Below are 72,089 nucleotides of genomic sequence, written 5' to 3'. Positions count from 1 at the left end.
CCCCACAGAACCTTACCCAGCTATAGGCCCAGATATCCCCCCCGCAGAACCTTACCCAGCTATAGACCCAGATATCCCCCCGCAGAACCTTACCCAGCTATAGACCCAGATATCCCCCCGCAGAACCTTACCCAGCTATAGACACAGATATCCCCCCCGCAGAACCTTACGCAGCTATACACCCAGATATCCCCCCCGCAGAACCTTACCCAGCTATAGTCCCAGATATCCCCCCCGCAGAACCTTACCCAGCTATAGTCCCAGATATCCCCCCCGCAGAACCTTACCCAGCTATAGCTCCAGATATCCCCCCCGCAGAACCTTACCCAGCTATAGCTCCAGATATCCCCCCCGCAGAACCTTACCCAGCTATAGTCCCAGATTTCCCCCCCCGCAGAACCTTACCCAGCTATACACCCAGATATCCCCCCCGCAGAACCTTACCCAGCTATAGTCCCAGATATCCCCCCGCAGAACCTTACCCAGCTATAGACAGAGATATCCCCCCCGCAGAACCTTACCCAGCTATAGTCCCAGATATCCCCCCCGCAGAACCTTACCCAGCTATAGTCCCAGATATCCCCCCGCAGAACCTTACCCAGCTATAGACAGAGATATCCCCCCGCAGAACCTTACCCAGCTATAGCCCCAGATATCCCCCCGCAGAACCTTACCCAGCTATAGCCCCAGATATCCCCCCCGCAGAACCTTACCCAGCTATAGCCCCAGATATCCCCCCCGCAGAACCTTACCCAGCTATAGGCCCAGATATCCCCCCGCAGAACCTTACCCAGCTATAGTCCCAGATATCCCCCCCGCAGAACCTTACCCAGCTATAGACCCAGAGAGCAGTCTGCAGAGCAACACTTAGTTATGTACCCAGAGAAAAACTCACCTGCTACATTGAAAGTGCTGATAAAACAGCTGTATGCACCCCCCTCCTGCAAAGCATTACAGCAACCCCCCTTGTAGAGCATTACAGCAACCCCCACCCCCCTTGCAGAGCATTACAGCACCCCCACCCCCTCTTGCAGAGCATTACACCACGGTGATGGACCATGTGATTGGAGCATGTGATCTGACATCACCAAAGGTCCTTTAGCCCATAGCTCATCTTTAAAGAAGTAAAGAAGAGACCGGGAACTACTCGAACAAGAGGAGAAGGCGAGTTAATTTTTTACATTTTTTTTAACCCTCAATTGATCACCTACTAAGCATTCTGTTTTCAGAATGCTATTATTTTCCCTTATAACTATGTTATAAGGGAAAATAATAATGATCGGGTCTCCATCCCGATCGTCTCCTAGCAACCGTGCGTGAAAATCGCACCGCATCCGCACTTGCTTGCGATTTTCAAGCAACCCCATTCACTTCTATGGGGCCATGCGTTGCGTGTAAAACGCTGAATATATAGCATGCTGCGATTTTCCCGCAACGCACAAGTGATGCGTGAAAATCACCACTTATCTGAACAGCCCCATTGAAATGAATGTATCGGGATTCAGTGCGGGTGCAATACGCTCACCTACCACATTGCACCCGCGCGGAATACTCGCCCGTGTGAAGGCAGCCTTATTGGGCCGTGATATCGTTTTGTTGCTGGGGGGGGGAAGGTAGACACTTCTGCAGATGGTGAGGAAACTCCTGCAGAACCTGTACCTGTCCCTTTAAGTGAAGATCTAAGGGAGCTGCACATTGACCTCCATGGGGAAAGAATGTTGACCATTGAAAACAATGGTGCTGGTAAAGTGCAAAGTGATGGTGACAAGAGTGCGGAAATGTATAAGGAAAATGTGATGTCATATGAAATATGTGGTGACAGCGATATTTCTTTTCCGTTGCAGGTTGTGGTCAGGGGAGAAGCGCCTCCTGGTGGTAAAAATGTAAATGATGATGAAGCTGTATTTTCTGCATCTGCTATGTTTCATGAAGCGCGATATGACGTAATCAAACGGTTTGAAGACCTGCCTATAAGTAGTGTGGAGCAAAGCCCAGCTCAGTGTTTGAAGGTGCAGGAGAATATGATCGGGCTAGAGGGTGCACCACACGGACCAGAGGGGGAAATGCAGTCTCCACAATGTTGGTTGGTTACTAAGGAAGGCTCCCGGGGGGGATTAGCTCATCGGGGCCCCTAGAGGTCAGGATTGATAATGACCTGAGCGGTATAGGTGACGTATGTGCTGTGACCGATGGCAACTCAGAGAAAGAAGCTACCATGTCAAGGTCTGGCGAAATTAAAGTAGTTGCTAGTAGCGACCAGACATCAGTTATACCTGACGTGACGAGAGGGGCGACGTCAGCCTAGTGACTGAGACCTAGACCCAGGCAGTGGTAGGACCAGACGTGTCCGTACAGCTGCAATCAGAAGGAGATGAGCAAGCTGAAGGATCTACTGCCCGATATCCAGGTGACACCAGAGCGGCTGAAGGGTGGATGAAACCTGACCAGCCGGATCTCCAACAAAAGGAGGAGGCGGGAGCTCCCCGTGGAAAACGTGGCTGTAAAGGTTGCGGAAGTTACAGGTTGTGGGACTAAGAAGAAATCTAGAAAAGAAGCCAGAAAGCGAAGTTCTCCAGCGCAGAGATTACGGAGAAGGCCCTTAGACACTGTACTCTAGGTAGGAAGGCAGTGTTTATGACAAACCAAGCTCTGATGCCCTGGGTCTGGGAAAATAAAGGGAAGCCTGTGACGCTGGCCATCTCTTCCAGGGGGAACGTTGAGCCGGAAGATGGCAGTATAATGCGGATGCCCTGCCACGAGCATCCAGTTGGTACATGTGTTCACCCCCACAGGTTTGAACAGAGGGGGGGGGATATGTGGCAATGTGAACATTGAGGTGTGGTTTCCCCAGGTTCCAGTCCGGGACTTGAGACATGCTCATGTCCAGGGGTCCTATTTAATCCTGCTACTGGATCCTGGGTGGGGCTCACTCTGGAGAGTCTGTGTGCAGCAGAGGCCTGGAGGCTCTGTCAGTGTGGTCTCAGCTAGGCTAGACTGAGGGGCCACGAGGCTGGGAGATAGCCTGGAGTTGGGGGGACTACTGAGCCCCAATCCCCCACAAGAAACAGTGAACTAGACAGGGCCGTCTTTAATATTGTTTGGACCCTGGGCAAAAATTTACTTGGGCCCCCTGGATCCCGCCTTCCCACACCCTAGCAGGCAATCACGCCCTCCACCACAACACACACACAAAATCCACACATCTGGTAGAGTCCAGTGAATGACTGTAAATACTTCCAGTTCTGAAGACTCCAGCGGCTCAGGGTCAGTGCTCTGGGCAGCTGGGCTCAGGCTGGAAGTGGGCACCGCTCTGCAGGAAGGAGACCGGGGCTCGGCTCACCCTAGTGTTACAGTGCACCCCAGCACCCCACAGTATGCAGTATAGCACCCTATAGTATACAGCACCTCACAGTATGCAGTATAGCACCCTATAGTATACAGCAACCCACAGTATGCAGTATAGCACCCTATAGTATACAGCACCACACAGTATGCAGTATAGCACCCTATAGTATACAGCACCCCACAGTATGCAGTATAGCACCCTATAGTATACAGCAACCCACAGTATGCAGTATAGCACCCTATAGTATACAGCACCACACAGTATGCAGTATAGCACCCTATAGTATACAGCACCTCACAGTATGCAGTATAGCACCCCATAGTATACAGCACCACACAGTATGCAGTATAGCACCCTATAGTATACAGCACCTCACAGTATGCAGTATAGCACCCCCATAGTATACAGCACCTCACAGTATGCAGTATAGCACCCCCATAGTATACAGCACCACACAGTATGCAGTATAGTACCCTATAGTATACAGCACCACACAGTATGCAGTATAGCACCCTATAGTATACAGCACCACACAGTATGCAGTATAGTACCCTATAGTATACAGCACCACACAGTATGCAGTATAGCACCCCATAGTATACAGCAACCCACAGTATGCAGTATAGCACCCTATAGTATACAGCACCACACAGTATGCAGTATAGCACCCTATAGTATACAGCACCCCACAGTATGCAGTATAGCACCCTATAGTATACAGCACCTCACAGTATGCAGTATAGCACCCTATAGTATACAGCAACCCACAGTATGCAGTATAGCACCCTATAGTATACAGCACCACACAGTATGCAGTATAGCACCCTATAGTATACAGCACCTCACAGTATGCAGTATAGCACCCCATAGTATACAGCAACCCACAGTATGCAGTATAGCACCCTATAGTATACAGCACCCCACAGTATGCAGTATAGCACCCTATAGTATACAGCACCTCACAGTATGCAGTATAGCACCCTATAGTATACAGCAACCCACAGTATGCAGTATAGCACCCTATAGTATACAGCACCACACAGTATGCAGTATAGCACCCTATAGTATACAGCACCACACAGTATGCAGTATAGCACCCTATAGTATACAGCACCACACAGTATGCAGTATAGCACCCTATAGTATACAGCACCACACAGTATGCAGTATAGCACCCTATAGTATACAGCACCTCACAGTATGCAGTATAGCACCCCATAGTATACAGCACCACACAGTATGCAGTATAGCACCCTATAGTATACAGCAACCCACAGTATGCAGTATAGCACCCTATAGTATACAGCACCCACAGTATGCAGTATAGCACCCTATAGTATACAGCACCTCACAGTATGCAGTATAGCACCCTATAGTATACAGCACCATACAGTATGCAGTATAGTACCCTATAGTATACAGCACCACACAGTATGCAGTATAGCACCCTATAGTATACAGCACCACACAGTATGCAGTATAGCACCCTATAGTATACAGCACCACACAGTATGCAGTATAGCACCCTATAGTATACAGCAACCCACAGTATGCAGTATAGCACCCTATAGTACACAGCACCTCACAGTATGCAGTATAGTACCCTATAGTATACAGCAACCCACAGTATGCAGTATAGCACCCTATAGTATACAGCACCACACAGTATGCAGTATAGCACCCTATAGTATACAGCAACCCACAGTATGCAGTATAGCACCCTATAGTATACAGCACCACACAGTATGCAGTATAGCACCCTATAGTATACAGCAACCCACAGTATGCAGTATAGCACCCTATAGTACACAGCACCTCACAGTATGCAGTATAGTACCCTATAGTATACAGCAACCCACAGTATGCAGTATAGCACCCTATAGTATACAGCACCACACAGTATGCAGTATAGCACCCTATAGTATACAGCAACCCACAGTATGCAGTATAGTACCCTATAGTATACAGCACCACACAGTATGCAGTATAGCACCCTATAGTATACAGCACCACACAGTATGCAGTATAGCACCCTATAGTATACAGCACCACACAGTATGCAGTATAGCACCCTATAGTATACAGCACCACACAGTATGCAGTATAGCACCCTATAGTATACAGCAACCCACAGTATGCAGTATAGCACCCTATAGTATACAGCACCACACAGTATGCAGTATAGGACCCTATAGTATACAGCACCACACAGTATGCAGTATAGCACCTTATAGTACACAGCACCTCACAGTATGCAGTATAGCACCCTATAGTATACAGCACCACACAGTATGCAATATAGTACCCTATAGTATACAGCACCACACAGTATGCAGTATAGCACCCTATAGTATACAGCAACCCACAGTATGCAGTATAGCACCCTATAGTATACAGCACCACACAGTATGCAGTATAGCACCCTATAGTATACAGCACCACACAGTATGCAGTATAGCACCCTATAGTATACAGCAACTTACAGTATAGCACCCTATAGTATACAGCACCACACAGTATGCAGTATAGCACCCTATAGTATACAGCACCACACAGTATGCAGTATAGCACCCTATAGTATACAGCACCACACAGTATGCAGTATAGCACCCTATAGTATACAGCACCACACAGTATGCAGTATAGCACCCTATAGTATACAGCACCACACAGTATGCAGTATAGCACCCTATAGTATACAGCACCACACAGTATGCAGTATAGCACCCTATAGTATACAGCACCACACAGTATGCAGTATAGCACCCTATAGTATACAGCACCACACAGTATGCAGTATAGCACCCTATAGTATACAGCACCACACAGTATGCAGTATAGCACCCTATAGTATACAGCACCACACAGTATGCAGTATAGCACCCTATAGTATACAGCAACCCACAGTATGCAGTATAGCACCCTATAGTATACAGCACCACACAGTATGCAGTATAGCACCCTATAGTATACAGCACCACACAGTATGCAGTATAGCACCTTATAGTATACAGCACCACACAGTATGCAGTATAGCACCCTATAGTATACAGCACCACACAGTATGCAGTATAGCACCCTATAGTATACAGCAACCCACAGTATGCAGTATAGCACCCTATAGTATACAGCAACCCACAGTATGCAGTATAGCACCCTATAGTATACAGCACCACACAGTATGCAGTATAGCACCCTATAGTATACAGCAACCCACAGTATGCAGTATAGCACCCTATAGTATACAGCACCACACAGTATGCAATATAGCACCCTATAGTATACAGCAACCCACAGTATGCAGTATAGCACCCTATAGTATACAGCACCACACAGTATGCAGTATAGCACCCTATAGTATACAGCAACCCACAGTATGCAGTATAGCACCCTATAGTATACAGCACCACACAGTATGCAGTATAGTACCCTATAGTATACAGCACCACACAGTATGCAGTATAGCACCCTATAGTATACAGCACCACACAGTATGCAGTATAGTACCCTATAGTATACAGCACCACACAGTATGCAGTATAGCACCCTATAGTATACAGCACCACACAGTATGCAGTATAGCACCCTATAGTATACAGCAACCCACAGTATGCAGTATAGCACCCTATAGTATACAGCACCACACAGTATGCAGTATAGCACCCTATAGTATACAGCAACCCACAGTATGCAGTATAGCACCCTATAGTATACAGCACCACACAGTATGCAATATAGCACCCTATAGTATACAGCAACCCACAGTATGCAGTATAGCACCCTATAGTATACAGCACCACACAGTATGCAGTATAGCACCCTATAGTATACAGCACCACACAGTATGCAGTATAGCACCCTATAGTATACAGCACCACACAGTATGCAGTATAGCACCCTATAGTATACAGCAACCCACAGTATGCAGTATAGCACCTTATAGTATACAGCAACCCACAGTATGCAGTATAGCACCCTATAGTATACAGCACCACACAGTATGCAGTATAGTACCCTATAGTATACAGCAACCCACAGTATGCAGTATAGCACCTTATAGTATACAGCAACCCACAGTATGCAGTATAGCACCCTATAGTATACAGCACCACACAGTATGCAGTATAGCACCCTATAGTATACAGCACCACACAGTATGCAGTATAGCACCCTATAGTATACAGCACCACACAGTATGCAGTATAGCACCCTATAGTATACAGCACCACACAGTATGCAGTATAGCACCCTATAGTATACAGCACCACACAGTATGCAGTATAGCACCCTATAGTATACAGCAACCCACAGTATGCAGTATAGCACCTTATAGTATACAGCACCACACAGTATGCAGTATAGCACCCTATAGTATACAGCACCACACAGTATGCAGTATAGCACCCTATAGTATACAGCACCACACAGTATGCAGTATAGCACCCTATAGTATACAGCACCACACAGTATGCAGTATAGCACCCTATAGTATACAGCACCACACAGTATGCAGTATAGCACCCTATAGTATACAGCACCCCACAGTATGCAGTATAGCACCCTATAGTATACAGCACCACACAGTATGCAGTATAGCACCCTATAGTATACAGCACCACACAGTATGCAGTATAGCACCCTATAGTATACAGCACCACACAGTATGCAGTATAGCACCCTATAGTATACAGCAACCCACAGTATGCAGTATAGCACCCTATAGTATACAGCACCACACAGTATGCAGTATAGGACCCTATAGTATACAGCACCACACAGTATGCAGTATAGCACCCTATAGTATACAGCAACTTACAGTATGCAGTATAGCACCCTATAGTATACAGCAACCCACAGTATGCAGTATAGTACCCTATAGTATACAGCACCTCACAGTATGCAGTATAGCACCCTATAGTATACAGCACCACACAGTATGCAGTATAGCACCCTATAGTATACAGCACCACACAGTATGCAGTATAGCACCCTATAGTATACAGCACCACACAGTATGCAGTATAGCACCCTATAGTATACAGCACCACACAGTATGCAGTATAGCACCCTATAGTATACAGCACCACACAGTATGCAGTATAGCACCCTATAGTATACAGCAACCCACAGTATGCAGTATAGCACCCTATAGTATACAGCACCACACAGTATGCAGTATAGCACCCTATAGTATACAGCACCACACAGTATGCAGTATAGCACCCCATAGTATACAGCACCACACAGTATGCAGTATAGCACCCTATAGTATACAGCACCTCACAGTATGCAGTATAGTACCCTATAGTATACAGCAACCCACAGTATGCAGTATAGCACCCTATAGTATACAGCACCACACAGTATGCAGTATAGCACCCTATAGTATACAGCACCTCACAGTATGCAGTATAGTACCCTATAGTATACAGCACCACAGAGTATGCAGTATAGCACCCTATAGTATACAGCACCACACAGTATGCAGTATAGTACCCTATAGTATACAGCACCACACAGTATGCAGTATAGCACCCTATAGTATACAGCACCACACAGTATGCAGTATAGCACCCTATAGTATACAGCAACCCACAGTATGCAGTATAGCACCCTATAGTATACAGCAACCCACAGTATGCAGTATAGTACCCTATAGTATACAGCACCACACAGTATGCAGTATAGCACCCTATAGTATACAGCACCACACAGTATGCAGTATAGCACCCTATAGTATACAGCACCACACAGTATGCAGTATAGCACCCTATAGTATACAGCACCACACAGTATGCAGTATAGCACCCTATAGTATACAGCACCACACAGTATGCAGTATAGCACCCTATAGTATACAGCACCACACAGTATGCAGTATAGCACCCTATAGTATACAGCACCACACAGTATGCAGTATAGCACCCTATAGTATACAGCACCACACAGTATGCAGTATAGCACCCTATAGTATACAGCACCACACAGTATGCAGTATAGCACCCTATAGTATACAGCACCACACAGTATGCAGTATAGCACCCTATAGTATACAGCAACCCACAGTATGCAGTATAGTACCCTATAGTATACAGCACCACACAGTATGCAGTATAGCACCCTATAGTATACAGCAACCCACAGTATGCAGTATAGTACCCTATAGTATACAGCACCACACAGTATGCAGTATAGCACCCTATAGTATACAGCACCCCACAGTATGCAGTATAGTACCCTATAGTATACAGCACCACACAGTATGCAGTATAGCACCTTATAGTATACAGCAACCCACAGTATGCAGTATAGTACCCTATAGTATACAGCACCACACAGTATGCAGTATAGCACCCTATAGTATACAGCAACCCACAGTATGCAGTATAGTACCCTATAGTATACAGCACCACACAGTATGCAGTATAGCACCCTATAGTATACAGCAACCCACAGTATGCAGTATAGCACCCTATAGTATACAGCACCACACAGTATGCAGTATAGCACCCTATAGTATACAGCACCACACAGTATGCAGTATAGTACCCTATAGTATACAGCACCACACAGTATGCAGTATAGCACCCTATAGTATACAGCACCACACAGTATGCAGTATAGCACCCTATAGTATACAGCACCACACAGTATGCAGTATAGCACCCTATAGTATACAGCACCACACAGTATGCAGTATAGCACCCTATAGTATACAGCACCACACAGTATGCAGTATAGTACCCTATAGTATACAGCACCACACAGTATGCAGTATAGCACCCTATAGTATACAGCACCACACAGTATGCAGTATAGCACCCTATAGTATACAGCACCTCACAGTATGCAGTATAGCACCCCATAGTATACAGCAACCCACAGTATGCAGTATAGCACCCTATAGTATACAGCACCCCACAGTATGCAGTATAGCACCCTATAGTATACAGCAACCCACAGTATGCAGTATAGTACCCTATAGTATACAGCAACCCACAGTATGCAGTATAGCACCCTATAGTATACAGCACCACACAGTATGCAGTATAGCACCCTATAGTATACAGCAACCCACAGTATGCAGTATAGTACCCTATAGTATACAGCAACCCACAGTATGCAGTATAGCACCCTATAGTATACAGCACCACACAGTATGCAGTATAGCACCCTATAGTATACAGCAACCCACAGTATGCAGTATAGCACCCTATAGTATACAGCACCACACAGTATGCAGTATAGCACCCTATAGTATACAGCACCACACAGTATGCAGTATAGCACCCTATAGTATACAGCAACTTACAGTATGCAGTATAGCACCCTATAGTATACAGCAACCCACAGTATGCAGTATAGCACCCTATAGTATACAGCACCACACAGTATGCAGTATAGTACCCTATAGTATACAGCACCACACAGTATGCAGTATAGTACCCTATAGTATACAGCACCACACAGTATGCAGTATAGCACCCTATAGTATACAGCAACCCACAGTATGCAGTATAGCACCCTATAGTATACAGCACCACACAGTATGCAATATAGTACCCTATAGTATACAGCAACCCACAGTATGCAGTATAGCACCCTATAGTATACAGCACCACACAGTATGCAGTATAGCACCCTATAGTATACAGCAACTTACAGTATAGCACCCTATAGTATACAGCACCACACAGTATGCAGTATAGCACCCTATAGTATACAGCAACCCACAGTATGCAGTATAGCACCCTATAGTATACAGCAACTCACAGTATGCAGTATAGCACCCTATAGTATACAGCACCACACAGTATGCAATATAGCACCCTATAGTATACAGCAACCCACAGTATGCAGTATAGCACCTTATAGTATACAGCACCACACAGTATGCAGTATAGCAGTATAGCACCCCACACTATACAGTAGAGCAGTATAGCAACTCACCGTATACAGCACCCCAAACTATACACGATACAGCACCCCACACTATACAGTACAGCAGTATAGCACTCCACACTATACAGCACCCACAGTATACAGGCCCCCACACTATACAGGCCTACCACACAGTATACAGGCCTACCACACAGTATACAGGCCTACCACACAGTATACAGCCCCCCACACAGTATACAGCCCCCCACACAGTATACAGCCCCCCACACAGTATACAGGCCCCCCCACACAGTATACAGGCCCCCCCACACAGTATACAGGCTCCCCCACACAGTATACAGGCCCCCTACAGTATACAGGCCCCCACACAGTATACAGGCCCCCCCACTATACAGTAGTTTACAGTATATTAGTATAACAGCCCCTGTCACCTTTTTCTGATGTAATCTTCACAAAAAAAAGCCAAACTTCTCCTGCAACACTTCTGATAGGACCTGTGATGACCTCATAGCCATGTGACCAGTAATATTGCTAGGTTACTGGTCACATGGTGATGATGTCATCTAAGGTCCTAGATCACACTCACAGCTCTCACAGACACAGTTCGCTGGCTGGACTCAGTGCCGGCAGGCATGGCATGGCAGCACCCCCTGTGTAGCTGACAGCCTGACACCCGGGGCCGTCAGTGGCTAGCAGGGCTCAAGAGGCAGCTGCCTTGGGCCCCCCAGGAGCAACTGGGCCCGGGGCAGCTGCCCCTTTTGCCCCTTGGTAAAGATGGCCCTGGAACTAGAGACAGTGGGCGTACTGTGCTCTGTACAGCCAGGAGGCTGTGGGACATTGGCTGACAAAGCCGCACGAGTTGACAGGGTGTGACCTGTGACCTAGGTGAGTCAGGAAACTCTGTGTTAGTTAGAGCCCAGCCGGGCAAGTGTTTGGTATTTTATGTGGACGTCACATGTGTTCGGTGAAGCTGCGACTTCATGATGACCTGTATTGGCTGGAGTGTAAAATAAATGCACTGTTTGGACCTGAAACCTGGTGTCCTAAAGTCGTATCTGTGAGAATGACCCCCGAATAAGAGGCGATCCCTTACACAAGTTAAAGGGAGTCTGTCATCAGTATTTCACTTTTTTAACCCTTCCCACAGCTCCCTAGCATGCTTACAGTTAATAAAAACGTTACCTCTGGCATCAATCCTGGACTTATAAAACCATCAAAAACGATCTTTATAACATATGCAAATGAGGACTTGCAAGTGCCCAGGGGCGGCGTTACCCTCGTAGGTGCCCTGCTAGCTCAGCCTTTTCATTGCTTCCCCCCGCCCCTTCCTACCCTCCGCCCACCCATACTTTCCATCTGACCGCCTATCTACCAACTTGTTATTCCGCCGAGATCCCGCGCACTCATTCCTTTGGCCGGCGCATGCGCACTGCGATGCCCATTCCTTGTACGGCATCACAGTAATTAATGCGCATGCGCCGATGGACCGCCTCCTTTATTGTGTTTTCGCGTAGTCAGCCGGCGCATGCGCAATAGTTACTGTGATGTCGTACAAGGTATGGGCATCGCAGTGCGCATGCGCCGGCCAAAGGAATGAGTGCGCAGGCGCGGGATCTCGGCGGAATAACAAGTTGGTAGATAGGCGGTCAGAGGGAAAGGATGGGCGGGCGGAGGTAACGTTTTTATTAACTGTAAGCATGCTAGGGAGCTATGGGAAGGGTTAAAAAAGTGAAATGCTGATGACAGACTCCCTTTAAAGCAAATCATTTGTGCGTCCCTCCCTAATTATTATTTTTTTCTTTAAAGCGAAGTCACAGTATTTACAGATTAAAATAAGCAGATAAAAACAAAGTTATTAAAATCTGTTACATTTTTCTCTTGAAATGAACATTCAGTTTTTGGGTTATAAATACTGCACATAAATGCTGAAAATTCCTTTAAATATAAAATTAGACTTTTATTTACATGACATCTGCATAGTCTCACCTTATAGTCTGGAACGTTTAATGTACGATACATAAAAATATTTGCTGGACAGTCCATTTTTTTGGTGTCCTGTATAATAGTTCTGTTTTTAATGAAGGAATGATCCTCTGCCTTAAAAAGAGAATGAAAACACTAAGATCTAGACAGCGGACTAAAAACCTTTGTATTTTTTAATGAGCTAAATCAGTTTAATATAACAATTAGGCCTAGTTCACACGAACGTTTTTTTTGCGAGTGTACAGGCCGTTTTTTTTGTGTTCCGTATACGGAACCATTCATTTCAATGGTTCCGCAAAAAAAAGGAATGTGTTCCGTATGCATTCCGTTTCCGTTTTTCCGTTCCGTTGAAAGATAGAGCTTGTCCTATATTTGGCCGTAAATCACGGGTCGTGCCTCCATTCAAGTCAATGGGTCCGCAAAAAAAACGGAACACATATGGAAATGCATCCGTATGTCTTCCGTTTCTGTTCCGTTTTTTCTGAACCATCTATTGAAAATGTTATGGCCAGCCCAATTTTTTCTATGTAATTACTGTATACTGTACATGGCATACGGAAAAACGGAACAACGGATCCGCGAAAAACGGACCGCAAAAAACAATAAAAGCCATACGGTCGTGTGAACTAGGCCTTAGATGAACATTAGGCCTGAGCTACAGGCGAACATGAGCAGAGACACATCACAAATTATATTATATTGCAAAATAAAGATGAGATGCAAGATTACATCTTTTATCCGTCTTCAACAGCTGGAGAGCCGCAGGTTGGCCATCCCTGAACTAGAACTATAGCGACGATTTGGTCCAGAGGTTGAGGGGCTACACTCAGGTAAAAGAACATGGTCCTTTTTTGTCGAGAACAAAGAGCTGGTGGTCTTCTCCTCCCCAGTAGAGATGGCCCGAACTATCCGACGGCGAACAGTTCCCGGCGAACATAGCTTGTTCGCGTTCGCCTCTGCCGGGCGAACACATGCGATGTTCGGTCCGCCCCCTATACATCATCATTGAGCAAACTTTGACCCTGTACCTCACAGTCAGCAGACACATTCCAGCCAATCAGCAGCATACCCTCCCTCCCAGACCCTCCCACCTCCTGCACAGCATCCATTTTAGATTCATTCTGAAGCTGCAGTCTTAGTGAGAGGAGGGAGACTGTAACTGCTGCTGATTTAATTGGGAAATCGATAGCTAGGCTAGTGAATTCAGTGTCCACTCCAGTCCTGAAAGACTCATCTGATCTCTGCTGTAAGGACAGCGTCCTGACAGCACCCCAAAAAGCCCTTTTTAGGGCTGCAACATTAGTCTGCTTTTTTTTTTTCCCTTTATATACATATTGCAGTTGCCTGGCCTGCCTGTGTGTGAGGAGCTGCAGGCCCACAGACTGTAGTGTGCCCACTGCCAGTGCTCACCCCTGTCATTCCGTGTGGCACAGGACTTTGCTTAAAAAAAGGCACTTAATTTTTACACTTTAATCTAAGGTTAGTTGCCTGCCAGTGTGTGTCAGGCTGACTTCCACTGACTGTAGTGTGCCCACTGCCAGTGCCCACCACTCATACCGGCTGGCACAGGACTTTGCATAAAAAAGGCATTTAATTTTTACACTTTAGTGTAATTTCAGCTGCTTGCCTGCTGCTAGTGTGTGTCAGGCCGACTTCAACTGACTGTAGTGTGCCCACTGCCAGTGCCCACCCCTGTCATCCCGTGTGGCACAGGACTTTGCTTAAAAAAAAGGCACTTCATTTTTACACTTTAATCTAAGGTTAGTTGCCTGCCAGTGTGTGTCAGGCCGACTTCAACTGACTGTAGTGTGCCCACTGCCAGTGCCCACCCCTGTCATCCCGAGTGGCACAGGACTTTGCTTAAAAAATAGGCACTTAATTTTTACACTTTAATCTAAGGTTAGTTGCCTGCCAGTGTGTGTCAGGCTGACTTCCACTGACTGTAGTGTGCCCACTGCCAGTGCCCACCACTCATACCGGCTGGCACAGGACTTTGCTTAAAAAAGGCATTTAATTTTTACACTTTAATGTAATTTCAGCTGCTTGCCTGCTGCTAGTGTGTGTCAGGGCCGACTTCAACTGACTGTAGTGTGCCCACTGCCAGTGCCCACCCCTGTCATACCGAGTGGCACAGGACTTTGCTTAAAAAATAGGCACTTAATTTTTACACTTTAATCTAAGGTTAGTTGCCTGCCAGTGTGTGTCAGGCTGACTTCCACTGACTGTAGTGTGCCCACTGCCAGTGCCCACCACTCATACCGGCTGGCACAGGACTTTGCATAAAAAAGGCATTTAATTTTTACACTTTAGTGTAATTTCAGCTGCTTGCCTGCTGCTAGTGTGTGTCAGGCCGACTTCAACTGACTGTAGTGTGCCCACTGCCAGTGCCCACCCCTGTCATCCCGTGTGGCACAGGACTTTGCTTAAAAAAAAGGCACTTCATTTTTACACTTTAATCTAAGGTTAGTTGCCTGCCAGTGTGTGTCAGGCCGACTTCAACTGACTGTAGTGTGCCCACTGCCAGTGCCCACCCCTGTCATCCCGAGTGGCACAGGACTTTGCTTAAAAAATAGGCACTTAATTTTTACACTTTAATCTAAGGTTAGTTGCCTGCCAGTGTGTGTCAGGCTGACTTCCACTGACTGTAGTGTGCCCACTGCCAGTGCCCACCACTCATACCGGCTGGCACAGGACTTTGCTTAAAAAAGGCATTTAATTTTTACACTTTAATGTAATTTCAGCTGCTTGCCTGCTGCTAGTGTGTGTCAGGCCGACTTCAACTGACTGTAGTGTGCCCACTGCCAGTGCCCACCCCTGTCATACCGAGTGGCACAGGACTTTGCTTAAAAAATAGGCACTTAATTTTTACACTTTAATCTAAGGTTAGTTGCCTGCCAGTGTGTGTCAGGCTGACTTCCACTGACTGTAGTGTGCCCACTGCCAGTGCCCACCACTCATACCGGCTGGCACAGGACTTTGCTTAAAAAAGGCATTTCATTTTTACACTTTAATGTAATTTCAGCTGCTTGCCTGCTGCTAGTGTGTGTCAGGCCGACTTCAACTGACTGTAGTGTGCCCACTGCCAGTGCCCACCCCTGTCATACCGAGTGGCACAGGACTTTGCTTAAAAAATAGGCACTTAATTTTTACACTTTAATCTAAGGTTAGTTGCCTGCCAGTGTGTGTCAGGCTGACTTCCACTGACTGTAGTGTGCCCACTGCCAGTGCCCACCACTCATACCGGCTGGCACAGGACTTTGCATAAAAAAGGCATTTAATTTTTACACTTTAGTGTAATTTCAGCTGCTTGCCTGCTGCTAGTGTGTGTCAGGCCGACTTCAACTGACTGTAGTGTGCCCACTGCCAGTGCCCACCCCTGTCATACCGAGTGGCACAGGACTTTGCTTAAAAAATAGGCACTTAATTTTTACACTTTAATCTAAGGTTAGTTGCCTGCCAGTGTGTGTCAGGCTGACTTCCACTGACTGTAGTGTGCCCACTGCCAGTGCCCACCACTCATACCGGCTGGCACAGGACTTTGCATAAAAAAGGCATTTAATTTTTACACTTTAGTGTAATTTCAGCTGCTTGCCTGCTGCTAGTGTGTGTCAGGGCCGACTTCAACTGACTGTAGTGTGCCCACTGCCAGTGCCAACCACTGATACCCGGGTGGCACAGTAGCTTGCCGATAAATAAGGCATTTAATTTTTAGACAGTAGTCTAAATTCAGTTGCTTGCCTGCTGCCAGTGTGTGTCAGGCCCGCTTCCACTGACTGTAGTGTGCCCACTGCCAGTGCCAACCACTGATACCGGGTGGCACAGTAGCTTGCCGATAAATAAGGCATTTAATTTTTAGACAGTAGTCTAAATTCAGTTGCTTGCCTGCTGCCAGTCAGTGTGTCAGGCCCTCTTCCACTGACTGTAGTGTGCCCACTGCCAGTGCCAACCACTCATACCGGGTGGCACAGTAGCTTGCCGATAAATAAGGCATTTAATTTTTACACTTTAGTGTAATTTCAGTTGCTTGCCTGCTGCCAGTGTGTGTCAGGCCCGCTTCTACTGACCGTAGTGTGCCCACTGCCAGTGCCAACCACTGATACCGGGTGGCACAGTAGCTTGCCGATAAATAAGGCATTTAATTTTTAGACAGTAGTCTAAATTCAGTTGCTTGCCTGCTGCCAGTGTGTGTCAGGCCCGCTTCCACTGACTGTAGTGTGCCCACTGCCAGTGCCAACCACTGATACCGGGTGGCACAGTAGCTTGTCGATAAATAAGGCATTTAATTTTTACACTTTAGTGTAATTTCAGTTGCTTGCCTGCTGCCAGTGTGTGTCAGGCCCGCTTCCACTGACTGTAGTGTGCCCACTGCCAGTGCCAACCACTGATACCGGGTGGCACAGTAGCTTGCCGATAAATAAGGCATTTAATTTTTAGACAGTAGTCTAAATTCAGTTGCTTGCCTGCTGCCAGTCAGTGTGTCAGGCCCTCTTCCACTGACTGTAGTGTGCCCACTGCCAGTGCCAACCACTCATACCGGGTGGCACAGTAGCTTGCCGATAAATAAGGCATTTAATTTTTAGACAGTAGTCTAAATTCAGTTGCTTGCCTGCTGCCAGTGTGTGTCAGGCCCGCTTCCACTGACTGTAGTGTGCCCACTGCCAGTGCCAACCACTGATACCGGGTGGCACAGTAGCTTGCCGATAAATAAGGCATTTAATTTTAGACAGTAGTCTAAATTCAGTTGCTTGCCTGCTGCCAGTCAGTGTGTCAGGCCCTCTTCCACTGACTGTAGTGTGCCCACTGCCAGTGCCAACCACTCATACCGGGTGGCACAGTAGCTTGCCGATAAATAAGGCATTTAATTTTTACACTTTAGTGTAATTTCAGTTGCTTGCCTGCTGCCAGTGTGTGTCAGGCCCGCTTCTACTGACTGTAGTGTGCCCACTGCCAGTGCCAACCACTGATACCGGGTGGCACAGTAGCTTGCCGATAAATAAGGCATTTAATTTTTAGACAGTAGTCTAAATTCAGTTGCTTGCCTGCTGCCAGTGTGTGTCAGGCCCGCTTCCACTGACTGTAGTGTGCCCACTGCCAGTGCCAACCACTGATACCGGGTGGCACAGTAGCTTGTCGATAAATAAGGCATTTAATTTTTACACTTTAGTGTAATTTCAGTTGCTTGCCTGCTGCCAGTGTGTGTCAGGCCCGCTTCCACTGACTGTAGTGTGCCCACTGCCAGTGCCAACCACTGATACCGGGTGGCACAGTAGCTTGCCGATAAATAAGGCATTTAATTTTTAGACAGTAGTCTAAATTCAGTTGCTTGCCTGCTGCCAGTCAGTGTGTCAGGCCCTCTTCCACTGACTGTAGTGTGCCCACTGCCAGTGCCAACCACTCATACCGGGTGGCACAGTAGCTTGCCGATAAATAAGGCATTTAATTTTTAGACAGTAGTCTAAATTCAGTTGCTTGCCTGCTGCCAGTGTGTGTCAGGCCCGCTTCCACTGACTGTAGTGTGCCCACTGCCAGTGCCAACCACTGATACCGGGTGGCACAGTAGCTTGCCGATAAATAAGGCATTTAATTTTTAGACAGTAGTCTAAATTCAGTTGCTTGCCTGCTGCCAGTGTGTGTCAGGCCCTCTTCCACTGACTGTAGTGTGCCCACTGCCAGTGCCAACCACTCATACCGGGTGGCACAGTAGCTTGCCGATAAATAAGGCATTTAATTTTTACACTTTAGTGTAATTTCAGTTGCTTGCCTGCTGCCAGTGTGTGTCAGGCCCGCTTCTACTGACTGTAGTGTGCCCACTGCCAGTGCCAACCACTGATACCGGGTGGCACAGTAGCTTGCCGATAAATAAGGCATTTAATTTTTAGACAGTAGTCTAAATTCAGTTGCTTGCCTGCTGCCAGTCAGTGTGTCAGGCCCTCTTCCACTGACTGTAGTGTGCCCACTGCCAGTGCCAACCACTCATACCGGGTGGCACAGTAGCTTGCCGATAAATAAGGCATTTAATTTTTACACTTTAGTGTAATTTCAGTTGCTTGCCTGCTGCCAGTGTGTGTCAGGCCCTCTTCCACTGACTGTAGTGTGCCCACTGCCAGTGCCAACCACTGATACGCGCAGTGCCCCAATTTGGGAGTAAGAGGACCGACCAAGCTGCTTTTTCCATCTCCCGGTTCCTGAAATCAATTCAGTTTAGTGTATGAGAGTTTGGTCTGTCACTGTGAAGGCAGTCGAAGGTACCCGGCCTAAATTTTTTTTCATAAAAGGCAATTCCTGATATGGGACGTAACAGGGATTAAACTGATGAGAATAATACTACAGAAAATACCACTCATATCGGTGGAGGGAGCCAGCGTTTTTTAACCATCTCCCCGTTCAAAAAATCTATTTAATAAATGGCCCCCAGATTGGGGATGTTAGAGGGATTAAACTGATGAGAATAGTACTACAGAAAATACCACTCATATCGGGTGTGACAGTAAATTGCACGGCGCAGACGCAGTCACCGTGGATTAAAACAGAGTGGAGGGAGCCAGCGTTTTTTTAACCATCTCCCCGTCCGAAAAATCTGTTTAATAAATGGCCCCCAGATTGGGGAGTCGGGGACGTTAGAGGGATTAAACTGATGAGAATAGTACTACAGAAAATACCACTCATATCGGGTGTGACAGTAAATTGCACGGCGCAGACGCAGTCACCGTGGATAAAAACAAAGGGGAGGGAGCCAGCGTTTTTTTAACCATCTCCCCGTTCGAAAAATCAATTCAATTGACCTTTCGGGGACCCTTGGTGTTGTACGTGGCTGGGTGGAGGAAGAAACCTTCAATGACATCACCGGGACGTGGCTAGCTTGGTATCCAACCTTGTGCAAATGGGGAGTTTGCGGTTGTGCAAATGAACTGTTTGCGGTGCATTAAAAGGGGAGTTTGGTCTGTCAATGTCTGTGATGCGGGCGTAACCCTTACACTACCTGATCGATACAACATCATACCTGATCGTATACACACACTGGATGTTTTAAAGCACGTTATTCCAAACAATTTAGGAATGTTAGTTGATTTATGCCCTTTATGGATTAAAACCCGACTCTGCGTCCACTACGTAATTTTCCATGGGAGTTTTGCCATAGATCCCCCTCCGGCATGCCACAGTCCAGGTGTTAGACCCCTTGAAACAACTTTCTCATCACTATTGTGGCCAGAAAGAGTCCCTGTGGGTTTTAAAATTCGCCTGTCTATTGAAGTCTATGGCGGTTCGCCCGGTTCGCCAGTTCGCGAACATTTGCGGAAGTTCGCGTTCGCTGTTCGCGAACTGAAAATTTTATGTTCGCGACATCACTACTCCCCAGCACTACTATATGGGTTCCCTGACACATGGCACTATTATTTATACCTGTAATTATCGTTACGTATGCTGCTGTGTTAGTTTATTGTCATTAGGTGGTGAGGCCCCGTTTCATTTTGCTACAAGGCCCGATGAATTCTAGTTACGCTGCCAAAACCATCCTAAGATAGAGTTGTACAGTAGTATCTCCACATAAATCTAAAAAGACAACACAAAAGTTCATGTACAACAGCATTGTAGTCATATACAAATACCGTTTACCGATCCTCTCTCAACGGTTTTTTCACGTTTACGGGTCTTTGAAATAGACCGATCTTTTCCTAGATGACAGTTAAGAACTCTTTTGCCAACTATGACATAAGGAACACTGAAAGATTCACCGTCAGGATCATCTATTTCAAACAGACTCCTCCAATGTATCCTCAATTTTGAATTAGGCAAAAAATCTACTTGAAGAAACACAAAAAATAAATAAAACATATATTTTAAACACACACACACGGTAACCTATACGAAGATTATTATAATCCGCATATAGAAATTAATAATAGCGTTTCAGAAACGACTGAAAACTATTGTCTATCCGCTGGATATGGGATAAGTGTCTGATTGAAGGTGTGTATGTGCGTGTGGGGGAAGGGGGTGTCTGTGGTCAAGAGAATAGCGTACTCTATCCCATTTATATGGAGCGGCCAGTCTAGTACACTGTGTGCAGAATTATTAGGCAAATGAGTATTTTGACCACATCATCCTCTTTATGCATGTTGTCTTACTCCAAGCTGTATAGGCTCGAAAGCCTACTACCAATTAAGCATATTAGGTGATGTGCATCTCTGTAATGAGAAGGGGTGTGGTCTAATGACATCAACACCCTATATTAGGTGTGCATAATTATTAGGCAACTTCCTTTCCTTTGGCAAAATGGGTCAAAAGAAGGACTTGACAGGCTCAGAAAAGTCAAAAATAGTGAGATATCTTGCAGAGGGATGCAGCACTCTTAAAATTGCAAAGCTTCTGAAGCGTGATCATCGAACAATCAAGCGTTTCATTCAAAATAGTCAACAGGGTCGCAAGAAGCGTGTGGAAAAACCAAGGAGCAAAATAACTGCCCATGAACTGAGAAAAGTCAAGCGTGCAGCTGCCAAGATGCCACTTGCCACCAGTTTGGCCATATTTCAGAGCTGCAACATCACTGGAGTGCCCAAAAGCACAAGGTGTGCAATACTCAGAGACATGGCCAAGGTAAGAAAGGCTGAAAGACGACCACCACTGAACAAGACACACAAGCTGAAACGTCAAGACTGGGCCAAGAAATATCTCAAGACTGATTTTTCTAAGGTTTTATGGACTGATGAAATGAGAGTGAGTCTTGATGGGCCAGATGGATGGGCCCGTGGCTGGATTGGTAAAGGGCAGAGAGCTCCAGTCCGACTCAGACGCCAGCAAGGTGGAGGTGGAGTACTGGTTTGGGCTGGTATCATCAAAGATGAGCTTGTGGGGCCTTTTCGGGTTGAGGATGGAGTCAAGCTCAACTCCCAGTCCTACTGCCAGTTTCTGGAAGACACCTTCTTCAAGCAGTGGTACAGGAAGAAGTCTGCATCCTTCAAGAAAAACATGATTTTCATGCAGGACAATGCTCCATCACACGCGTCCAAGTACTCCACAGCGTGGCTGGCAAGAAAGGGTATAAAAGAAGAAAATCTAATGACATGGCCTCCTTGTTCACCTGATCTGAACCCCATTGAGAACCTGTGGTCCATCATCAAATGTGAGATTTACAAGGAGGGAAAACAGTACACCTCTCTGAACAGTGTCTGGGAGGCTGTGGTTGCTGCTGCACGCAATGTTGATGGTGAACAGATCAAAACACTGACAGAATCCATGGATGGCAGGCTTTTGAGTGTCCTTGCAAAGAAAGCTGGCTATATTGGTCACTGATTTGTTTTTGTTTTGTTTTTGAATGTCAGAAATGTATATTTGTGAATGTTGAGATGTTATATTGGTTTCACTGGTAAAAATAAATAATTGAAATGGGTATATATTTGTTTTTTGTTAAGTTGCCTAATAATTATGCACAGTAATAGTCACCTGCACACACAGATATCCCCCTAAAATAGCTAAAACTAAAAACAAACTAAAAACTACTTCCAAAAATATTCAGCTTTGATATTAATGAGTTTTTTGGGTTCATTGAGAACATGGTTGTTGTTCAATAATAAAATTAATCCTCAAAAATACAACTTGCCTAATAATTCTGCACTCCCTGTATATGCACTTCTGGTAGGTATAACTATGGGAATTACGGAGATAGCGGTGCTTGTCCATCTCCATAACCCTATAGAGTTGCATGGAGAAGCAGCATCCATACCCGACCTACCGCTGCATTCAGAGTAGGTGGACAACGGGGCAGACCAACCACCTACATAATACAAATGGAAAAGAAATGACTGTTTTCTTATAGTTACTGGAAATCTAAGTGTTATTTGAAAGTTGCAATTCCTTATTTGGTTTCCTTAGCGCACCCCCCCCCCCCCCCCCCACACCATAGAACTATCACATTGTATTAGAATAACGTTATAGGACGACACCATAGATCAGACCTTGCTTGCCAAAGTCCTCGGTGAGCTTAACACAAACAACGTTTGACTTTGCATTTTCTTCGTAGTCATTTACGGCAGCCATCAGCTCATCATGTGTGTTGTAGTGTTTGAGTAATTTTTTAAGAACCGAACCTTCACTGGCCTAAAAGACCAAATAGGAAAAAAATAATAATAAATAAATCATAAAAAAGGATATTATAGACACAATAGGCCCCCATTTTTAATTGGCTATCTATCGTTTAACCTATAGCAACATAACGTTTTTGTTGTTACATAAACGTTTTAAAGGGAACCTGTCACCTCCCAAACCCATCCCAAGCCGCCAGCAGTACCTGAGAGTAGCCGCCGGCAGTACCTGAGAGTAGCCGCCGGCAGTACCTGAGAGTAGCCGCCGGCAGTACCTGAGAGTAGCCGGCTGCAGTACCTGAGAGTAGCCGCCGGCAGTACCTGAGAGTAGCCGCCGGCAGTACCTGAGAGTAGCCGGCTGCAGTACCTGAGAGTAGCCGGCAGCAGTACCTGAGAGTAGCCGGCAGCAGTACCTGAGAGTATCCAGCAGCGAGTTTCTAATGATCATTTCCGTTCAGCAGTCAGATGCGGTAAAAGCTCAGAGAACGTTCCTTTATCCCCTTATTTATTAAACGGTGACCCTGTAGTATTCTGCTTCCAATGTGAGGGGGGGGGGGGGGCGTCGGTGCCTCCAATGTGAGGGGGGGGGGCGTCGGTGCCTCCAATGTGAGGGGGGGGGGGGGCGTCGGTGCCTCCAATGTGAGGGGGGGGGCGTCGGTGCCTCCAATGTGAGGGGGGGGGCGTCGGTGCCTCCAATGTGAGGGGGGGGGCGTCGGTGCCTCCCCGGCCCCTCTTCACCACACATCACTACCACTCACTAGTGCAGAGGGGACTGTATTCTTAAACTTTTTTTGGTTTGTAGGAATAATTAATAAAGATAAGTAATACGTTTATATATCTACCCTATTCAGGTTGATACATATAGAAATAAAAGTGAAGTATTAATTAACCTGGGTCAAGATAGGTCTCACTGCCTAGTTAGGCCTCAGTTACTATAGCCTGGCAGGTGACAAGTCACAGTCACACAGGTGGCCATAAGACATGAATGTAAGGTCTCCTTGTGGCTCCCCCCATACGGTATAATGTCTCCTTGTGGCCCCCCCATACAGTATAACCTCTCCTTGTGCCCACCCCCATACAGTATAACCTCTCCTTGTGGCCCCCCATACAGTATAACCTCTCCTTGTGGCTGCCCCCATACAGTATAACGTCTCCTTGTGGCTGCCCCCATACAGTATAACCTCTCCTTGTGGCTGCCCCCATACAGTATAACGTCTCCTTGTGGCCCCCCCATACAGTATAACGTCTCCTTGTGGCCCCCCCATACAGTATAACGTCTCCTTGTGGCCCCCCCATACAGTATAACGTCTCCTTGTGGCCCCCCCATACAGTATAACGTCTCCTTGTGGCTGCCCCATACAGTGTAACGTCTCCTTGTGGCTGCCCCATACAGTGTAACGTCTCCTTGTGGCTGCCCCATACAGTGTAACGTCTCCTTGTGGCTGCCCCATACAGTGTAACGTCTCCTTGTGGCTGCCCCATACAGTGTAACGTCTCCTTGTGGCTGCCCCCATACAGTATAACGTCTCCTTGTGGCCCCTCCATACAGTATAACGTCTCCTTGTGGCCTCCCATACAGTATAACGTCTCCTTGTGGCCCCCCCCATACAGTATAACGTCTCCTTGTGGCCCCCCCATACAGTATAATGTCTCCTTGTGGCCCCCCCATACAGTATAATGTCTCCTTGTGGCCCTCCCATACAGTATAACGTCTCCTTGTGGCCCCTCCATACAGTATAACGTCTCCTTGTGGCCCCCCATACAGTATAACGTCTCCTTGTGGCTGCCCCATACAGTATAACTTCTCCTTGTGGCTGCCCCCATACAGTATAACGTCTCCTTCTGGCCCCCCATACAGTATAACGTCTCCTTTTTGCCCCCCCCCCATACAGTATAACGTCTCCTTTTTGGCCCCCCATACAGTATAACCTCTCCTTGTGGCCCCCCATACAGTATAATGTCTCCTTGTGGCCCCTCCATACAGTATAACGTCTCCTTTTTGGCCCCCCCATACAGTATAACCTCTCCTTGTGTTTTTTTCTTTAAAATTTATCGATATATATATCGTTATCGCAATACATTTTTTAATATTGTTATCGTCTGAATATTTTTGATATCGTCCAACCCTAGCTTACAACAGGCCACAATTATAACGTAGACGAGCCCAACCCCAATAAACACTGGATTCCCTTCATTGTTAAACACCGGCATTTTCCTATTCGTAGCAGTGGCCGCGTCTGGTATTGTATCTTCGGCTACTTTCACACTTGCGTTGTTAATTCCAGTACTGAGATCCGCCAGAAGATCTCAATACCAGAATAAAGCGGATCCATTTTGATTTGCACATCAGGATGCATCTGTTCCGTTAGAATGCGGTTGTGTAAAAGTAAAAACGGGAGAAAAAAAAACGGATCAGGCACTAAATACATTGAAAGTCAATGGGTGACAGATCCGTTTTTTTAGTCTCCTAAAAAACAGATCCATCACCATTGACTTATATTGGTTTCAGTGCCGGATCCGTTTTTATGACCGGACACAAAACGGCAGCTTGCTGTCTGGTCACAAAACTAAAAGCTGCCGGAACGGAAGACGTTCTGAACGGATCTCTTTACATTCAAAATGCATGGGGGCAAAACGGAACCATTTTTTTTACGCTATTGAGATCCTCTGCCGGATCTCAATACCGGAAAACCAGAACGCAAGTGTGAAAGTAGCCTTAGACCCATTGCCTTAGATTGGACTGAACTCCAGTGTTAGGCACAGCCTAAAAATTATGAAAATGTTTTTACTAAACAATGAAGCAAGACAGCAATTATAAGACAACTGAGCAACCCTCAACTTATCAGGAGTCAGCTATAGACCCAGACATCCCCCCCGCAGAACCTTACCCAGCTATAGACCCAGATATCCCCCCCGCAGAACCTTACCCAGCTATAGACCCAGATATCCCCCCCGCAGAACCTTACCCAACTATAGACACAGATATCCCCCCCCCCCCGTAGAACCTTACCCAGCTATAGGCCCAGATATCCCCCCCACAGAACCTTACCCAGCTATAGACCAGATATCCCCCCCGCAGAACCTTACCCAGCTATAGACCCAGATATCCCCCCCGCAGAACCTTACCCAGCTATAGACCCAGATATCCCCCCACAGAACCTTACCCAGCTATAGACCAGATATCCCCCCCGCAGAACCTTACCCAGCTATAGACCAGATATCCCCCCCGCAGAACCTTACCCAGCTATAGACCAGATATCCCCCCCGCAGAACCTTACCCAGCTATAGTCCCAGATATCCCCCCGCAGAACCTTACCCAGCTATAAACCCGGAGAGCAGTCTGCAGAGCAACACTTAGTTATGTACCCAGAGAAAAAACTCACCTGCTACATTGAAAGTGCTGATAAAACTGCTGTATGCACCCCCCTCCTGCAAAGCATTACAGCAACCCCCACCCCCCCTTGCAGAGCATTACAGCAACCCCCACCCCCCTTGCAGAGCATTACAGCACCCCCACCCCCCTTGCAGAGCATTACAGCAACGCCCCTTGCATAGCATTACAGCAACCCCCCCCCCTTGCAGAGCATTACAGCAACCCCCCCCTTGCAGAGCATTACAGCAACTCCCCCCTTGCAGAGCATTACAGCAACTCCCCCCTTGCAGAGCATTACAGCAACTCCCCCCTTGCAGAGCATTACAGCAACTCCCCCCCTTGCAGAGCATTACAGCAACTCCCCCCTTTGCAGAGCATTACAGCAACTCCCCCCTTGCAGAGCATTACAGCAACTCCCCCCCTTGCAGAGCATTACAGCAACTCCCCCCCTTGCAGAGTATTACAGCAACTCCCCCCCTTGCAGAGCATTAGAGCAACTCCCCCCCTTGCAGAGCATTACAGCAACTCCCCCCCTTGCAGAGCATTAGAGCAACTCCCCCCCCCCTTGCAGAGCATTACAGCAACTCCCCCCCTTGCAGAGCATTACAGCAAACCACTTATAAGCCTCTGGAGAAATCAACTGTGCTTCTTGCAGACTCCAGACTGGCTCCCCCTTCTCAAGTCTGGGCATGACATCATCAGAGGTCCTTTAGCTGGCTAGGAAAAAGCATCTACCCCTCAGTGATGTGAGGAGAGGAGCAGGAGCCATGTCTGGGTGTACTAACATGGCCGCCGGAGGTGTAGGGGGCGGGGCTAGTGCTGACTGACCAGTGTGCCGGGCGGGGCCAGCCCTGTGACGTCACACCGCAAAGCATGCTGGGAGAGGAAAACTCCAGGAACCTGAGGGAAAGAGGAAGTTCTGCTGGAAACGTCCTGTAAAGAGGCTCTGATGTCCGGACAGCGGGAGGGAGAGCCCCGGCATGAGGAGGAGCAGGTACCGGGGAGCCGGGGGCCGCAGTCAGTAGTGCAGTGTGTGATGTCTGTCACAGCTGGTGCTTCAGTAGTGCAGTGTGTGATGTCTGTAACAGCTGATGCTTCAGTAGTGCAGTGTATGATGTCTGTCACAGCTGATGCTTCAGTAGTGCAGTGTATGATGTCTGTCACAGCTGGTGCTTCAGTAGTGCAGTGTGTGATGTCTGTAGCAGCTGGTGCTTCAGTAGTGCAGTGTGTGATGTCTGTGGCAGCTGATGCTTCAGTAGTGCAGTGTGTGATGTCTGTGGCAGCTGGTGCTTCAGTAGTGCAGTGTGTGATGTCTGTCACAGCTGGTGCTTCAGTAGTGCAGTGTGTGATGTCTGTGGCAGCTGATGCTTCAGTAGTGCAGTGTGTGATGTCTGTGGCAGCTGGTGCTTCAGTAGTGCAGTGTGTGATGTCTGTCACAGCTGATGCTTCAGTAGTGCAGTGTGTGATGTCTGTCACAGCTGGTGCTTCAGTAGTGCAGTGTATGATGTCTGTGACAGTTGGTGCTTCAGTAGTGCAGTGTGTGATGTCTGTCACAGCTGGTGCTTCAGTAGTGCAGTGTGTGATGTCTGTCACAGCTGATGCTTCAGTAGTGCAGTGTGTGATGTCTGTCACAGCTGGTGCTTCAGTAGTGCAGTGTATGATGTCTGTCACAGCTGGTGCTTCAGTAGTGCAGTGTATGATGTCTGTCACAGCTGATGCTTCAGTAGTGCAGTGTGTGATGTCTGTCACAGCTGATGCTTCAGTAGTGCAGTGTATGATGTCTGTCACAGCTGGGGCTTCAGTAGTGCAGTGTGTGATGTCTGTCACAGCTGATGCTTCAGTAGTGCAGTGTATGATGTCTGTGGCAGTTGATGCTTCAGTAGTGCAGTGTATTCTGTCTGTGGCAGCTGATGCTTCAGTAGTGCAGTGTATGATGTCTGTGGCAGCTGATGCTTCAGTAGTGCAGTGTATGATGTCTGTGGCAGCTGATGCTTCAGTAGTGCAGTGTATAATGTCTGTCACAGCTGGTGCTTCAGTAGTGCAGTGTATGATGTCTGTGGCAGCTGATGCTTCAGTAGTGCAGTGTATGATGTCTGTGGCAGCAGATGCTTCAGTAGTGCAGTGTATGATGTCTGTCACAGCTGGTGCTTCAGTAGTGCAGTGTATGATGTCTGTGGCAGCTGATGCTTCAGTAGTGCAGTGTATGATGTCTGTCACAGCTGGTGCTTCAGTAGTGCAGTGTATGATGTCTGTGGCAGCTGATGCTTCAGTAGTGCAGTGTATGATGTCTGGCAGCTGATGCTTCAGTAGTGCAGTGTGTGATGTCCGGACAGCGGGAGGAGGAGGACAGGACGGCTGTAGAAGGAGGTGATGATGGAGGAGGACAGGACGGCTGTAGAAGGAGGTGATGATGGAGGAGGACAGGACGGCTGTAGAAGGAGGTGATGATGGAGGAGGACAGGACGGCTGTAGAAGGAGGTGATGATGGAGGAGGACAGGACGGCTGTAGAAGGAGGTGATGGTGGAGGACAGGACGGCTGTAGAAGGAGGTGATGATGGAGGAGGACAGGACGGCTGTAGAAGGAGGTGATGGTGGAGGAGGATAGGACGGCTGTAGAAGGAGGTGATGATGGAGGAGGATAGGACGGCTGTAGAAGGAGGTGATGATTGAGGAGGACAGGATGGCTGTAGAAGGAGGTGATGATTGAGGAGGACCAGCCCCTCACATCTCCAGGTACCAGACAGGACTAAATACAAATGTCCTGGAATTCTCTGTCTGTAAAGTCTGAGTCCAGTCTCTGTGTCTCCTGCAGAGAGATCCAGTCAGAGGACAACACCAGAGAGATGTCCGCGTCCTCTCTTTCTACAGGACGGTCAGGTAATGGAGATGTCTCCTCTGTAGGAGGACGCCTTGTGCTCTTGTTTTATCCAGTACTATTCTAGGTTTATACTGGTGTAATGAGCTGGAGATGGCGGGATTACAGCCGACCACAGACGCTCCATGTTCTCTGCTTCTTCCTACAAGTCTCTGACTATGGAGACCACTGGTGGTATTAAGGAACCAATACGTTTATGTCCCTGAGAGGAACGAGTCCGGACGCATCTGGTAGAAGCCGATCTCCTCCATGGAAACCACCTGCAGCATGTCCGGCCAGTGGCGTGCCTCAGCCCTCGTCCACATTTCCGTTTTTCACTGATGTCCACATTTTCCATGGACTGCACACATACCCATTAATTTAAATATGTCTTTTCACATTTGTGCCCCTACACAGCAGTAATGCCTTCTCTGTGCCCCTCTCAGTAGTAATGCCCTCTCTGTGCCCCTCTCAGTAGTAATGCCCTCTCTGTGCCCCTCTCAGTAGTAATGCCCTCTCTGTGCCCCTGTCACGGTGGGGAGTGGGGAAAAACCCCCCACCGTACGGTGTCAAAGGGTAAAAGGGGATCAGCCTGGCCAAAAGGTGTAATAAGGGAGCAGGTCACCTCCTACAGCGTCCCTAATCCTCTCCCTGACTCCTCACCGTATGAGCGGACCCCGATGGTAGGACGGCTCATACTCTGGTTTCCTAGAGACTCTGAGTCGCCCTGGTAATCCCTCACCAAGGAGCCTGGAAGAGACGACCTGTTCATCCCAGTCATGGAGGAACAGGAGTCTCTATCTGAGGCCAGGCTGCAAGGAGAGGGGAACACATACAGCTATAGAGATGGCAGGTAAGTGAGACCAGTAACACACTTACCTGCCACAGACACACTGACAGGAACCCGTGCACTAGTGCTGCTGTCCACACCAACATTAAGGACACAGCACAAACCACAACCACACAGGAACCCAGGACCCCCATAGCTGCAATAAATGTGAGACAGGGGAAAGTCTAGCAAACATGCGGGACACCAAACACCACCAGCCATGTAACACAACACAAGACATACAACACGCCCTGAACATAACCCACACAAACCAACAGATAAGAAGGGAAAGAGACACCATAATGACAACAATAATCACAAGGGTGGCCCTCACTGGACAGATGGTAAAAGCCAGGAACAGTGAACCACCAGCACACACCAAGGCTGGAGAACCCCCAGCTACAGGCTTCCAGCAGAGGCTAAATAGCCCAAGCAGTCACACACACATAAACCCAGTGTTCACCAAACACTAGGAAAGGAGTTAACGCTTCCAACACCAGACAGAGGAAGGAAGCCACTTAAAGGGGAAGTGCACACACAAGCATACCAAACCACACGTTACCACCGGCAACAGAATGCGTGGCAACAATGTCACGGCAATCACTCAGAAGGCCGAGACACTGCCACCGCATGCTCTCACAGCGACACGTTGCCGCAGGCAACCGCAAGTGTGGCAACAGTGTCACAGCGCAAACCAAAGGCCGTGACAGCCTCCCTCAGAGTAGTAATGCCCTCTCTGTGCCTCTATACAGTAGTAATGACCTCTATGTGCCCCCTTTACAGTGGTAATGCCCTCTCTGTGCCCCCTAAGTGTAGTAATGCCCTTTCTGTGCCACATGAGTAGTAATGCCCTCTCTGTGCCTCTACACAGTAGTAATGCCCTCTATGTGTTCCCTTTACAGTAGTAATGCCCTCTCTGTGCCCCCCGCAGAGTAGTAATGCCCTCTCTGTGCCCCCACAGAGTACTAATGCCCTCTCTATGCCCACCGAACAGTGGTAGTGCCCCCCTGAGAGTAGTAATGCCCTCTCTGTGCCCCCCTGAGAGTAGTAATGCCCTCTGTGTGCCCCCCTGAGAGTAGTAATGCCCTCTGTGTGCCCCCCTGAGAGTAGTAATGCCCTCTCTGTGCCCCCCTGAGAGTAGTAATGCCCTCTCTGTGCCCCCCTGAGAGTAGTAATGCCCTCTCTGTGCCCCCCTGAGAGTAGTAATGCCCTCTCTGTGCCCCCCTGAGAGTAGTAATGCCCTCTCTGTGCCCCCCTGAGAGTAGTAATGCCCTCTCTGTGCCCCCCTGAGAGTAGTAATGCCCTCTCTGTGCCCCCCTGAGAGTAGTAATGCCCTCTCTGTGCCCCCCTGAGAGTAGTAATGCCCTCTCTGTGCCCCCCTGAGAGTAGTAATGCCCTCTCTGTGCCCCCCTGAGAGTAGTAATGCCCGCCCTCTCTGTGCCCCCCTGAGAGTAGTAATGCCCTCTCTGTGCCCCCCTGAGAGTAGTAATGCCCTCTCTGTGCCCCCCTGAGAGTAGTAATGCCCTCTCTGTGCCCCCCTGAGAGTAGTAATGCCCTCTCTGTGCCCCCCTGAGTAGTAATGCCCTCTCTGTGCCCCCCTGAGAGTAGTAATGCCCTCTCTGTGCCCCCCTGAGAGTAGTAATGCCCTCTCTGTGCCCCCCTGAGAGTAGTAATGCCCTCTCTGTGCCCCCCTGAGAGTAGTAATGCCCTCTCTGTGCCCCCCTGAGAGTAGTAATGCCCTCTCTGTGCCCCCCTGAGAGTAGTAATGCCCTCTCTGTGCCCCCCTGAGAGTAGTAATGCCCTCTCTGTGCCCCCCTGAGAGTAGTAATGCCCTCTCTGTGCCCCCCTGAGAGTAGTAATGCCCTCTCTGTGCCCCCCTGAGAGTAGTAATGCCCTCTCTGTGCCCCCCTGAGAGTAGTAATGCCCTCTCTGTGCTCCCTTAACAGTAGTAATGTCCTCTCTACTACTGTGAGGGGGGCACAGAGAGGACATTACTACCCTGCAAGGGGCACAGAGAGGGCATTACTACTGTGTTGGGGCACAGAGCGGGTATTACTACTGTTAAGGGAGCACAGAAAGGACATTACTACTGTGCAGGGGCACAGAGAGGGCATTACTACTCTCAGGGGGGCACAGAGAGGGCATTACTACTCTCAGGGGGGCACAGAGAGGGCATTACTACTCAGGGGGCACAGAGGGCATTACCACTGTTCGGTGGGCACAGAGAGGGCATTAGTACTCTGTGGAGTCACAGAGAGGGCATTACTACTCTGCGGGGGGAACAGAGAGGGCATTACTACTGTAAAGGGAACACATAGAGGGCATTACTACTCTCAGGGGGGCACAGAGAGGACATTACTACTGTGAGGGGGGCACAATGTCCTCTCTGTGCCCCCCTCACAGTAGTAATGTCCTCTCTGTGCCCCCCTCACAGTAGTAATGTCCTCTCTGTGCCCCCCTCACAGTAGTAATGTCCTCTCTGTGCCCCCCTCACAGTGGTAATGTCCTCTCTGTGCCCCACGAACAGTGGTAATGTCCTCTCTGTGCCCCCCTCACAGTGGTAATGTCCTCTCTGTGCCCCACGAACAGTAGTAATGTCCTCTCTGTGCCCACAAACAGTGGTAATGCCTTCTCCATTCCCTCCGCACAGTGGTAATGCCCTCTCTGTACCCTTCTGAGAGTAGTAATACCTTTTTTGTGCCCCCCTCAAAGTAGTAATGCCCTCTCTGTGCTCCCCTTAAGAGTGCTAATGCCCTCTTTGTGCCCCTGCAGAGTACTAATGCCCTCTCTGTGCCCACTGAACAGTGGTAATGTCCCCTCTGAGAGTTCCTGGAGGGGTTTGTAACATGGAGAAGATTTATCTGCACTAGATATATGGTCCAAACAATGGAAACCGCAGTCTGAAATCAGCCGGCGGTACGATCAGGAGCAATGTCAGATATTATATTCCTGAAAGACTGGCTGAAGCTTGGAACAAACCTCCAGCAGATGTGGTTGAAAAGCCTACAGTAAGTGACTGTAACCTGCCCGGGATAAGCGCAGGTCTATCCAAAGATAACGGGCGACTAGATGGACCAGGTGGTCTATTTTTCACTTCGCCCATGACAGCACCACGAGAGAGAGAGGATCTGCCCCCACAGACAGGAAACCTGCAGAATAAAAGGACGGACACTCTCCTCCCAATTCAGTGTGGTTTCCTGTCTCTGGGGAAGCCTGCAGTTTTTCTTTTTAGGTCCTTCCCTCTGGTGGTGCTCCCTAACATACCTGCGGTCCCTTAGTAAGTAAGGCGGCATCAGTTGGTGCGCCTGAGGGCGGGCAGAGGCAGAGCTCCGGAGGGGGTGATTGTGTGCTGGAGCTTGTAGTGCCTATTGGCATCGCTGATGCGCTAGAAGCACAGACGCCGAACCCCAGGGGGATGAAGAGTAGCTTCCGGCAGTGAGAATTTCGGGGAAAGCAGGGAGGCCACGTGATCGGCTCGCTGCGTTGGATGTGACATCATCTCAGGAGCGCCTATGAGTAGGGCGCGCTTTGAGCTACAGACTGGCGTCCTAAGCAGCGCTTTGGTTACCAGCAACAGGAAGCATGGAGAAGGACAAACTCACTGAGGAGTCTGCAGTCCCTCCAGTGTTGGTACCTCTGAGGGGGTGAGTGTTTTGGGGCATTATGTTATGCTTCCTTATGCTGATACAGTTGTATTAATGTAATTTCAGACAAAACCTAGGAAAGTGGTTACTAAGAGGAAGAATAAGGAATGTGCTCTGTGTAAAACTGGGTTGTCTTCGGATTGGGAAAAGAAAATGTGTCAGTCCTGGATTGATAGAACAGTGGCTGAAGAATCGCCATCTTTTTATAAATGTCTCCAGGCATTAGTCAGATCAGAAGTTAATTCTACTGTCATCCAAAAAAGTATTGGGGGAGAAAGATCCTAAAACGAGGCGCCATGAGTCTGTACAAGAACATTTATCATCTGAATCTGAGGAAGAGGAGATACACTTTTCATTATTTGGACATTCTGATGATTCATCTCTATCTTCCTCCTGAAGATGGTGAGATTAGTGGTAGACACTGTTTTCCCATAGAAGATACGGAAAAACTCCTGAAAGCTGTACGCTCGACTATGGGCATTGAGGAGACAAAAGAGCCCCGGTCTATACAGGACATTATGTTTGGTGGTCTAGAATCCAGACACCACAGCACTTTCCCAGTTCACAAGGATGTTTCTGCCTTAATTAAAGGAGAATGGAGAAAACAGGAAGGTTTACATCTCAAAAAATCTTAAGAGTAAATACCCCTTTAAAGAAGAAGATTCTGCTACATGGGATAAGGCTCCCAGGATAGTTGTAGCGATCTCTAAAGTTTCAAGGAAGACGGCTCTTCCCTTTTAATGATATGGGGATTTTGAAGGACCCATTAGATAGAAAAGCCGATACATTTTTAAAAGGGGCTTGGGAGGCATCCACTTCTTCCTTCAGACCAAGTATAGCCTCTACCTGTACGGCCCGGTCCCTTTATAGTCTCGCTCTCTGAATTAGAAAATCAGCTAAAGAACAGATGCCCCAGGGAAGAGATTTTAGCATCCCTGCCAACAAAAAGCGGCTGACCTCCTGGCAGATGCCTCTGCTGATTCTGTCAGATTGGAGGCCAAATCTGACGCCTTGTCAAATTCGGCACAAAGAGCGCTTTGGTTAAACAATTGGGGTGGAGATCTCCCATCTGAAAACAAACTATGTGGTGTCCCCTGTGAAGGGGAATACCTGTTCGGGTCAACTCTGGACGACTTATTAGATAAGATTGCGGATAAAAAGAGAAAATTTCCGGGGTTCCAGAGCTCTTTCCCCTCTAATAATAGGTTTAACCGTTCCTTTCGCCTCTTCAAAAGTAATCAGGAATCAGATAAAAAGTCCAGGAAGGACAGGTTCCAGAACCAAAGGAGAGGTAGAAGTTATTTCTTCAATCAGTCCTTTGGAGTTAAAAATAAACAGGATCAACAAAGATGCCAGAAGTCAGGTGGGGGCAGATTAAAAAATTTCTCTGCAGCCTGGTCCCAGATTTTGTCAAGTTAGTGAATTCTAGACTCCATTCTCAATAGGTTAAAATTAAAATTCCATCTGGCCCCTCCAGTAAGATTCTTAATTACAAAAGATTACAAGTCTCAGCTCTAGTAAATTCGGCCATGAAAAGCGAGGTTCTAAAATTAGTAGAAAAATCTATTTAAGTCCTGGTAGCAGAGGAGGAAAAAGGCGAGGTATTTTATTCCCCCCGTTTTTAGTAAAAAAAAAAAAAGGCTGGTTCATTCAGAACTGTAATAAACCTAAAGAGATTTAATCATTTTCTTCAGATCAAAAAGTTCAAAATGGAAACTATAAAGTCGGTCATAAAGCTTCTTTCTCCTCGCTGCTTCATGGCAGTACTCGATCTCAAGGACGCATACTATCACGTTCCAATTTTTGCAGGGCATCAGAAATTCCTAAGAGTCGCAGTCAGAATAGGGGTTCAGTTACAGCATTTTTAGATTCAGTTCTTTGGCCTATCCATGGCTCCAAGAGTGTTTACGAAAATAATCGCAGAGATGGCGGCTCATATAAGGGAGAGGGATATTCTTTTCATACCATACCTGGATGATTTTCTGATTGTAGGAAAAACAGAAAATACCTGTAAAAAAGCAGTAGCTGCGGTATCAGAGATCCTGAACAGATTAGGATGGATTTTAAATCAAGAAAAATCAAGACCGCATCCCACCAGAAGACAGTCTTTTCTGGGATTGATTTTAGATTCTTCTTGCCAGAGCTGTTTTTTGCCAGAAGTAAAAGTAATTCTCATCCACAAAAAACTAGGCGCCTGATCAGAAATCTGGTGACCTCAATAAGGAAAGGGATGTCTATCCTTGGATCCCTCACATCTTGTATTCCAGCGGTAAGATGGGCACAACTCCACTCAAGGGCGCTCCAGTGGGAAATCCTGTCTCTTTGGGAGGAAAACAGCTCCCTAGATATAAAAATAAGGATATCAGATCAGACTCTCCAAAGCTTGACATGGCTGGAGAGGGAAAATCAAATTCAGGGTGTTCCGTGGAAGCTGGAAGATCTGATTTGTCTGATTACGAACGCAAGTCCCTGGGGGTGGGGAGCTCACATTCAGGAGATCTCCCTTCAAGGTTGTTGGGAAAGTATCCAAGAAAGAGGCTCCATCAACCTGAAGGAGCTGATGGCCGTGAGCCTAGCGATGAATTCTGCTCTTCCAAGAATAAGAGGAAAAAATCGAAGAATTATGATGGACAAGATGGTAGTCTCGTACCTAAACAAACAGGGGGGCACAAGGTGCAGAACTCTAATGCAGGAAGCCCACAGTATCCTCTTACTAGCAGAAAAAGAATGTGCGTCGATCTCAGCTGTACATATGAGGGGCGTGGAAAACAGACAGGCGCACTTTCTCAGTCGTCACCCTCTCTCTCAGGGCGAGTCTCTAGACCTATCCATTTTCAAGAAGATAACAGCCCTCTGGGGACAGCTGGACATAGATCTGTCTGATGCCTTGATGCAGAAATAGAAATTTCCCCTGACCCTACGCCTTTCCTCCTCTTCCTTTGATTCCTTGTGTGTTATGGAAAATCAGGGAAGAAGGGGCGAGGGTTATCCTCATTGCTCCATTCTAGCCAAGAAGGTCTTGGTTCACGTGGCTCCTGATCATGTCAATCTGGGATCCATGGGTCCTTCCAGAGATCCGGGGTCTGTTGAGCCAAGGTTCAGTATTCCATCCAGACATAAAAAATCTCCACTTAACTGCCTGGAACTTGAAAGGTACATGCTAGGGAGGAAGGGATTTTCCGATGCCTTGATTTTGACTCTTCTTAAGAGTAGGAAGAAAGTAACAGTAGCCATCTACGAGTGTGGCAGAAATTTTTAGTTTTTGCACATATCCAGATTAATGACATCCCATCTTCTGCTCCCATTTATCTAATATTGGAGTTCCTTCAGAAGGGTCTAGATCTGGGACTAGCAGGAAATACCTTAAAAGTGCATGTCTCAGCTCTGTCGGCCCTGTTTAATCAGGACATTGCAGGATGCCCATGGGTATCTAGATTCTTTAGAGCAGTGGACAGATCCACCCCGATAGCTTCAGTTAGACCTCCCCTTTGGGATTTAGATGTAGTTTTAAAGGCTTTAACTCGTCCTCCATTTGAACCTATAGAGTCCAGCTCCATAAAATGTCTCACCTTGAAGTTATGTCTCCTAATAGCTTTAACATCTGCTCGCAGGATTAATGAGATTCAGGCCAATTCCATCAATCCTCCTTATACCACAATTTTAGAGGACAAGGTTGTGATACGTCCAGATCCGGCTTTTCTTCCAAAAGTTGTTTCCAAATTTTATAGATATTAAGAGAATATTCTTCCTACCCTGTTTAAAAACCCTGGGTCAGAAGAAGAGAAATCCTTTCACTGCCTAGACGTCAGAAGGGCTTTGATTAACTATCTTTCTCGCACTAAAGATTGGCGCAAATCTTCTTCACTCTTTATTCTTTTTCAAGGAGTTAATAAGGGTGTTGCAGCCTCTAAAAGTTATATTGCTAGGTGGATTGTTTCAGCTATTTCCTTGTCTTGCCTGTCTTCTGGATTATCTCCTCCAGCGGGTCTCAAGGCACACTCTACCAGGGAAGTGGCTACCTCCTGGGCGGAAAGACCCTCGGTTCCCATAGAGAATATTTGCAGAGATGCCACCTGGTCTTCTCCTTCAACCTTTTTTAAGCACTATCGGCTTGATTTAAACTCCTCTCCTTCGGGGTCATCCTTTGGGGAAAAGGTGCTTCTTTCTACTCTCCCACCCTGAAATTTCCTCTGGTAATTCTCTCGTGGTGCTGTCATGGGCGAAGGGAAAAATTATGATTACTTACAGGTAATTAGATTTTCCAGAGCCCATGACAGCACCCTTATATTCCCTCCCTTTGGTTCTTTATGGTTATCTTATGTTCACACGGGTGTAGCAAAAAAAAAAGAAAGATAATCTTATTAAACTGAATTTATTATTGACTTTCTAACATTATGTTGGTGGCCTTCCTCCGATGCTTGGATATCACACTGAGGAGGAGAGTGTCCGCCCTTTTATTCTGCAGGTTTCCTGCCTGTGGGGGCGAATCCTCTCTGTCTCTTGTGGTGCTGTCATGCGCTCTGGATAATCAAATTAACGGTAAGTAATCATCATTTTCTGCCGTCAATCTTCTGTGTTTCTATTTTCGGTTGTCATGATAATTAGGCCCCCTGCACAGGGCTGTATCCATTGTGCGGTGTACAAACTGTGAAACTACAAAATACGGATGTAGCCCATGTGCCATCCGCCATTTTATGTGATCGCATGAACTATAATGAGTCCACGTTTTGCAGACCAGTAAAGGACATGTTCCCACTGTTTTGGGAATGAAAATACGGATGCTGCAAAGTGCACAGGTCGGCCACACACAGACCTGACTCATATTTCCCAGATCTGCAGTTTGCAGACTGTAAAACTCATATGGTTGTGTAAATGAGGCCATAAAAGGGTTGAAAAGTATAACTGTGCAATGAAAAGGTTTTATGGCGTTTAACCCCTTTCCGACTAGCGCTGTAAAAGTACGGAGCTGCGGGAAGTGACTTCCCGACCAGTGCCATAGTACTCACTACATAAAGTGACACATCATATTTGCAAAAAATGGCCTGGGCAGGAAGGTGAAAACTGGCATAGAAAGGGTTAAATACAGTGTACATGCTGTAATAATATTGTTTGCATTATTTTGTACTTTACACTTTCCTTCTGGTAGCGCCCCCTGCTGTTTATCCTGTGGCTAAAATTCTGGTCCTGCATTTTGGGATGGACACATGCTCAGTATCTTCCCTGCTCCCTTCCTCCTGTCAGTGCCGGTGCAGTCATCTCATGGAGAAGTGGTGCAGACTCCTTTAATTCATCCCTACTTGTATATTCATGGAGGTATATAGCTATATCTCTCTAGACAGTGGGGCTAGAGGGGAGGGGGGCATCTATTATGGGACTCGCTGGGGCTGTGTGTGAGGAAGAGGAAATCGGGAGAAGGGCCTAAAAAGAGCTGGCTGCAGCGCACTTCTGGGAGATGCAGGTTCTTGATAGTCACATGGGACAAGCTCCTGCCTCCCTTGGTAAAATAAAGAGACCAGAGCTGCAGAGGAGGGAGTAAAGAAGCGAACTAGGATGAAACTTACACTGGAGAGCAGCACTTTTTGCATAGTTGTACTTCAAATATTGCCATGCTTTACTCCCAGTTTTTCATTTTCCATGCAGTTTTTTTTAGACAATGCACTGATTTTTACAGTATTTAACATAATTTATAACAGGATAAAGAATGTTAATGCTACAGAGACAGATGTGAGGGGTGATGATCAGTGTAAGGAGGAGATTCCTACAGATAAACGCCCAGGTGAGTAGTGACCACTAAATGAAGCAGAGATGAGTCTGTAACTGTAACAACCCTGAATTGGACTTCCCCAATAGCAGGCGCCTTCCCAGGTACCGTATTTTTCGCCGTATAAGACGCACCCAATTTTAAAGGAGGAAAATCTAGAAAAAAAAGATTCTGAACCAAATACTGCAGTAAAATATTTTATATCAACTGTATAAAGTTAACAGCAGTTTAAGAACAATTTTATGTCAACCATGTAACATATTAAGAACTATCTTTACTCTCATTAACAGTCAGAAAAGTCAGTAAACAGTGAAAGTAACAAAAATAAGGCTGTAATGTTTTTATTCGAACCCCAAGAATTCCTCTTCTTCGCTGCTATCAGAAATGTGGAAGGACAGATCCAGGCAGTCATTGTCATCACTTTCTTCCTCACTGATGTCAAATAAGACGTCGTCTTCTATTCCATCCAAGGCATTACTAATGCCACACTTCTTGAAGGATTTTATAACAATGTCCTCCTTCACGGAGTCCCATGACCTTTTAACCCATTCACACACTTGTGTGATAGTGGGCCTCTTCATCCGCCCAGTAGGCGTCAGATCATGGTTCCCAGCTGACATCCAGGTGTTCCACTCCTCTCGCATCAGAACTTTGAACGGTTTGTTAATGGAAACGTCCAGAGGTTGCAGCTGGCTGGTAAGACCACCAGGAATCACAGCTATTTGGGTCTTAACTTCCTTAAAGTTCTTTTTAATAGTTTCTGTAATGTGCGCTCTGAACTGGTCAAGCACCAACAAGGAAGATTTCTTCATAAGCCCGCCAGGACGTTTGCACCACACTTTGTCAATCCACAGCCTCATGCCATTTTCGTCCATCCACCCTTTATCATGAACGTGCACGACGACTCCCCGTGGAATTTCTTTTGGTAATGTTTTCCTTTTAAAGATCAACATCGGAGGCAGTTTGGTACCATCTGCACAGCAGGACAGCACAACTGTTTAGTGGGTTTTCTCATGCCCTGAGGTTTTTATGGTTATGGTTTTGGCTCCTTTGTTATCTACGGTTCTGTTAGATGGCACATCAAACGTTAGCGGGACTTCATCCATGTTCCCAATCTGGCTAATTTCAAAGTTATTCTTCTTCCCCGCATCAATAACAAACTTATGAAAAGACAGAATCTTTGATTCATATTCCTTTGGCATTTTTTGTGCAATCCTGGTTTTGGTGCGCATAGAAAGGCCAGATCTCTTCATAAATCTAAAGCACCACGATGGGGATCCGGTGAAATCCTGAATGCCTTTCTCCACAGCAATGCGTTTGGCCTCATAGATTATCATTTTTGTTGAGGCAGAAAGTCCATTTTGCCGGTGACGGGTGATCCACTCCTTCACTTCTACCTCTAACTCTGGCCACTTTGTAGTTGGTGTGCTTGCTTTTTTCCAACTTTTGGAGCTGATCCTCCTGTTTCCTCCACTCTCTTATCATTTTCTCAGTTGGAGGTGGCCCGAAGTGTCTCTCCGCTGCTCTGTTTCCATGCTCCTTAGCAAATTTGATTACTTCCAGCTTGAAAGCAACTTTATATGCCAGTCTCTTCTGCTTAGACATCTTGAAAAGGATAACGGTACCGTAATTTTCTACAAGAAATCCAGAAATTACCAATATGTTCTTCATTTCCCCTCCCCCCTTATATTTCATCTGGTGCTTTCTTATCCAGCCATATTTCATCTGGTGCTCTCTAACCCCCCATATTTCATCTGGTGCTCTCTAACCCCCCATATTTCATCTGGTGGTCTCCTACCCCCCCATATTTCATCTGGTGCTCTCTAACCCCCCATATTGCATCTGGTGGTCTCATACCCCCTCATATGCCATCTACAGTAGTTTGAGTGAATGCTGCTGGAGAGAATGTTGTGGGATAGTCTGCAGCCTTGGTTTACAGACTGTTACACTGACCATGCAGGAGTCATGGGAACAGCTATTCATCACACTGACAACATATGGGGAGACTTTATCATCATATGGGGGCACAGGAACAGCCATACTGCAACTTTTTTAATCAGTAAAATCAGCCCATACTTGGCTTTAAATGTTCATTATGCTCTAAGCTCTGTGTGTGGGCGTGTATGCACATTTTACATTTCATTTACCCTGTAGTTGGTCCGCCTGAACACTTTCTCTCCATACACCATACACGCTGCCTGGCAACAGTATGATGTAGGGAGGGGGGGGTGTCTTCTCCCCGTGATTCGGGGGCGGAGCTTGTGGAGCCATTCTTCTGCCCATCAATCATGGGCATCCAATAGAGTAGTAGGCGAAGTGGGGGCGGAGCAGGAGCAGCAGTATGAGGTAGGGAGGGCAGTGTCTTCTCCCCGGGATTCGGGGGCGGAGCTTTGGCAGATCAATCAATCACGGGCATCAAATCAAGGAGGAGCAGGGCGGAGCAGAGCACGGACAGCACACAGTAAATCTTGGCCGGAGGAGGCGGAACTTATGGAACAGGAGGGGCAGACGTGCAGACATTTCAGGGCAGCGGGAGATATGCCCAGTGCCCGGGAGATATGCCCAGAAGCGGATTGTGCCCACACTGCCCAGCAAGGAGTGAGACTGCCCGGGGAGACATGAGGAGGCACAGCCCGCACTGATGGAGGGAAAGGTAAGCAGCTCAGCAGAGCGTTGACATGGTGCCCGGGCAGCACGTGGTTAGACTGTCGGGAGGGGGGGACAAGGCGCGCTTTAGGAGGAAGAGGGAAGCCCGAACACACACAGCCTGGCCGTGCAGGGAGGGTCAGAGAAGTCTCCACAGCCCGCAGTACATGCCACAAATCCAGCCTGCAGCACACACAGCATAAAAAGAGGACTGCGAGCAAGCACCACACAAAGTTAGGGGCAGTTTTAATGCAGGTAAAATGTGTATTCGCCGTATAAGACGCACCAACTTTTTCCCCCCAGTTTTGGGGAAGAAAAAGTGCGTCTTATACGGCGAAAAATACGGTACTTGGTGTCCCCCAGTACTCGGATACCCCCAGGACTTGCAGTAGGACCAAACTGTGTAATACAGTCCTGATCAAAAGTTTTAAGACAACTTGAAAAATGGGAAAAAATCATATTTTACATTGTTGGATCTTAACAAGGTTCCAAGTAGAGCTTCAACATGCAACAAGAAGAAATGAGAGTGAGACAAAACATTTTTTGAGCATTCAATAATTGAAAATAATGATTAAACTGAAACAGGCTGTTTTTCAGCTGATCCAAATTTTAGAACCACATGCCTTTAAAAGGCCAAATCTGTGCAAAGATGTGGATTCATTGTCATTTTCTGTCAGGTAGTCACACGTTGTGATGGCAAAGGCAAAAAAAACTCTCCCTTTTTGAACGTGGTCGGGTTGTTGAACTGCATAAGTAGGGTCTCGAGGAACAAAGTCAAGTGGAAGACCCAAAAAAATGTCATCAGCACTGAGCCGGAGGATCCATTTGGCTGTCCGTCAAGATACTGGACAATCCTCGACCCAAATTAAGGCCCTTACTGATGCTGACTGCAGCCCCATAACCATCAGACGGCATCTGAGACTGAAGGGCTTCAAAAACAAAAAACTTCTTCAAAGACCTCGTCTCCTTGAACGCCACAGAACTGCTCGTTTGGACTTTGCAAGAGAGCACCAAACATGGGACAAGAAAGTTTTATTATCTGATGAGAAAAAATGTAACCTTGATGGTCCTGATGGTTTCCAACATTACTGGCATGACAAGCAGATCCCACTTGAGATGTTTTCTACGCCCCACAGTGGAGGGGGCGCCATAATGGTCTGGGGTGCTTTTTCCTTCAGTGGAACAATGGAGCTTCAGGAAGTGCAGGGGCGTCAAACGGCCGCTGCCTATGTCCAGATGTTGCAGAGAGCATTCCTCATGACTGAGGGCTCTCGTCTGTGTGGTAGCGACTGGGTTTTTCAACAGGAGAACGCTACAGTACACAATGCCCGCAGGACAAGGGACGTCTTCCAGGAGAATAACATCCCTCTTTTGGCCCATCCTGCATGTTCCCCTGATCTAAATCCAATTCCGAACCTTTGGGGATGGATGGCAAGGGAAGTTTACAAAAATGGACAACAGTTCCAGACAGTAGATGGCCTTCGTGCGGCCGTCTTCACCATTTGGAGAAATGTTCCCACTCACCTCATGGAAACGCTTGCATCAAGCATGCCGAAACGAATTTTGGGAGTAATAAACAATAACGGCGGAGCTACTAATTACTGAGTTCATGTTTTAGGGGGGTTTAGTTTTTTTTTTGAGGTGTGTTTCTAAACTTTTGATCAGCTAAAAAACAGCCTGTTTCAGTTTATTCATTGTTTTCATTAAATTGAATGCTCAAATTTTTTTTGTCTCACTCCCATTTCTTCTTGTTGCATGTTCAAGCTCTACTTGGAACCTTGTTAAGATCCAGCCATGCTAAATATGATTCTTTTTGCCATTTTTCAAGTGGTCTTAAACTTTTGATCAGGACTGTACAAAGCGCATATCACAGCACTAGCAGGTAAGAAGAAAGCCAGAAGATAGGAACCCATCAGTAGATGACTGGACCAGGATGGGGATGGTAATCAGACGATGAGAAGTAAAAATGGAAACACATCAGTAGTTCCTATATATAATGTACTCAGATAAAGATACAAAATATGATAGATGCAGAATAATTAAGCAGGCAGCATGCAGAAATAAGGAAGTCGCTTAGCTTCAGGACGCTGTTGAGACTCCTACGACATGCGCCACTGCCCAAGACTGGTATTTAATAAGCAGTGATTGTAGCAGAATCCAGCAGACATCTGTAATACAGCACCACATACCTCTTACATCCAGTGAGGTCTTCTCTGATGTAGATGTTCTTTCCTCATCTTCTCTATTCACCCCAGACTGCCATGATGATTTCTTTCAGCATCTCTCATCTCTGCAGAGTTTCACAAACGGAAATCTTTGTTTCTTACTTTTCCGTCATCCTCCCACCTTCTCAATATCCCATCCTGCCACCCCCAATACTGTGCCCGTTGTGCTCCCCAATATTGTACTGTAGAAACAGATATTGCCCCTTCAAACATTATTGGCACACGGTTCCCTAAAAAATAACTGCACTCAGCAAATAGTGTCCCTGACACTAATAGTGTAAACATAATGTTCCCCAAAAATAATTGCACCGAGATGGATGCCCCCCCATAATAATACTTCTACCCAAAGTCCCACTAATAGTAATAAATCTCTGCCAGAATGCACTCAGTGCCCCCAATAGTAATAATGTCAGCATTGTGCCCATACTAATCATGTTCCTCTAGTCCCCCAGTAGTAGTAATCCCCCTTATAATGTGTGCCAGTACAAAGATCTCCCCTTCTGTGTTACAGTACAAAAATACCCCCTTACAATATGTGCCAGTACAAAATATACACCTTTTAGTGCCCGTAGCAGAACCTTTGTCCCCCTAGTGCCCCACCCACTAAATAATGTGTGCTAGTGGAAAAATGCCCTTTTCAAGCGCCCCCAGTTATAATAATGTGCACCCGACATGGCCCAACAGCCTGCTGCAAAGAAAAAGAAATCAAATACTTACCTCCATGTGTCTATCAGGATACAATGCAGGGCAAAGGGCTCTTCTGGTCTGTGCCCTGAGCTGCACTGGCCTCTGATGGGCTTCAGGCCTAGTGTCTGTAGCTTTGCAGAGGGGATGGCGGAGCAGGGAGGCATCCTACAGTTTAATATGCAGAGATAAAACCTTCCACAATGGAAGCGCTCATTGCCCAGGTCCCTGCCACCAACCCCCAATTGACCCTACCCGGAACCGCCTCAGACAATCACCTCACATTGCTTATATGGCACTGCGACCCTGTAAACACCCTATTAGCATATTAAATAATTTCTGAAAAAGAAGAGAGAGGTTGTTTCACTCAGTGTGATCAACTCTAAGAGGCAGTATATCTGGGTTAGCAGGGTTGATTCTGCCGACACATGCTTTTTAATGCTGAATTTTTTATTTTAAGGGAAGAGAACATTCTAATAGGGAATGGTAATCCAGCCTTACGCTGGCTCCATAGCCATAGCCTCCTCATATATCACCGCACTGTTCCTCTCCACTGCCCTGTACGACAGTGCATGTAGCTGTCAGGGACACGGGCACCACCTAATAGCACTGACTCGCAGGTCCCTTTATGATTCTCCACTTGGCATTCGAGCCTGTTGGTCTGAGGTCTACTGTCTTTGTCAATTTATCATAGAATTTTGCTTCATGTTTTGCAATTTGTATCAGAATTTTTATGTTATTGATCTTTTATATCATTTTAAAGATTATATTATTTAAGAATTATTTTTAAAAGTTTTGTTCTTGACAGACGACTGTACCGGGAGCACAGAGGAACACCTGATACCTACATATTATGATGCAGATGATTCGGTTGTCGCACCAGATACATATGCAAAACGTGCCATTATCCCAGTTGTATTCTCAGACCTTCAAATCAAAAATCTGCCACCTGATCCTTTAAAAAAGACTGTTATGCAGAATGCAAACCACAGAAGTGGTGCTGGATCCCAAAGAGCTCAGAAAGGGAAGAAGTCTTATTCATGTTCAGAATGTGGCAAATGTTTTACTGTGAAATCAAGTCTTGAGAGCCATCAGAAAATTCACACAGGGGAGAAGCCGTATTTATGTTCAGAATGTGGCAAATGTTTTACTCGGAAAGCACATCTTGAGAGGCATCAGAAAATTCACACAGGGGAGAAGCCGTATTCATGTTCAGAATGTGGCAAAGGTTTTACTGTGAAATCAAATCTTGAGAGGCATCAGATAGTTCACACAGGGGAGAAGCCGTATTCATGTTCAGAATGTGGCAAATGTTTTACTCAGAAATCAAATCTTGAGAGCCATCAAAGACAGCACACAGGGGAGAAGCCATATTCATGTTTAGAATGTGGCAAATGTTTTACTCTAAAATCACAGCTTGATATCCATCAAAGACATCACACAGGGGAGAAGCTGTATTCATGTTCAGAATGTGGCAAATGTTTTCCTCAAAAATCACATCTTGATATCCATCAAAGACATCACACAGGGGAGAAGCCGTATTCATGTTCAGAATGTGGCAAATGTTTTACTCGAAAATCACATCTTGATATCCATCAAAGACATCACACAGGGGAGAAGCCATATTCATGTTCAGAATGTGGCAAATGTTTTACTCAGAAATCAAATCTTGAGAGCCATCAAAGACATCACACAGGGGAGAAGCCGTATTCATGTTCAGAATGTGGCAAATGTTTTACTCTGAAATCACATCTTGATATCCATCAATTACATCACACAGGGGTGAAGCCGTATTCATGTTCAGAATGTGGCAAATGTTTTTCTCAGAAATCAAGTCTTAAGAGCCATCAAAGACATCACACAGGGGAGAAGCCGTATTCATGTTCAGATTGTGGCAAATGTTTTACTCTGAAATCACAGCTTGATATCCATCAAAGACATCACACAGGGGAGAAGCCGTATTCATGTTCAGAATGTGGCAAATGTTTTCCTCGAAAATCACATCTTGATATTCATCAAAGACATCACACAGGGGAGAAGCCATATTCATGTTCAGAATGTGGCAAATGTTTTTCTCAGAAATCAAGTCTTAAGAGCCATCAAAGACATCACACAGGGGAGAAGCCGTATTCATGTTCAGAATGTGGCAAATGTTTTACTCTGAAATCAAGTCTTGATATCCATCGATTACATCACACAGGGGAGAAGCCGTATTCATGTTCAGAATGTGGCAAATGTTTTACTCTGAAATCACATCTTAATATCCACCAAAGACATCACACAGGGGAGAAGCCATATTCATGTTCAGAATGTGGTAAACGTTTTGCTGATAAATCAATTCTTCATAACCATCAGAGAATTCACACAGGGGAGAAGTCATTTTCATGTCCAGAATGTGGAAAATGTTTTGCTAGGAAAAATCATCTTGCTGAGCATTTAAAAATTCACACAGGGGAGAGGTCATTTTCCTGTCCAGAATGTGGAAAATGGTTTACTCGGAAAGCAAATCTTGTTAATCATCTGAAATCTCACACAGAGGAGAAGTGATATTAATGGCCAGAACGTGTTTTACTAAAGAATGTAAATTTGAGAATCATTAGGGAAGTCACACAGGGGTGCAGCCATGTTTATGTTCAGAATGTGGAAACTGTTTTATTCAGAAATAAGCCCTTGTTCAATATCAGAGAATTCAAACAGGGGAGAAGAAGTTCTAACCCCTTCCCAACATCCTCCATACATGTATGGCGGATGTCGGGAATATAAAGATGGTGCCCACTGAAGAGTTAAGTGCCATAGGCGAAGCATGCGTGCGGTTTCACACAGCAGCGTTGACATGATTGGAGATAGCTCTGATCGCTGACATTCCATCAGATGCTATAGCCAACTGCAACCACAGCATCTGAGCAATCATTTACTGGGAGCGAGCGAGGTGTTACAGCTTGAAGAGCATATGAATTAGAACCATAGATAACTTCATAAAACCAAATATAACAATAGCCACATGATGTATAGTGAATAAAAGATATAACAGAGAAGGGATTGTAGTTCAAGGCCTTTACCATAGCTACCATAAACAAACCATTAGAGAGATTGCTTACATAATAATGGAGTATTTTCTGTTCTTACCTCGTGATAGTGATAGAGATGTGAATATAATTTTTGTATAACTAGATGATTTTCTTATGTATTTACTTTAAGCTGCTTCTTTCTTATCTTAAAGGGGTATTCTTATCTTGCTTATTCAGCCTTCCCTGCAGTCAGCTAGCTGTCCACTTCCTGGTTTTCTGCAGATAAGGCTGGGCGGGCTTAGGCAGCTAGAGTGAAGGCCGGCCACACCTCCTTATCACACTGAGCACTGAGTTCTTATGTGCTCGTTTATGTGAAAAGTATGACTCATCAGTCTGGCAGCCTGCAGTGTCTGAGTCCCCTCCCCCTGCTGTGGAATCCTCAGAGAGCTGTGATAAGTGAGCTCAGTGTACAGTAACATGTGGCTCTTCTGCACAGTTTTATACACAATCTCAGTCTGATCTTTTACAAACCAATTCTGTGCAGCAAAAACTATAATTCCATATTATACATTAGCTCTAAAGATTGTCAGCCAGTAGACTTATAATCTGTGCATTTGATTCCCATAAAACATGACCACCCCCCACCCACCAGCACTGATGCAGATTTCTTTCTATTACAGCTATAATACAATTGTGTATAAACCTTACACTATGTATATGTATAGATGCATATACAGCTCAGGAACATGTTTCTTCTCCAGTCTCCTATCATAAGTTTGGCTCACGGGCTTCCTATACAGCTCAGCTACATCTTTATTATACTCTCCCACCATCCTTCAGGTTGACGGTCCGCATATAAAGCTCTGCTACAACTCTTTATTCCACCATCACTGAGGCTGACCATCCGCTTATACAGCTCAGCTACATATATAAATATATATATATATATATATATGTCATTTCCACACTAGCACTGTTGCTGAACAACTTTTCATACAGCTTTGCTACATCTGTCTCCCCCTCCACCACTAGCATTTTTGATGAAAAGCTTCCTATACAGCTCTGCTACATCTGTCTCCACCACTAGCACTGTGGCTGATCAACTTCTTATACAGCACTGCTACATGTCATTAGTGCCCCCAGGAACAATAATGCCCCCATTAGTGCCCCCCTCCAGTTAGAATAATGCCTCCAGTTGTGCCAGGTAAAATAATGCCCCCTTTGGTGCCCCCCCAGTTAGAATAATGCCTCCAGTTGTGCCAGGTAAAATAATGCCCCCTTTAGTGCCCATAAGAATAATACTGTCTCATTAGTGCCCCCAGGAAAAATAATGCCCCCATTAGTGCCCCCCCCCCCCCCCCCCCGGTTAGAATAATGCCTCCAGTTGTGCCAGGTAAAATAATGCCCCCATTAGTGCCCCCCAGTTAGAATAATGCCTCCAGTTGTGCCAGGTAAAATAATGCTCCCTATAGTGCCCCCCCCCCCCAGTTAGAATAATGTCTCCTGTTATGCCCCCATGTAAAATAATGCCCCCTTTAGTGCCCCCGAGTTAGAATGATGCCTCCTGTTATGCCCCCATGTAAAATAATGCCCCCTTTAGTGCCACCCCAGTTAAAATGATGCCTCCTGTTATGCCCCCATGTAAAATAATGCCCCCATTAGTGCCCCTCCGCCAGTTAGAATGATGCCCCCCATTGATGATGCTCTTATTATTAAATCGTTGGTGGAATTGGTGGGGCATTTACAAATAATACTTACCCATGTCCTGCGCTGGCTGTTCTAAAGACATCCGACTCCTTTCTTCATCCACCGAAGTATTCGGACGCCCGCGCATGCGCAGAAGTATGTTCCTTTCTTTGGAGCCGCAGCACGAAGTATACTTGATCTCAACATGCGGGACCGCCCGACGTGCGCATTCACATCTTCTAATGCAGGCCGGCCACTAGATCACCAGGGTAAGCGGTGCGCAGGCGCGGCCCATGGATGCGGCCGGCGATAGTTGGCCGTATCCATGGGCAGCGAGTATAAACAAGCATATATGATTTTAAATTTTTATTAAAAAACGATATGTTTTAGAAAAAGGAATATATTTAGGAAAAGCCTCAGAGGGGGTGGGGGGATGAAAGATGATTACCAAGAAGATAATACCCCTTTAAGTGCTTCCCCCTTTGCTAGCCAAGCTGTATGTGTATACAACTCTGGAGAGAGAAGGAGGGGGGGTGAAGCTGCGAGCATCGAAGGCCCCCTGGTCTCACATATGTATAGACTGTAGAAGAAAGCTTGAACCAATGACTTGGTTAGATAATACACATGTATACTCACTGCCTATAAAAAAAGCACCTCCTTGAAGTGTCACATATGACATACAGGGCCGTCTTTAATATTGATTGGACCCTGGGCAAAAATTTACTTGGGCCCCCTGGATCCCGCCTTCCCACACCTTAGCAGGCAATCACGCCCTCCACCACAACACACACAAAAGAAATCCACACATCTGGTAGAGTCCAGTGAATGACTGTAAATACTTCCAGTTCTGAAGACTCCAGCGGCTCAGGATCAGTGCTCTGGGCAGCTGGGCTCAGGCTGGAAGTGGGCACCGCTCTTCAGGAAGGAGACCAGGGCTCCGCTCACTCTAGTGTTACAGTGCACCCCAGCACCCCACAGTATGCAGTATAGCACCCTATAGTATACAGCAACCCACAGTATGCAGTATAGCACCCTATAGTATACAGCACCACACAGTATGCAGTTTAGCACCCCACACTATACAGTACCCCACAGTATATAATAGAGCAGTATAGCACCCCACACTATACAGTACCCCACAGTATATAGTAGAGCAGTATAGCACCCCACACTATACAGTACCCCACAGTATATAGTAGAGCAGTATAGCACCCCACACTATACAGTACCCCACAGTATATAGTAGAGCAGTATAGCAGCCCACAGTATACAGCACCTCACAGTATACAACACCTCACTGTATACAGCACCCCAAACTATACACGATACAGCCCCCCACACTATACAGTACAGCAGTATAGCACTCCACACTATACCGCACCCACAGTATACAGTACAGCAGTATAGCCCCCCACACTATACAGCCCCCCCCCACTATACAGGCCCCCCACACTATACAGGCCCCCCACACTATACAGCCCCCCCACACTATACAGGCCCCCCACACTATACAGCCCCCCCACACTATACAGGCCCCCCACACTATACAGCCCCCCCACACTATACAGCCCCCCCCACACTATACAGGCCCCCACACTGTATACAGGCCCCCACACTGTATACAGGCCCCCACACAGTATACAGCCCCCACAGTATACAGCCCCCACACAGTATACAGCCCCCCACACAGTATACAGCCCAGCCCCCACAGTATACAGGCCCCCACAGTATACAGGCCCCCACACAGTATACAGCCCACCACACAGTATACAGCCCACCACACAGTATACAGCCCCCACAGTATACAGGCCTCCACACAGTATACAGCCCACCACACAGTATACAGCCCCCCCCACAGGATACAGGCCCCCCCACAGTATACAGAGCCCCCCACACAGTATACAGCCCCCCACACAGTATACAGCCCCCCACACAGTATACAGCCCACCACACAGTATACAGCCCCCCCAACAGTATATAGGCCCCCACACAGTATACAGCCCACCACAGTATACAGGCCCCCACACAATATACAGCCCCCCACACAATATACAGGCCCCCCACAGTATACAGCCCACCACTATACAGTAGTTTACAGTATATTACCATAACAGCCCCTGTCACCTTTTTCTGATGTAATGTTCACCCAAAAAAGCTCCACAGCAACACTCCTGGTAGGACCTGTGATGACCTCATAGCCATATGACCAGTAATTGCTAGGTTACTGGTCACATGGTGATGATGTCATTAAGGTCCTGAAGTGATCACACACAACTTTAACACAGTACGATGCCTGGACTCAGTGCAGGCAGGCACGGCAGCACCCCTGTGTAGCTGACAGCTTGACACCCGGGGCAGCTGCCCCTTTTGCCCCTTAGTAAAGACGGCCCTGATGACATATGCAGTATTGATATTAGTAAGAGGCCATTACAATATGGCGGCTGACACCCAGATGTTCACATACCAAGGTTTGTAAGACAGTGCACACTGCGCAGAAGCCAAGTGTTATCTTATCTTCTTAGCTAATGAAATAATGGCATGAGCCTGAAGATGTATATACAGCTTAACTCATTGTAATAAAGAAAGAGATTGCCTTGACCATCTTTGTGTCAGCGTCTAGTCTCTCCACGCGTGGATATAAATTCCTTGGGGAACCTTGATTTGTAGCCCCAGAGTGTATCTTAAAAGCGACTTCAACAATAGTTTGGATATAGCTTTCATCACCGCTCCACACATGTGATGACTCCTGTCATCTGATGGCACCATACAGCAGGTCCATCACCGTCACCATTCAGACCTGTTCTTCTACTCTTACTATCTCGTTCCTGTGATTGATGTTATCATTCAGTATATGCCTCTCTGCTCCCATCAGATTTCTTTTTTCCCTACATATTTTTATGACTTGATTGCTATATGTTATGGTATGTGACTATACCAATAAGTTATGGGAACATGTAGCCTCCCATTAACAAAAAGGAAGCTTCACGGCACATGTGATCGCCTGGATCCTCCTCATCAGCAGTGCTTTTTTGTAGTTTTAGTTTTTATTATTATTATTAAATAACATCTGGGTACGCAGACCCAAACAATTTTTTTTTTTACAATATGTAAATATAATTATGATTTGTAGTACGCAAACCCCTAAACTTATTTACAGACCAAACAAATCCATAAATCTTCAAACTGTATCATATAAATCTAGGGTACCACTCAGCACATCAATTGAGCATCATTCAATTATAAAAAGCAATATTTTTATTCAGATGTAAACTCATATCACTTTCTCCTTCTACCGATTGACTCTATCTTGAGCCGTCCCTGTGTTAACCAGTGATACCTTATTTAGTAGGTATTTTGTGCAGGTCTCATGCTCATGGGCTGTAGTAACAATCTACCCAATGTCCCCTTCATGTGCTCAATCAAATACCATTCTTTTAGAGAAAAAGGTTGCATTATGTTTTGTATTTCTGTGTCAGACATATATGTGATAATAAAGCATTTCCACTTTTGAAAGAGTTTGTGTGTATGTCTATCCTTGGATTTCATTATGTCTAAGCGTTCCATATGAAATCGTTTTTTTTAATTGCTCTTTAATGGTATGTATTGTTGGCATTTCTTTTTGTAACCATATTTGCAGTATATATCTTTTAACGACCATACAAATCGAATGAAATAGGCCAGGAAGAGATCTTGTTACTCTCCTCACCCTCAAAATGAAATATAAAGAGTTGTGGGGTAACTTCCACTCCCCATAAAATCCTGATCATATCTCATTCCTACTAAAGTCCCACTAAGTCCTACCTCATTCCAGAGCTGCTTACTTTTTGGACAAGTCCAAAGCCCATGATATAAGTCAGTATATCCTTGACCACATTTGAGACAATTTGTTATTCGGTCAGGTTTTTCTGGGTGTGGAGGTATGTTGAAGCCATAAATAGCTCTATGTGTTATTCTCAATTGCGTGTCTCTCCGTGCTTCATTTAGAATATGCCTTCTCACTCGCATCCATCCTTTTTGTATCACTTGAGTAATGTTCTCCACTCCTAACTGCTCTTCCCATTTTTTTTTTATCCCCAGTCCTCTCTATCTGAGAGTCTGCTTCTCTCATTCTATAATATATAGAAGAGACTGAAACCCTCCCTCCTCCCAACTCCATAATTTTATCTAGTATGTTTTGATTCATTTCCTTGTGTACCACTATTAGGTGTGAAATAAGAGCTGCTTTGATCTGAGCAAACTGAATTGTCTGAAAAGGGCGCAGAGAGAATTTGTCTATTAATTCTTTCTCTTGAAGCCATCTGGGCTCCAGGTCATTCAACAAGTGCTTAACCTGAATAATCCCTTTAGATTTCCACTCTGCAAATAGGCTATTAGTGTGACTATGTATGAACTCTGGGTTATTCCATAGCGGGAGATGTTTAGATATTCTATACGACAACCAATATCGTTTCCGTAATATTCTCCAGATTGCTATAGTGTTCTTTATAAGTATGGATTGTTTAATCCAATCAGGAATGCACGTCAGCCTAGCATGAAGCATCGCCACCAAGGACCAGGGAGCACAGAACCCCTTTTCCAAGGACAAATCCGAATAGTGACTTGTCCCATTAATCCAGTCAGCTATATGTCTAGCCATACACGCTAAATTGTACCCTCTAATATCTGGAAAAGCTATGCCACATTTTTCTTTGGTGTTCATCAATTTGTGCATTTTAATTCTGGGACATTTTCCATGCCACAAAAATACCATAAAGGCTTTTGTTAGTTTATTAACATCAGAGTGCTTTAGTAATAAAGGGATAGCTTGTAATGGGTATAGCAATTTGGACATGGACATCATTTTAAGTAAATGATTGCGTCCCATCAGTGATAACAGTAAATCATGCCATTGCTGCAATTCTCTCAAGATCTTAGCAATTAGGGGGACATAGTTTGATCTATAGATTGATTCCATGGTGCTTCCTATTTTAATCCCCAGATAAGTTATAAAAGACTTGGCTACTGGTATGCCCTCTACTTCTATCATCTAGTCAGCAGGATATTTACTCTGCATAAAAAGTATCTCACTTTTTGAATAGTTAATTCGAAGTCCAAATAAGGACCTGAATGCTTTTAATACTTGCATGACTTTGAGCATGTTGTTGATAAGGTCAGCCATGAAAAGTACTATGTCATCCGCAAATAGTACCAAACGCATTTTATGTTGTCCTTCTTCCAGACCCTCAAATATTTCGGGCGAATCCTAATATCTGGCTAAAGGTTCAATTGCCAGGTCAAACAACAGAGGGGACAGAGGACATCCTTGTCTAGTCCACCTCTGTAGAGTAAAGGGGTTAGACATACATCCCGCATTATATATCCTAGCCTTTGGGTTTAAGTATATCTCATTAAGAACTGCTCGAAAAAGACCAGTAAATCCCATATCATCTAAGATTAAATCCAGCCACTTCAATCTCACACTGTCGAAGGCCTTTTCGGCATCTAGCGTGACAATTGCTGGATTTTTCCCTTTATACATCGTTTATCTTGCCACAGATAGTGCCAGTAATACCTTACGTATATTAGTGACCACTGATCTACCTTTAATAAAACCCACCTGTCTGGGTGAGAATAGTGTAGGGAGTATTTCTGCTAATCTATTTGCTAGCAATTTGGAAAGTATTTTCATATCTTGATTTATCAATGAATCTACCGGATCCTTTCCTTTTTTGTGTATTAGGGTAATGAAAGCAGTATTCATGTGATCCGGTATTCTGCTTCCTTCTACTGTAGAAGAATATAAAGTAGTTAGTACTGGAGCTATCTGGGTGGACATGGCTTTCTAAAAGTCTGAGGTGTATCCATCTGGACCCGGGGCTTTACCAGAGGGAAATGATTTTATAGTAGATTGAATCTCCGTTGCTGTTATTGGGGCATTTAAATAGGCAAGTTGTTTATCAGTGATTTTTGGTAGAGACAATGCGTGTAGAAGTGTCCTTCCGCTCACTGCCTTCTCCTATTCCTCTTGATAGAACCTAGCAAAGAAATCTCCAAACAATCCAGTGATTTGTTTGGGTCTACACTCCCTAGTCTCATCCCCTCTCTTTATGCTATTATTGTGTGTCATTTGGCATCTACCTTTCGCCAGGGAGGCTAACAGTTTCTCCAATTTGTGTCCGTATTTATGTAACTCTATTTCAAGTCGGGACCTTTTAATACTATCCTGTTTATCAGCCCACACGTCGAAGTCCCTCTGGGCCAAAACCCATTTCTCTTTTGTGATTTGGGTCTGGGCCGAGAGAAAATCCACATATGCTTTTCTCAAGTTATCACTTGCTTTTTCAAAGTTTGCTCTCGCCAGCTTTTTGATGGACGAGACATATGCCATTAAACGACCTCTCAAGACAGCCTTAGCTGTTTCCAAAAATATCATTGGTGAGTGGATGTGTTCCATATCATTATCTACAAATTCCATCCACCACCCCTGCATTAACTTTGTAAAGTTCTCATCTTGTATTAAAAAATTTGGGAATCTCCATATAAAGTCTGCACCTCTAGGCTATTGGTCCATAAAATCCAGGAGCAGAGGAGAGTGGTCAGATATAACCATGTCTTTGATGATGACCTCTGATACAATCTGGAGAATCCCCTGGGACAGGAAAATGTAATCAATTCGGGACCAATTTATATGCACATGTGAATAATGTGTGAACTCTCTTCCCTGCAGGTGATGCTATCTCTCAAACAGTATAAAGGCAAAGGTATAGAGCAGCAACAATGGACCTCACCGACCATGCTTGATAAAGGCTACTATGAAGCCGAAACGTCTTATTTTTGCTTTTTGTACGCACTCAAGGCTTCAATAAAGGATACACCGGAGATGCTGCTGTAACCTCTTTTCTATCAGCTATCTCTCAAAGACAGTGTATTGCGAAAATCTCCTGTTTGCCCTTAGTTTTGTCATATCTTCTGTCTTCTTGTGTGTTTATGACCAAGTTAAAGTCTCCCTCAACTATTTTGTTTGGGTGTGTATCTTGAAGTATCTTCTGGCATAATGAATCTAAAAAGCTATTCTGGCCATTATTTGGGGCATATACATTACATATATTGTACTCACCAAAGGGTCCCGGTATATGGATACCCACCATCCTGCCATCTTTATCTTATTCCGTTGAATGAACATGTGAAAGATGACGTCCTATAAGTATCAGCACCCCAGCTTTTCTTCTTGCTGCCTCTGAGCCAAACACTTCTCCAACCCACATCTTCTTCATTCTATGATAATCTGCTTTTGGGAAAAGGATGTCCTGCAGTAACGCTACATCTGCTTTCAATCTTTTAAGATGTCTTAAGATTTTCATGAGCTTATTCGGGGAGTGCAACCCTTTAACATTCCAGGAGATCATTTTCATATTCTATTACTGTAGGAAGATCCATGACCATTTCTATACAACTTACAAACAAGTCTCCAAGTAGGAGCCTTTTTCAGTGGAAGGGTATATCTCAGCACAGCACCTTCCTCGCCTCCTAATACCCAAGATATGCAGATCTGATACCCCAGAACACTTAACAGCATAAACTAATAAAACATAATAAAACAATTAGAAAAACTTCAGCTTATACATTTCTCTTACTAGAACTTCCTTTTTTTCTGGTAATCACGTCAGAACCCCGCCGCAACACTTAAAGCTCACCACATTTCCCTCCTCGACCCAGACCCATAGGCAGGGCCGTCTTTACCGCGCTGCAAAAGGGGCAGCTGCCCCGGGCCCAGTTGCTCCTGGGGGGCCCAAGCAGCATTTTACTTGGGCCCCCTATATTTTACGCTCTGCTGCCTGGCCTGCCTGGCTCTTTAACAGAGCAGACCAGTGGCTGCTGGAGCGTGACGCAGCTGCTGCACAGGCAGAGAGAAGAAGGAGGCGGAGGACGCAGCAGCCACAACAGACACAGCCTGAGCAAGCCAAGCAACTAACAGAACTTACAGGTATTTGGTAGTACAAAGTACAATTTTGTACAAAGATAACAACTGGATGGATCCCATCTGCCACTGGCCCATGATGGAGTGGGAGAAATGTGCCATGGGGGGCTCATATAGGACAGGGGGACAGTGTGTGCTTTCCTGCTACTACATCAACCCCCCCCCAGGGATTTTGGGCGCCATTAAGGGTTGGACTTTAACTCCTTGCTGCTGATGTTGAGTGTGCCAGTGTGTGTGTCCGTCCCTGTGTGTGACTGTCCGTCCCTGTGTGTGTGTCCGTCCCCTGTGTGTGTGTCCGTCCCTTTTGTGTGTGTGTCCGTCCCTTTTGTGTGTGTGTCCATCCCTGTGTGTGTGTGTCCATCCCTGTGTGTGTGTCCATCCCTGTGTGTGTGTGTGTGTCCGTCCCTGTGTGTGTGTGTGTGTCCCTTTTGGGTGTGTCTGTCCCTTTGGGTGTGTCTGTCCCTTTGGGTGTGTCTGTCCCTTTGGGTGTGTCTGTCCCTGTGTGTGTGTGTGTCCATCCCTTTGTGTGTGTGTCCGTCCCTGTGTGTGTGTGTGTGTGTCCGTCCCTGTGTGTGTGTGTGTCCGTCCCTGTGTGTGTGTGTCTCTCCCTGTGTGTATCACCATGCCCACAGTGTTCCTATGTCTTGACGCAGCTGCTTCAGAACGTTCTGTGCGGGGCAAGAGGAAGAAGATGGAAGAGGAGGCAGCGCCAGCATGGAGTCCATGCGATAGACACAGGGAGGCACACTAAGGACGAAGGTAACACTTCCAAATGATCTACACTAGTGTTATCTGTGGTTTTACATAGGACTGCAGGTAACACTACCACATTATTCAGCACTAGTGTTATCTGTGGTTTTACATAGGACTGCAGGTAACACTACCACAAGGTTAGCTCGCACAGGGCGCCTGAACACCTAAGGCGGGCCCTGGCTGCGCACCTCAGCGCCAAGGGATGACGTCACTGATGCAATATGCCTCTTATATGTGGAGAGCGGTGATGTCACAGATGTAATATATCACCTATATATGGACAGCGGTGATGTCACTTATGTAATATATTACTTATAAGTGATATATTACATCAGTGACATCACCACTCTCCACATATAAGTAATATAATACATCATTGACATCACTGCTGTCCACATATACCGGTAAGTAATATATTACATCAGTGACATCATGTCACAACCAGACAGCGGAGAAGCTCTGACAGGAGCTTTCCAGATCCTCCTCCTTGAGTTTCTTTGTGGTGGTCTCTGCTCTTTTTCCTGAATTGTAGGCAGAGGTGCGGGCAGCCCAGTCAGAGGCTCCTGATCTTTGTCCTCCTGGGAGGTTGTTTGTGCCTCTCGCTTTGAGACACAAGATTTTTAAGGAACACCACGATACGGTCCTTGCTGGGCACCCGGGGGCAAGAGTCACACTGGATCTCATCGCTCGGAGATTCTGGTGGCCTGCGCTTCGTAAGTCGGTTGAGGGTTTTGTGGCAGCTTGCGATACTTGCGCTCGTGCCAAAGTCCCTCATTCACGGCCATCAGGTCCTCTCCTTCCCTTACCCATTCCTTCCCGTCCTTGGACACATCTGTCCATGGACTTCATAACGGACTTGCCTCATTCCTCGGGGAAGACTGTGATTCTGGTGGTGGTGGACCGTTTTAGCAAAATGGTGCATTTCATCCCTTTTCCTGGTTTGCCCAATGCTAAGACGCTGGCGCAGGCATTTATTGACCACATTGTCAAATTGCATGGTATTCCTTCAGACATAGTCTCTGATAGGGGCACGCAGTTTGTTTCCAGATTCTGGAAGGCTTTCTGTTCTCGCTTGGCGGTTCGGTTGTCATTCTCTTCTGCTTTCCACCCGCAGTCGAATGGCCAGACAGAGCGCGTCAATCAGAATCTGGAGACATATCTGCACTGTTTTGTGGCGGAGAATCAGGAGGATTGGTGTTCTTTTTTGTCCCTTGCTGAGTTCTCTTTAAATAACTGTCGTCAGGAGTCCTCTGATAAGTCACCATTTTTTGGTGCATATGGGTTTCATCCGCAGTTTGGGACTTTCTCGGGAGAGGGATCTTCTGGTTTACCTGATGAGGACAGATTCTCCTCGTCTTTGTCATCTATTTGGCAAAAGATTCAGGATAATCTAAAGAACATGAGTGAGAGATATAGGCGTGTGGCAGATAAGAGACGTGTGCCTGGTCCGGACCTGAATGTTGGTGATCTGGTGTGGTTGTCTACCAAGAATATCAAATTGAAGGTTCCCTCCTGGAAATTGGGTCCTAGGTTTATTGGGCCTTACAAGATCCTGTCTGTCATCAATCCTGTTGCCTACCGTCTTGATCTTCCTCAGACTTGGAAGATCCATAATGTTTTTCATAAGTCCTTATTGAAACCTTATGTTCAACCTATTGTACCCTCGCCTTTGCCTCCTCCTCCGATTATGGTTGATGGAAATCTTGAATTTCAGGTCTCTAGGATTGTGGATTCTCGTCTTGTCCGCGGTTTCCTCCAGTACCTCGTTCATTGGGAGGGTTATGGTCCTGAGGAGAGGATGTGGGTCCCAGTGACGGACATTAAGGCCACTCGTCTCATCAGGGCTTTCCATAGGTCCCATCCTGAGAAGGTGGGCCCTGAGTGTCCGGAGTCCACTCGTAGAGGGAGGGGTACTGTCACAACCAGACAGCGGAGAAGCTCTGACAGGAGCTTTCCAGATCCTCCTCCTTGAGTTTCTTTGTTTTGGTTAAGTTCCTCATCTCGTTAGTCTATCTCAGCTGTCATGCAGTTGGACTGATTGCTTCCCTTTAAGTTCCTCCCCATAATGCAGTAGTGTGCGGCTTATACAACTTCCTGGAGTGTGTGTGCATGCTGTTTCTATTCCTCAGTCCTCTGCAAGATAAGTGCTGTTCCTTTATTTGTGATTTTCTGTCTGCTAGATTTTCAGGTGACCCTGACTCCCTCCGTGTCTTGTGTAGGGAGCCGGTGGGCGTGTCCCCTCACTATTGTAGGGTGTTCAGGTATTAGATAGCCAAGGTACGTGGATATGCGCCCATCCACCTTTGGGGTGTTCGCATAGGCTGAGCAATTAGGGAGAGTGGCAGGTCTCATGTAGGGGTCTCCCTTTTTGTTCCTTAGTTGTGGATCCAGTGAGTCATTAATTGTATTGCATTGTCTTGTTTCCAGTACACCATCCGTGACACATCACCGCTCTCCACATATATGTGGAGAGCGGTGATGTCACTGATGTAATATATCGCCTATTTGTGGACTGCGGTGATGTCACTGATGTAATATATCACTTATATGTGGAGAGCGGTGATGTCACTGATGTAAAATATCACTTATATGTGGAGAGCAGTGATGGTCACTGATGTAATATAACATTATATGTGGAGAGCGGTGATGTCACTGATGTAAAATATCACTTATATGTGGAGAGCGGTGATGTCACTGATGTAATATATCGCCTATATGTGGACAGCGGTGATGTCACTGATGTAAAATATCACTTATATGTGGAGAGCGGTGATGTCACTGATGTAATTTAACATTATATGTGGAGAGCGGTGATGTCTCTGATGTAAAATATCACTTATATGTGGAGAGCGGTGATGTCACTGATGTAATATAACATTATATGTGGACAGCGGTGATGTCACTGATGTAATATATCATTATATGTGGTGAGTGTTCATGTCACTGATGCAATACAGCGCTCCAGATGGCGACCAAAATGGTCGCCAATGCGCCTTAAACTTTGCAGATGGCGACAAGACTTGTCATAGGCTACAGGCCTGAGGTCTATTTGGTAGTGAAATTCCAAAACACAGGCAGGCGTGATGATGTCATCACGCCCGCCTGTGCCAGGACGCATTGCACCATCCCTCGCCGTACCAGCAGCTAGTGAGCGCCAGTGAAAGGACACAGGTGAGTATAAGATTTTTGCTTTTTTTTAGGGTGTGGGAAGGCAGGATCCAGGGGGCCCAAGTAAATTCTTGCCCAGGGTCCAATCAATATTAAAGACGGCCCTGCCCATAGGAGTGTCTTTGCCTCTCAGAATGAGAGAGAGCATCACTGTCCCTTGAAATTCTTGAGGTGTTTTCCACTGTGGGATCTTTGAGCCTTTGGAGACCCTCATACATTGGATTTCTTTCTGGAGGAACATGATTCCATTCTTTATGTCTGGAAGGTACAGCTGAGGGTCTCAATCGTATCTCAACTCCTCCTTTTTCCCCTTCGATGTCGTCTGGCAGCAGCAAGTAGTCTTCAACTTCTTTCGGGTTGTCAAACTGTCTTGTTGAACCATCACGTTGTCTGATTCTTAATATAGCAGGATATGCAAGTTGAAATCTAATCCCCTTTTTGTGGAGTCCCGAGCAGATTCCACTAAAGGTTCTGCGCTTTCTTGTGACCTCCACTGAGTAATCAGCAAATAGTAATACTTTGGTGCCCCTTATAATCAGCGGTTCCCACCATATTCTGTATGCCCTCAATATATCTTCCTTATCTGAATAGTCCAAGCATTTGCAAATTACTTGTTTTGGTCTTTGGTTGGCATTTGAAGAGGTTTTTGTAGGATGCTTGTGAGGGCAATTACCCCTGCGTCTATGATTATGGGTTCCGAATTCAAATTGTGTAATGTGCACAGAGAAGGCTGATACACGCAATGGTTGTAATCAGTAATCTATTTTATTGTAACATTAGCAGACAATCTTATACCATAATTATTGGTAGACGCCCAACAGCCGTGCGTCACATAAAACCACAAAAAGACAGAAGAAATGAAACCTTTATCAGAAAGAGGATCTTAAACTTAGAACAGCAGAAACTAGCATTTATAAAAATAGAACAGGGGGGGGGGGGGGGGGGTAGGTTGTCAGCTGAATTCCCCCTAGCGTGCCTGCAAAGAGCTGACACTTGTGTAAAATTTTAATAACCTCTAATTGAACTCTGGTTCAGATAGATATATGATATACAAGATGGAGTTCTATCTCTCACAATTCCCCATTTTGAGAAATCTGTGAACTGTTACCGCTCAAAGGTACTTCAGAACAAGCTAATCCTATTCTGCCCTAAGGATTCCCTTCTTACAAACTTTATTAATAAACATATCTATGTCGGAATGGGGGTATTATAAAGGTTGCAGGAGTAAGCTGGGCGATTGTACATAAACCAGTGACATTTCTGAGCAACCACTTGTATTCCTCATGCCAACAGACCAGGAATATATCTTCTGGGACTGCAACCACCGTACTATTAAACAACTGAGTTATCAATTTGGCCAGCTGGACACCTTCTGCCAGTTTTGGTCCCTTTTCCTGACCCTCTGAGGAGTTAGAGGTTATTCCAGCAATTAAATCAACTAAGGTACGGTTGCTGCAGGCCAGATTCTTACCCTTTACAGGATCTATACCAACACACTGCACCAGGCTGTTCGGGTTAGAGTATTTGCAGCCGAATTTGTCATGAGGACTAAAAGACTGTCACGGAACCATGAACCAGACGTACAACAAGAGATAAGTGAAAATAAGAAGGCTTTATTGAAAATAAAGCTGTAAAGCAAAAGTCCAAACGGATGGTGAAACCGAGCAGAGTCTTTGCGAAGCCAGAGGTCAGGAACCAGAAGGGTAGTCAGACGAAGCCAGGATCAGGAACCAGCAAGGTAGTCAGACGAAGCCAGGATCAGGAACCAGCAGGGTAGTCAGACGAAGCCAGGATCAGGAACCAGAAGCAGCAGCAGTCTTAGAAGCATGTGAACACAAGAGGACCAAGCAAGGAACTGAAGCCACAGACCTCCTATATATATGAGCTAGGCATCCAGCTCCTCCCAGGGGAAGGAGGAGCCGCAGGGTGGAAGGCTACAAGAAACCCAGGACCCAAGATGGCCGCCAGCACATGTCAAACGAAGGAGAGCAGCAAGCAGGTAAGACCATGACAGTACCTCCCCCTCAAGGGCCCCTCCTCCGCGGAGCACAAAACGGTTTCTGAGGGAAGCGTGCGTGGAAGGCTCGGAGCAAGGCAGGAGCATGGACATCTGCGGAGGGAACCCAGGAACGCTCCTCTGGACCATAACCACGCCAATGGACCAAAAACTGCAACCGACCGCGGACCAGGCGTGAGTCCAGGATATTGCTCACCTCATATTCCTCACGATTGCCCACTTGGACCGGACGAGGCCGAGGAACCGAGGAAGTGAAACGATTACACACCAGTGGCTTCAACAGGGAGACATGAAACACGTTGGAGATCCGCATGCCAGGAGGAAGCGCAAGGGCATAGGCTACCGGGTTTACCCTGCGAAGCACTCGGAAGGGACCAACAAAGCGAGGCGCCAGCTTGGGAGTGGGCACTCGAAGGTTGAGGTTGCGGGTGGACAACCATACACGGTCTCCGACCTGGTAGGAAGGAGCAGGCGCTCGTCTGCGATCAGCCTGGAATCTCTGGCGCTGCGCAGAGACCTCAAGGGACTTCTGGATCTGTACCCAAGAAGCACGTAGGACGGAAAGGTGATCCTCCACAGCCGGAATATCCTGGGGAGAGAATACCTCCGGTAACACGGCAGGTTGGAACCCATAATTGGCCATGACGGGAGACGTCCCAGAGGAAGAGTTCACCGCCGTGTTCCTGGCAAACTCAGCCCAAGGCAGGAGGTCAACCCAATTGTCTTGGTGATCGGAGACATAGCAACGAAGGAATTGCTCCAAGGCCTGATTGGATCGTTCTGCGGCCCCATTGGACTGAGGGTGGTAGGCCGAGGAGAAGGAGAGATGAATCCCCAACTGGGAGCAAAAGGCGCGCCAGAACCTGGACACAAACTGACTCCCCCGATCCGACACAATCTCCTTAGGCAAACCGTGCAACCGGAAGACCTCCCTGGCAAAAATCGTGGCCAACTCTTGTGCAGAGGGTAACTTCTTGAGAGGAACACAGTGGCACATTTTGGAAAACCGATCCACAATCATGAGAATGACCGTATGGCCTCGGGATGCAGGGAGGTCCACAATGAAATCCATCCCCAGGTGTGACCATGGGCGCTCCCCGGTGGCTATGGGTTGCAGAAGGCCCAACGGAAGGTGCCGAGGGGACTTACTCTGGGCACAAACGGAGCATGCCGCTACATATGCGGCGATGTCGGAACGTAGGGAAGGCCACCAGAACAGACGTGAAACAGCCCAGGACAGCTGATTCTTTCCAGGATGCCCCGCGGTCTTGGAGTTATGGTAGGTTCGCAACAACCGAGTGCGCAACTCCTCAGGCACAAAACATCTGCCGTTGGGTCTCCCAGAGGGAGCACCAGATTGAGCCGCCAAAATCTGCTCACCCAGGGGAGAGGTCAGGCTGGTGCGAATGGCGGCCAGGATCTGATTCGGAGGTATGACCGAAGTCGGAATCGACTCCTCCCTGGACAGCTCGGAGTACTGCCGTGATAAGGCATCCGCCCTGATGTTCTTGGAACCGGGTAGGTAGGAGACCACGTAATTAAAACGTGACAAGAACAGAGCCCATCTGGCCTGACGTGGTGTCAATCTCTTGGCCTCAGAAAGGTAGGTCAGATTCTTGTGGTCCGTCAGGATGAGAACCGGAACCACCGAACCCTCGAGCAAGTGCCTCCATTCTTTAAGGGCCTGCACGATGGCCAATAACTCCCTGTCACCAATCTGATAGTTGCACTCCGCGGAAGACAGTTTCCGGGAGTAAAACCCACAAGGAAGCAGAGGACCCTCTGGTGTTCTACGCTGAGACAGAAGGGCGCCTACTCCCGTCTCAGACGCGTCCACCTCGAGGACAAAGGGCAACCCAGGGTTGGGATGCGACAGAATCGGAGCCGACACAAAGGCGGACTTTAGGGCCTCAAAAGCTCGGATGGCCTCGAGCGGCCAGACCTGGGAATTACTGCCCTTCCTGGTCAGATCCGTGAGAGGCTTGGCCAGCATGGAAAAGTCCCTGATGAACTTCCGATAATAATTGGCGAAGCCCAAAAAGCGCTGCAGGGAACGAAGACCACTGGGCTGGGGCCACTGTAAGACAGCCGAAACCTTCTCAGGATCCATGGAGAACCCCTCAGCGGAAATGATGTAACCTAAGAAGGTTACCTGGGATCGGTGAAATTCGCATTTCTCAAGCTTACCGAACAGCTTGTTCTCTCGTAACCGTTGCAACACTCGTCTGACATCCAGAATGTGGGCCTCCATGGATTCAGAATATACCAAGATGTCATCCAAATAGAGTACCACACACTGCTGCAACAGGTCACGGAAAACATCGTTGATGAATTCCTGAAAGACTGCGGGCGCATTGCACAACCCAAAGGGCATAACCAAGGATTCGTAATGACCGGTCCTGGTGTTAAACGCGGTCTTCCACTCATCGCCCGCCTTGATCCTTACCAGGTTATATGCCGCCCTCAGGTCGAGTTTGGTAAAGACCGTGGCCCCTTTAAGGCGATCAAACAGCTCGGAAATCAAGGGTATCGGGTAAGCGTTCTTGATCGTGATGCGATTGAGACCCCTGTAATCGATGCAAGGCCTCAACTCACCGCCCTTCTTTTTCACAAAGAAAAATCCAGCCCCTGCCGGGGACGAAGATTTGCGAATGTGTCCGCGTGAAAGCGCCTCCCTCACGTACTCCTCCATGGCCTCATTCTCCGCTACCGACAGTGGATAGACTTTGCCACGAGGAGGAACGGCACCAGATTGTAACTCTATGGCACAATCGTATGGGCGGTGCGGAGGTAGGGCAACCGCGCGCACCTTATCGAATACATCCCGGTACTCCTCGTATTCAGGAGGCAACAGAGAGTCCGAGGAAGTACACAGCAACTTGACAGACCCATGGATGCAACTAGCCCCACACTGCGGTGACCACGAGAGGATCTCGACCGATCTCCAATCGAAAGTCGGATTATGCTTCTGGAGCCAGGGGTACCCCAAGACCACCGAGTAGTGTGGAGACGAAATAACCTGGAGGCAGACCGACTCTCTGTGAACGGCACCAATGGCTATCCCCACTGGAAGGGTCTCATGAGTCACGTGTGGCGGCAGAAGGGGTCTGCCGTCTATCGCCTCAAGAGCCAGTGGGGAACCTCGAGCCTGCAGAGGAATGGAATTGGCGGCAGCGAACACACTATCAATGAACAAACCACCAGCACCAGAGTCCACCAACGCCTGGGTCGTCACCGAGCCCCCGACCCAGGAGAGGACAACAGTGATCAGTGGTTTGTCAACACGGGAAACCGGGGACGAGGAGACTCCACCCAAGATCTGCCCCCGACAGGATCTCAGGGTACGAGCGTTTCCCGGACGGTTCGGACATGCCAACCGAAAATGCCCACCGAGACCACAGTACATGCATCGGCCCTCGCGTCTCCGGAGTGCCCTCTCCCCCTCGGACAGGCGAGCAAACCCCAGCTGCATGGGTTCACCCCCAGACAAGTCATCCCCAGGAGGCGTGGGAGGAGAGGGAGGCACGGGTGGGACAGCAAACGTAGGCACCAATCTGTTAGAAGACCTCCGCAGGTTCTCCTTAAAGGAAGGTCTCTCCCTGAGTCTGGTGTCAATCAAAATCAGGAAAGAAATAAGAGACTCGAGCTCAACTGGTAGGTCCTTAGCTGCAACCTCATCCTTCAAGGCATCCGAGAGACCATGAGAGAAAGCAGCGACCAGAGCCTCATTATTCCAGCCCACCTCTGCTGCCAGGGTACGAAACTCAATGGCGTATTCAGCTACGGATCGTGAACCCTGTCTGATGGACATAAGGAGCTTCGCAGCAGAGGCAGCACGAGCCGGCACATCGAATACCTTCCGAAGAGAAGCAACAAAACCGGAAAACTCGGCAACCACCGGATTGTTGTTCTCCCATAAAGGGCTGGCCCAGGCCAAGGCCTTGTCCGAGAGCAGCGAGATCAAGAAGCCCACCTTTGATCTCTCAGTAGGAAAGGCATGTGGCAGCAACTCGAAATAAATGCCCACCTGGTTAAGGAAACCTCGGCACTGAGTTGGCTCTCCCCCAAAGCGCTGTGGAAGAGGGGCAGAACCGGTCATACCCCGAAACACCGCAGGCGCAACAACAGGTGTCGGGGTAGACTCTGGCGCAACAACCGGAGCGACAGTAGGAGCGAGCCCAGGAGCGACAACCGACCCATCGGCAACGGGAGCGAAATGAGCCGTGCGTTCAAGCAGGGTTTGCAACGCCACAGCGAACCGACCCAACAGGTGATCCTGCTGATCAAGTCTGGCAACCAGCGTGGGTAGCGAGGATGGCCCTGTACCGTCAGAATTCATGGCTTGGTCCTAATGTCACGGAACCATGAACCAGACGTACAACAAGAGATAAGTGAAAATAAGAAGGCTTTATTGAAAATAAAGCTGTAAAGCAAAAGTCCAAACGGATGGTGAAACCGAGCAGAGTCTTTGCGAAGCCAGAGGTCAGGAACCAGAAGGGTAGTCAGACGAAGCCAGGATCAGGAACCAGCAGGGTAGTCAGACGAAGCCAGGATCAGGAACCAGCAGGGTAGTCAGACGAAGCCAGGATCAGGAACCAGAAGCAGCAGCAGTCTTAGAAGCATGTGAACACAAGAGGACCAAGCAAGGAACTGAAGCCACAGACCTCCTATATATATGAGCTAGGCATCCAGCTCCTCCCAGGGGAAGGAGGAGCCGCAGGGTGGAAGGCTACAAGAAACCCAGGACCCAAGATGGCCGCCAGCACATGTCAAACGAAGGAGAGCAGCAAGCAGGTAAGACCATGACAAAGACATACCTTTCGACTGTATTTGCAAATAATAACAGTGTGTCCAACTTGTAAAGCATGACACATTGTACCACATGTTCTCGTTCCAGGGGGTAGAGCTATAATCAACTGGTGGCCCTGATCTGTTTGCCATCAGCCAGGGGGGCTCAGCCCATCCTGCAACGGGTAAGGGTACCTCCCTGTTTTAGTTTGGACTTAACCTGCTTCATGCCTGTGAAAAAGATAGTAGAGTTGGCCAGTTTAGTCAATTCAGAAAAACTGAGGGGCACAGCGAAATAGGGCATACTGGCTGAACTTACAGGACTGTGAGTACAGATCCAACAGTCTATCATTTTTCATTCATTCCTTCAAACAGCACCTGATGGTGTTGTATCAAAGCATTGTCCCAATCATCATTCAGTGTACGAAACACTGCTGACACACTCAGGGTCAGAGCCACTGTCAGCAGAAGGATCTTCATCCTGTGGTTCCAAGAGAAGCGTGTATCCAGTTGGGTTTTCCTTAGAACTTTACAGTAGTGTGGGTGGTCAACAGTACTTGAAATGGGCCATCAAATCTTGGAACTAGTCCTTTTCTCACATGCCTTTTTATCACCACCCAGTCCCCGGGCTGCAAGTTGTGAGTTCCTTCTACTGAGTCAGGATCTGGAAATGAAGCAAACACCTGTTTATGGTGTATTCTAGCCTTTTTGTGAGGGCCCGTATGTAACTGGTCAGACTGTCATTATTAATCTGCAGCTGCTGGGGAAAGTACAACCATAACCTGGGGGCACTTCCAAACAGGATCTCAAATGGGGACAACCCTGTCCTCTTGTTTGGGGAAGTCCTTACTGAATATAGAGCCAGAGGCAAGCACTCTGTCTAGGGCCTCTGGATCTCCCGCATGGCCTTTTATCCATTCAAATGCTCAACTTCAACTGTGAAATGAGAACCTCTATCTGACTCAATAACTTCAGGAACACCATACCTGCATATCAGTTCACTGACCATTTTCTTTGCCGTATTCTTGGCATTTGCTTTGGCTATTGGGAAGGCTTCCGGCCAACCTGAAAAGAGATCAACACACATGAGAACAAATTCATACACTCCTACCTTTTGTAGTTGTATATAGTCTATCTGCAGTCTCTGAAACGGTTAAAGTGGCCTGGGTGTGTGCTTGCTTGGAGTCTTCACCACTTGACCAGGGTTATTCAGTGCACAGAGAAAACCCTGGAGCAATCCACCCTGTATTAACCACACTTACCATGGCACCTTTCGATAGGTGAGTGGGCCCCTGTGCCTCCTGAGCCATCATAGGATAGAGGGCTCTGGGTAGGCATATTTTTTCTGAACCTTCCCAGAGTCCCTGCCCATTCGGCACTGCTCCTCTCTGAGTTCAGGAGCTCTTTTCTCCTTCATCTGCCTGTGCAGACAGTTTAATCAACACGTCTTCAGACATGTGGTGAGGCTCCAGGACACCGACAGGGATTTCCAAGACTTCACTGCTGCCTCTTTTGCAGCCCCATCTGCCCTGTTGTTGCCCCTATCCTCACGGGGTTTGTTGTCTGGTATGTGCCTTAACCTTGACAATGGCTACTTCCTCTGGAAGCAGGAGTGAGTTCATTAGTTTTAATACTGAGTCTTTGTTTTTAATGGGCTGACCTGCAGAGGTTAGAAAGTCTCCAGCCCACCATATGGGTCCATAGTCATGTGCAATACCAAAACCATATCTTGAATCTGTATAGATGTTCACCTTCTCCCCCTCAGCCAATTTACACGCCTCAGTGAGTGCCTTCAGCTCTGCCTCCTGCACAGACATGTGCGGAGGGAGTGGTTCAGCAATGGCTACCTTATGCTGTGTGACCCCTGCATATCCAGTGTGGAAACGGCCATCCTCTCCCATATTCCTGCTTCCATCTACAAAACACTAAAAATCAGGGTTATCAAGAGGTTTTTCATGAGAAAATCCAGAAGTTTCTTGTTGCATCAACTGTATGCAATCATGAGGAGCATTTTCAGCTAAATCAGACAAAAGGCTATCTGTGCTACCCTCCCCCATTTCTGAATCTGTAATTGGTAACAAAGTAGCAGGATTCAGAGTAGTACATCTTTTGAAAGAAATGAGGAGTGCACATTGGAGTCTGAGTTGTCTAGCCATAGAAATATGGTTTGGTTGCACTTGTGTGAGTATGTCCTGTGTGTTTGCACAACTGTATGTTCCCATCCCCCCTGCACTTCCTGAAACTTAAACTGATTGCTGAAGAGGAAATTGAGGGGAAGGGGGTGCGTGTGGGTGCTATATATACACAGAAACTGCCATGTCTTCACAGCTGCTCATTAATTTAATTGCCTGCACTGCTGTGACTGCCCTGACACAGGAGGGGGCCACAGGGTATAACCTGGCTGACTGTGACCCTGAATTTCAGAATAGAACAAGTTAAATTCCTCATCATATTTTTGAATACTCAGGGCTGGGGCTGAGGTTATGCACAGCTTCATTGTATGAAAATTATTCACTGCCTCTTCTGTCAGATGAAATGGGTCAGATAACAGACAATCATACAGAGGCTGCATTAACATCGAGGCATGTCTAATCCAGGGGCGACAGTTTGACACCAGCCCCCTTAGGCTTTGTGCTCCTTTGGGCACTTGAATCCTTTAAACAGCCTCCCTTCTATCTGGGGTTTTCAAAATTGTCACCTTGTTAACTTCTCTAGGAACATGAACCATCCTGTAACTGACAGGCGGCCCCTTAACTGGGTTTCTTCTTTAGTAACAATTGGGTAACAACCGTACTGTCTTATCTTTTAGTTTAACTGGCTCAGATTCACGGATAAAAACAGTTTCTCCCATAAATCCCACAGCCGGTACATAACAAGGGGTTAACTGATAAGGCTGCAAGAAACTCTTTCCTACTCTCTCTCTCTCTCACTATTTGTCTGGAAGTTTTCCTCTTCTGCTCCCCGGACTTATTTGGTATGGTCCCCATGGTCTGTCTCAGTCCAATCCCAGGATTTGGGTCTGGCTCACAAGGCACTTTAACACCCCAAATCCTGAATTACATAATTTGCCGGCCGGGCCTAGGTCCTCCTCCCTCGGATCATAATCCTTCTGGTACACCTAGTTAAAACGTTACCTTAGGTCCTCCTGCCTCAGACAGTCCTTCTAGTTCACCTAATCTAGGTCATCCTGCCTTGGACAGTCCTTCTGGTTCACCTAGTCAAGACTTAAGCACAGACCACCTTGGGGACCCACCAGATCTATAATAACCTTAACACGGGGTGTCCCTTACAAGTACCCAGCTCTCCGTCTCCATATGTTCTCTATCTCAGCAAACAGAGTTCCTACTGGTTCTGCAGCATGTACATTTACCCCTCACTCCTGAGA

The 72,089-nt window shown here is 46.8% G+C and overlaps 1 protein-coding gene across 1 annotated transcript; it reads left to right on the top strand.

Annotated features, from left to right (window-relative positions):
- Positions 1-27,495: 27,495 nt before the first annotated feature.
- On the top strand, positions 27,496-48,417 carry LOC121000841 (zinc finger protein OZF-like). The gene is made up of 4 exons (XM_040431554.1): positions 27,496-27,677; positions 29,497-29,561; positions 46,136-46,387; positions 46,556-48,417. The coding sequence occupies exons 1-4, from the start codon at positions 27,664-27,666 to the stop codon at positions 47,872-47,874; spliced, it is 1,650 nt and encodes a 549-aa protein (XP_040287488.1). The 5' UTR covers positions 27,496-27,663; the 3' UTR covers positions 47,875-48,417.
- Positions 48,418-72,089: the final 23,672 nt, after the last annotated feature.

Source organism: Bufo bufo, chromosome 5, assembly GCF_905171765.1.
Source record: "Bufo bufo chromosome 5, aBufBuf1.1, whole genome shotgun sequence".
NCBI lineage: Eukaryota > Metazoa > Chordata > Amphibia > Anura > Bufonidae > Bufo > Bufo bufo.
Note: the sequence above shows the minus strand (reverse complement) of the source record. Positions and strands in the feature narration are given on the sequence as shown.

Bases quoted from the DNA above. Each gene is read 5' to 3' on its own strand.
- LOC121000841 (XM_040431554.1), top strand. The intron at 29,562-46,135 runs GTAATGGAGATG...TGTTCTTGACAG, and splicing joins TCTTTCTACAGGACGGTCAG to ACGACTGTACCGGGAGCACA. The intron at 46,388-46,555 runs GTTTTACTGTGA...AATGTGGCAAAG, and splicing joins ATGTTCAGAATGTGGCAAAT to GTTTTACTGTGAAATCAAAT.